At 36.5% G+C, this 72,089-nt stretch overlaps 2 protein-coding genes across 2 annotated transcripts; one reads left to right on the forward strand and one right to left on the reverse strand.

The window, feature by feature from the left end:
- Window positions 1–38,334: 38,334 nt before the first annotated feature.
- LOC128732852 (cytochrome P450 306a1) lies at window positions 38,335–44,841 on the forward strand. Its single transcript, XM_053826272.1, has 5 exons — window positions 38,335–38,653; window positions 43,392–43,537; window positions 43,667–43,872; window positions 43,936–44,416; window positions 44,479–44,841. The coding sequence occupies exons 1-5, from the start codon at window positions 38,335–38,337 to the stop codon at window positions 44,839–44,841; spliced, it is 1,515 nt and encodes a 504-aa protein (XP_053682247.1).
- Window positions 44,842–46,399: 1,558 nt separating this feature from the next.
- Window positions 46,400–51,351, reverse strand: LOC128732876 (cytochrome P450 18a1). The gene is made up of 5 exons (XM_053826304.1): window positions 50,967–51,351; window positions 48,574–48,695; window positions 47,998–48,427; window positions 47,640–47,904; window positions 46,400–46,799 (listed from the first exon to the last, which is right to left on the reverse strand). The coding sequence occupies exons 1-5, from the start codon at window positions 51,349–51,351 to the stop codon at window positions 46,400–46,402; spliced, it is 1,602 nt and encodes a 533-aa protein (XP_053682279.1).
- Window positions 51,352–72,089: the final 20,738 nt, after the last annotated feature.

A 72,089-nucleotide genomic window follows, 5' to 3' on the forward strand; every position in this document is an offset into this window, starting at 1 on the left:
GTATCCAAAAGGTGGCTAAAGCTGGATGGATACGATGGGCAGGGCATGTTGCAAGAATGCCGGACAACTACTCTGCAAAGATGGTGTTCGCCTCAAATCCGGCAGGAATAAGACGACCAGAAGCAGTGAGCAAGATGATTAGACCAGGTGGAGCGAGATCTGGCGGAGGAATTGAAGAGCGGTAGCCCTCAACTGAGTTACATAGAGAAACTTTGTTCAACAGGCTTTTTTTTAGAATGGGAAGCCACCTAAGTTAGTAAGTAACTATTCGAAAGGGCGTATTTAGAAATAAGATTACAATTTTTCAAAATATCATATCTTGAAAACTACTTATTTGGTCAAAAAGACGTTAAAGGAAAAGTTGTAGGAAATGTATTTTCAGAAAAAAATTACACGCGAAGAAAAAACTTTCCAGAACCATGATAAAACCTTCCTCTCCGATTTGCGTAATTTTTTTTAAAGATGGCTTAAGTAATGCCCTAAAATCTGTTGAAGAGCTGTCGATGGACACTCTTTCGGATTGTACCACCGTTTCAAAAAATATTAATGTTAATGTCTGATCGCATTTCAAGGCCAACGACTAAAAACACGAGTTTGGTCTAATTCATAGGAACGGAGCCTTTCTCCGAAAACCCGCACTGAGAATCGCGGCTAACACGTTGACAGACGAACAGGGTTACGCGCAGTACCTTGCAAGTCGTAAGGGCATGCATAGTGTCGTAGGTTTCTACAGTTGACGGAGGAAGAGGCACAATTTGTGTCTAAAAATAGTCCAACCACATACGTCGCTACTTTAACAAGCGGGTTGCGCAGTCTCGGTTTGTCCAGCGCCCCTGCTGCGGTTCATAGGTACACGGGTAACAGCGAGCCACATGCCCTGGCGGGTGTTGTGGGTTCAAATCCTGTTATAATCTTAGATTATAGCTTGGCTCGACACATGCACCTTCCAGCATTGGACAAAAGGTAGGAGTCACAATAACTACTTGTTAAGCGTAGCTATTAATGACTCCCGCGCCCTGTCACCTTTCCGCTCTTTCACCTTCACTCTAAAATTTTCATTACTTTCTTCTATCGCCCTTTCGTCAACTGTAAAAGAACTACCGTTTCAAAAAATATTAATATTAATGCCTGACTGCATTTCAAGGTTAAAGACTAAAAACACGAGTTTGGTCTGATTTCTCATGGTTTTTTCTTCGGTATTCGGATTTCCACTGCCTGTTTCGCAATTGCCACGTAATCAAACACGTCCTCAAATCGTACGCGAGCTCGAATGACAGTGATCTCACTACCTTCCTAGGATCCAGATCAATACCTTTCCTCCTTTCCCTTACCTTTCCAATACCTAACAAGAACTCCTTCCTGTGACACTTATGGATGATGCAAAGGATTGCTCCATCTCTAGTAGCACCAAGTGTCGGACTAACATTTCTCTCCTTCCCAAATTGACCTGTATGGGCGTAGCCAGCTTTGTTATTGATCATTACAAAGAATTAGATTACCAGAAAATGCACACGGTGAATGATCTGCTACTCCTAAGTATCATTCCGATGGTTTTTTCTGCAATTTCAGCTGATCAAGATCAATAGCGGGCAACTCATGGGCGCTCAAACTATGCTATGTTATGCTATGCTTTTTACATTCTCGTAGAATTCACCACGGCTGAGCTGAAGACTTAAATTTTACACATCATGGTAAAAATGTGTAAACATAAGCGCTCATTATTGGATCATAAAAAAACGAAGAAAAAAATAATTTGGACTATTTGTTATCTTTCGCTCATATGGATAATCGTTTTGATCAAAAATGATCAAAACTTGAACTTTATTTGAATGTATTTTTAAGAACAAATAGTTATTAGTTTGATAGCATAGTTTTCAGGACTTTGTCCGTTAATTGGCTAACGGTTTGTTAACTAACATTACTGTGTTTGTCAGTTTACATAACTTAAAGATTAATAAATAAGGGTAAGCATAGAATACCGCCCGTGTGCTGCTACTTCATTATTGACCATGAAAATTGCAAAAAGATGACAGGAAAAAGGACAGTACTCCGGGTAAATTGGACTTAAAATAAAATTGAATCGGATTAGAAAGTAGACTTGGAATTATGCTTGAAATAAGAGTTGAAACTGGATTTGCAATATGACTTAAAATTAACCATGATTTAGGAATTAAATTAGACTGCAATTTGGGAATGAAATCGAATTAAAAATAGAATTAAATTAGATTAGAATAGATTAAAATAAAGCTAAAAATTAGAATTGAACATAAACTAGATTTAAATGGGACTTAAAATTAAACTTGGAATTGGATTTAAAACTGGATGTGAATTTGGACTCAAAATTTAACTTGAGATTGAGCTAAAAAATGAAGCTGTATTTTTAATATTGTCAGCAACGGTGCTAAATGCCTTCGATAAATACAGCAACCTAGTGCTGCATCCATTGGATTTCAATAGTTAAATAAATCTTGCATAACTATTCAAAAGGTAACGTTGGGAGATTCTCATCAGGTCTGTTCTCTTTTGCTTATCACGGTTATCGTGCCTTTATTTATAAACGAAATATTCACCTGGAAACTGGAAAAGTGACCAATTTTACCTCGTTTTACAGTACTTATCAAATGGTTTGCTGTACAGGAAAAGTTATACTTGAGTTCTATATTTTCAAAAATTAAAAAACCACGCGCGTTTGAGAAAACTTCGTTAGTGATTGAAATCATTGACAAAAATCTATGATCTTATAAAACGCATTTAATTTTTCCAGATTATTTTTGAATGTATTCGAAAGAGATATCTCTGCGTTAAGAACATTCACTATTATTTTAGAGTCCACTTTATATAGTCATTTGATGTGATGAAATTCGAAGTAATTTTACCTAGTTCTGTAAAACTTCGCGCGAAACCTTTCGAATAAAATTAATTGTTTATTTTCTAATATAAGCAGATTGATATTAGAATTTCCCGCGACACATATAAACGACAATAAATAATATCAGATGGAGGTTGCCGTACCTTTAACCATTAGAGAATGAATGCGCGTGCCATAGAACTTTGCGTGTCTCATATAGGAAGGTTATGAAATCACTTCAAATGTCAATTTACTAACAAACTCCACTGGAGCCAACCATTGTAGTGGGGATATCTAGATATCTAGAAATTATCCCAAATTGCTGAAGTTGGATATTAGCCCAAGCTTCAAAGGTTAACAGTAGCAGATTTCGAATGGTATAATACGATCACTGCCATCAGGTTTGTACAACATTAGCTTTCTAAACATTCGACATATCTCGCTGAATATGTATATTTAGTTGTCCATTCCTTATATGAAATATTATAAGAAAGACCCTATTACACCGAAAGGTAGATTGAAATAGATTTTCATATTTTCTTTTGTATATCTGCCTCCGATCCCAGTGTCGCCTATTTTCTTACCTGTTATTATCACGCCCGTGTTGCTCTTGATAGTTTTCTTTCTTTTCTTCTTTCTTTCTATCTTTCTTAGCTCTTGCTTGCTCGTGCTTTTTCATGCTCGTGTGGGCAAAGCTGTCACCTAGTGTTCTACATTTTATGCTGAATATAGGTCATTGGAGGGGGCGAACCTTATAGTTCAATGACCGCTCGCGGATGAGAGAACCGACAGCCGCGTCATCATAGCCGTTGATCGTCGACGATTGCGTGTGTCATATGTATGCACATGGATCACCACCGATTGGACTCAGCCGGTTGTCGGGCACGTGCGTGTGTTTGTGTGTGGCATTCACCAGTAGCATTTGGACGGCTATGATGTCTGGACGCTGTTATACAGTTATTTATCTGCAATCAATCGCGACGTGGAAGAGAAGTTCTTCTCAGTCAGAGCATGAGTGGCTCCCTCTCCTCCATATTTTAATGACATTAATGTTATCGGCTAAGCGTAATTTGTTTGATCCTTAAAGCATTTCAAAGTCATACCTCCGAAACAGATATGTGTTTATGCGTAGTTTCTTGCAACCTATTTTTTTCTTTTCTAATATTTGAATCGTATATCGAGAGACTGATTAAAGGCATAAAATTAAAATACAAAAGATAAACGTAAAATTATTATCAAACCAAATAAATGTCTGCCTACTCGTAAAACTTTGTAAATACGTAGTAAGACGTTTAATGCTTTAATATTTTTGCAATAGTACTTTCGTCGAGATCTCTTTATTTAACAACATGGAAGGAGATCCGTTCTATAAAAAAAACTTATTACACTAATGGTGACAGAAATACATCAAAAATATATTTTGGAGGTATGGCCAATGATCATAAGACAACAGTTTTAAAAGCAAAGTCTAGATGCTACATTCCATTTTTGGAGCCTAACCTTCTGTTTCTATTCGCCAGACCGCACAGTCAGCTGTTTTAGTACAAAACAATTGCGTAGACATGCGATGGCTGGCTTGTTAGACCGGCATCGTACCTTGAGGCTAAACAACGTTTTTAAGAGCATTCAATAATGGTCTTACCAAGAAATATGTCTATATCAGTGTATTTAATAACTACCTGAGCTTATATTACATCATCATATATGTATTGCCACATTAAATCAATTTTTAATTTTCTGGTCAATTTGAACGCAAATTCCAATAGTTTAACCTGAATTTCATAATGCCGCCTAACCTGATAGATTCGATAGTTAAATATTACGGTAACCGTCTGGTCGCTAGCATCATAGCCGAAAACCGTCATACACAGGATTACCAGTCGGATCATTGGCCTTTTATGAAAGTTATGTTTCAACCCTTGCTGGAGTAGCAAAAACTCGAAATAGGCCCAGACCATCAGATATAATCGCTGATGACACGTCTGTCTGGTCTGGCTTTGCGTTTAGCATCGATAGTCATGCGTATGCGTGCCTCTGTTACTTGGTAAGGTACACTCAAACTACCTTCCAAATCTACCGGACCTTTATTTGAATATTGACCAGCTGACTGGAGAAAGTCTGGACAAAATTCGTGAGTTCATTAACCGAACGTTACCTAAAGCAAAAGTCTGCGCCAAGATTCGCCTCGCGTCTTTCAGTTATGTTTATCCCTTCTTTTTCTTTCCGACTGGCGTTATTTATTTGGCAGTAAACCTGGTCTGCTTTTGAGTTTGTTTTGTTGTGCTTTGTTCAGTCTTCCATTTTGCGTCAACGTATTTCCCTCGAAATTCATCGATAAAATGTCTCAGACGGTCTATGTATACAATTTTATGTTTTATATGTACGTTGGGACACGCTCAGCCGAAAAAGACGAAAGAGAAATACAAGAGCCGAAATTTCAAATAGTTTTGCATACTTTTCAGGTAACACAATTTGGTAATGGGTCCATGGTGATAGGGCGGAACGATCGGGCAACAACTAACAGTATCTGCCTTGAACACATTACAGCATATTCTTCGTCAAATTTGAAGTGAAATGGAATTTTGATTTGTAATACATGTACTAGTAAAATAAGAGTAGATTTGCATTTTAGACTCTGTGTTGTTTAACACTGCCATTATATTTGAATTTAATTTGTAATTGCGAGATTTGCAATATGTAACAGTGAATTTTATAATATTCGAAACGTCGCTGCTTTATGATTGCGTGTTCAGTTTGCTTAGGGTGAATAAATTATTCTTTTTATTTTTGATCTATCTTTTTAACCCCGATAAAGAAATAAAATATCCGCTCTCTGTGCTTTAACGTTAATTGTTTAGTTCAAGCTTTCATTTGCTAGAATTCGGAAAAGCAAAATCAGAGTCGAAAATGCAAAATGGTGGCCCTAATTATATACAGTGATGCATAGAATTCACATAAATTGAATTTATGGAAACGTCAATATAAGGCAACCTATTTTTAAAGTAACTTCGATATAACATAACTCGATATAAGGCAATTTTTACCTCGTTATAACGTAATTTTTTAGAAAGTCTGGAAATTACCAAAAAAAAACTGAATTGCGGTGTGTCACGCCTTTCTACTGGGCACAAACTATTGTTATTTTTGAAATTTTAAAGTATATGATATGATGGTACATAATTCTGTTATATGGATTTTCAAATTTCAACTAAGAAATTCTTTACACACTTTTCGTTTTTCCACATTTCTTAATGTATTTTTCAAACAACAACTTCAAACTTCGTAAAATTTGGAAGTTAACGGTTTCAAAGGCTTCCCTTTCATTTGCAATTAACTTCAATCAATTATAAATAAATTTTATTTTTGTATCGTTATAATTCATACCCATTGATGGAGTTGAGCCGGATAGTTGTAATCCTGTGCCCTAATTCGGTTTAGGCTCCAAATGACCGTTTGGATTTAGGCTCCATACTTGATATGGAGTAAGAAGGAAACTTCCGAAGAAGTTTTGCTTTGATAATGCAAGAGCCCCGCAATTGCAGGGCATATGCGCAGAACTTAAATTGAGTAGTTTTTCAGCTACTGTAGGATATAGCTAGATAAACTTTTTAGCTTGTCTACAACCCTGTGTTTAATTCCAACGGGATACTAGTTTTAGATTTTCCCATGCCAATAATTCGCCTTTTACGGCGGATGTGGAGGTGCCCAGAAACGGTTTCGGGCCAAAAAAGTGCTGAGCCGATCCGTGTCTTGCTAGGTTGTTAGCAAATTGATTGTCCTCGATATGAATAATATTCTTCAAACCAAGTGTACTAATGTCAGGGTATAAAGTGATTCAACATGAAAATACATAAAAATCTCCACTTTTGTCAAAGTATGCGATTTATTCATACTAATGAACATAGACCACTATGATTTCATATGAAATTTTTCTGCAATGGCCAAAACCTTCGTCTAAATCGTGGTCAAACATGGTCTAAATCCATGGGATTTGTAAATGATACAAAGCTCATATAAAAAATTAATGGTGAAACAGTATGACGACTGGGTATGGAATATTGTGTTCTGAGGTCATTTTGGAATCAAAGATGGCGACTTCCGGTTTTCTGAAAACGACCTCATATTACTGGAAATAATGCAAAATCCCCACATGTATCAAATGAAAGGGTTTAACGAGCAGAAATCGAGTATTGTGTTCGAACGTAGTTTTGTAATCAAAAATGTCAAATATCGACTATTATCAAATGCCATGTACATAGACCACTATTATAATAATGCGGAACAGAAAGGTCATTCTGTTTTAAACCAAAAATTCAACATGAAAAAAGCAAGTTGGAAACCTACTTTTTTGAATCTTTGATTGTTTGCAGAGTACATCTATAAAAAAAGACACAATTTATCCAAAAATTTCATTTTTGAGAAATGGTCGGTGTTAAGTCAGACGGAACCAAGTGACAAAACTCTGATTTTGAGAAAAACACGTTCAAAGTTTGCTGCTGTGTATGGTTTAAAGCTATCAATCGGTCAAAATCATCTCATAGCTCTGGTTGTTTGCAACATTTATGTAGTCTGATTAGAGTAAAATGTAGCTTAAAAATTTCTTGATCGTTTGTTGTCATTAACTCATTTTTTAAATATTTTTTTGAAACAATGGTTCTACAATTGATGAAGGGATGGTAGGGGAAAGAAATGAAAATTTAGATAGATAGATAGGTTTAATAACTGATTGTGTCATCATATCTTAATATGACATTCAATATAAAAGATATCATATGTTACTGTATTTGATATTCAATACCATAATACACTAAAATATGCTATTGCAGACTCTGAATACGGCAATGTTATTGCTTTGTTATTTAACCTTCTGCGGCTGAGGTGGTAGTCTGACAGACACCGAAAATCAGACAAATGCAAGAGTATGTATTGTATTTTTATTCTGAAGTTTGCAATGTCTTCCCAACTCATATCTGCGGGTTTACTACATGCCAAATATATGTTCTTAATTCTAAAATAATTAAGATCTGAATATCCATAATTCAATCATAAGAATTATTAAGTTAAGTTTGGGTGTCCAGCAGACTACCACGTCAGCATAATCGGTAAGATTAGGGCACCTCAGCCGCAGAAGGTTAAAATCACAAGAAGTCTTTTGGTCTTGGTCATTTATTCATTGCAATGTACATTTTTTATCGTATTGCTGTGAGATATCTATGAATTTGATTTCAGTGACATCAACGGTGTATGAAGCGATAAACCTCTATATTTTCATGTTCTTGGCTAAATAGTAAAACTGTTACAACTACGAAAGGGTTGCATATGAGACGTTGCAGGATTATTAGTGAGAACTGTCCAAAAGTTAGCCTTACAAGTGGTTTTAAGTATTTAATCATTGTTTGTACTGTTTGTCTAATGCATTTTGCTTTGTACTTAGGTACTTAGTTTCATGTTTGTACCATTTTGCTAATATATTTGGATTACACCTAAATGCCGAAGTAATGTGGACTCTTGGCTTAAGTTTTCAATAAGGATCAGTGTTTTTGCTCGGCTCACCCCAATACACGAGCATATTTGAACTTCAATTTTATATATATTGCCTCATATTTTAATATGTTTTCTTTTTATTCAGAAAGTACAAATTTTTAAATATTAATGAAATATATGTGATGCGACACCGTTCTGTTAATTATATACCAACTTTAAATTTAAAATTTATAATTTTGAATTGGTAAGCGGCATGGAATCTAGGTTGAACAAAAAATGAATTGCTCTCTTCATCAATGCGTAATATCTTTCTACTAATGTACAACCACTACTTCACACGAACCATCCAACCCACATTTTGGACTCAGACATACTTTACATAACTGTCAAAGGAAATTGTCTACCTCTAGCCGTGCCCACTCGCAACCTTCATGTGGTCGATCCAGCCTAAAATTCATCCGCCAGAATACAAGTTTTTTTTCGTGCGTATATACCTTTCCCATAGAGAAGTTGTAAAGGAGATAAACATTCACATACGCAACAGTCTCATTTCGACTGCTTTAAGAAAACGCAGTGTCTACGAAGAAGGTATTCAAATCCGCAGTATGTAGTTTGACGGCACGAGCCTCCGTTAAGTTACGACTGTTGCCGCTAGTGCCACATTTGCGGCCTTACATCTTTCTTCTTTTATGTCTAATCTGTTTCGTCATTACGCACATTTCGTATTTCATCATAGCAGACAGCCGAGCTGCAGCACCCGCCGAAAATTAAATGAGACGATTACTTTTAGTTTTTTTAATAGCGATCATGGAAATAAAACTGAAATAGTTATGTTGATTTCTCTAATCTATAACGTCTATTCGTATAAAACAATTCAAAGTATGTTTTATCATCAAAAAATAGTAACAATTGTAGGTATAAATAAAGATATTAAAAAAAAAACAAATCCAGAGATATTGAAAATTTATCTTCTCTCAGATAGCAATCAATAAGTCGAAATGCTATTCATGCATATTCAATGATCGATATCTCGTAATAAGAGACGATTGTGTTAAAATCTATAGGGTAACGGAGGTATTTTGGCCCGCTTTAGAAGGCCGCTGTACAATTTTTCAAAATAAATGCAATTTTGTTACAATGTACAACAAGATCTATATATAATTACAAAGTGCTAAATGTTACTGTTAAAGCAAACTGTTGTGCAATGTACCTAATTTGATAAAAATTTCAACAAGAAATTCGCTCAGTAGTTCTATTTTTGACCAACAAGCTTTTATTTTGGACCACTAGCCTAGGTGCTACATTCCGTTATCGAAACTTGATCTTTTGTTTTTAGACGACAAACTTCGCAGCCAGCTATTAGAGTACAGGACAATTGTCGGACCATCCTATTGATCCTATTTTCTACTGCTAACTAAGCCTAGCCATGGTCGTGGGTTCGAATCTTAGTAGAATCAAGCCAATAACTTTAGCAGGGCTTTATTCTCAGGCCCCTCATTTACCCTTCCTTCATGCTGAATTCTATATTTACCCTCTGAAGCCTCGTGACAGTGCAAATGTCCCTCCTATAGTTAAGTGTACTGGTCATAGGTACGAATGAGTCCTCGCCAGGAACGGCTATAATATGGGATAGGGGGGGCTCCGTAGCCGCAAGGTTACCGAGTCTGCTTTGACAAGCGTGTGGTCGTGGGTTCGAATCTTAGTAGAATCAAGCCATTCGATGTCAAGTGACTTTAGCATGGGTTTATTCTCAGGCCCCTCCATTTACCCTTCCTTCGTGCTGAATTCTATATTTACCCTCTGAAGCCTCTTGACAGTGCAAATGTCCCTCCTATAGTTAAGTGTACTGGTCAGAGGTACGAATGAGTCCTCGCCAGGGACGGCTATAATATGGGATAGTGCTGGCAGCGAGGAATAAGTGGGTAAAGTAGATTAAGCTTTGAAGGAAGGGTAAACCCCAATACACGCAAGCACGCATAAAATTTAATAAGCATATCGCTCGTTCAATAGCGATTATAGCAAAAAGAAATGCAGTGCAGGTCATACAGCAAACACCCGGGCGATATTACAATAGATCAACTATACTGGTCGCAGTAATGAGTCCACACATGGAAAAAAAAAAAAATGGGATAGTACTGGCAGCTAGGAATAAGTGGGTAAAGTAGATCAAGCTTTGAAGGAAGGATAAACCCCAACACACACAATCACGTACTGAAGTCGTAGGCGAAATACGTATCTAGAATAAAATATACATAGTAGAATTAAAGTTGATAAGTTATCTTTTCATTTAATTTCCAGACACAACCACGCATAAAATTTAATAAGCATATCGCTCACTCAATAACGATAATAGCAAAAAGAAATGCAGTGCAGGTCGTACAGCTAATACCCGGGCGATATCATAATAGATCAACTATACTGACTGAAGTTTTTGGAGCGTCTTAGTAGAATACGAACCCTAAAATTAAAAAGGAAGAAAACTTATTCAATTTAATTCAATTCAATTCAATTCAATTTCGCCTACGACTTGCAGGCTTCCTCAGTGTCTGTTTCGAAAACGTGACATAAACATTGGCTCATATTGGATTTTTTATTCGCCTTCAACCGCAGAATTTTTGTTGTTTTCTCCATTTAGAACTAAAAAGAATAATCTTTACGTGGATAATTAACTTTGAATAATTAACACTGTTATTCAGCTCGCGCTAACTTTGCAACGGTGGAGGCAATCTACGACAGACTGCAAGCGGAGTCAAGGGAGGCTTGGGTGACAAATAAAGGCGTCGAAGACCAATTACAAAAGAAACAAATCCGTGCCTCCCACGGACGGTCCCCGTTGACGGCGACGAACTAGAAGTGGTAGTTGAGTTCGCGTATTAGGGATCGTTGGTGACCACGGACAACAACACTAGTAAGGAGATCCAGCGACGCATTCAAGTGGGAAATCGGGCCTACTTTGCCCTTTCGCGAAACGTTACGATCAAGAAGTATACACCACCGAATAAAGCTGACAATGCACAAAACCCTTATCGGTAGTTCTTTATGGACACTGCTCACGGTGGATTTGTGCGGCTTTGTCGTGTTCGAACGCAAGGTGCTGCGGACGATATTTGGCGGAGTACAAACTGAGAACGGAAAGTAGCGGATCCGTATGAATTACAAGCTACAGGTATTGCTTGTAAAGTTTCTTATCGTACATCTGGCAAAAGTCGGTTGGCTATGGTGTGCCCGTACACGGCGTAAGGATGCCGGACGACTGTGCGACGAAAACAGTTCTCTTTAAAACCCCACAAGATGGCTGTTCGGCTAGTCACATTTGTCTTCCGTAAGCGAAGCTACAGTTTCCGTAATCCATAGAGGACTATCGGTTTGATTACCGTTTTGTTGTTGTTGTTGAGTTTATTATAGAGTAGTTTAATCGATGGGCCATTCACCACGGTTACCGTTGTGTATATTTGCTTTGTTCCTGTTTTTTATCGTCAGCTTTGTGCGGAGGCGTTCGATATGCTCCTTGATCAAAACGATTTGCAGAGGGAAAAGTAGGCTCGACTTCCAGCTTGAATGCGTCGTTGAATCTCCTTACTCGTACTATTGCCAGCGTTAACCAGATATTCCAAATATCTCCAAATTATCAACCACGTGCAGTTCAGCGCCGTCAATAGCCATTGTCCGTGGGAGGCGAACGTTGTTTTCTCTGGAGCCTCTTCCAACCATATGCGTGGTTTTCGACTCATTGATTTGTAGCCCAGTCCTCCCAGTCCTCTCAGCCTCCGTTTTCAGTCTGGTGTGAATTGCCTGTAATGATGTCTAGGTCGTCTACGCAAGCTAGGAGTTGGCTAGTTTTGCTGAAGATCGCTCCTTTCGTTTCAATGCCCACTCGTCGGATCACATCTTCAATAGCGATATTGGATAACATACAAGACAGTTTATCCCCTTGCCGCAACCCTCTGCGCGGTTCCAAGGAACTAAAGAGTACCGCGGAAACACGCACGTAGCAGGACAAGTTTGATTGACTATGCCAATTTATTGGGAAGCCATTATTTGTCATAGCTATTCGCGCTCGACTGTATCGTATGCTGTCCTGAATTCTACGAAAATATAGTGCGTGGACAAGTTGTACTACCGACATTTCTGGAAGATTTGTCGAAGAGTGAAAATTTGATTTGTAGTAGCATGGGCCCCATAAAGCCCACTTGATACTACCCTGCGAATTCTCTTGCTATTGGAAATAGACGACATAACCAAATTTGAAAGAGCACCTTGTAAACGGCGTCGATCAGCGTAATGCCAAAGTAATTACAGTAATCGAATTGATCGCCATTTTGTAGATGGGACAAACCACACCTTCCATCCGTTCGTCCGGTAACTTCTCTTCCTCCCAAATCCTTGAAATTATCCAGTGGAGTGCCGTTGCTAGTGGTTCTTTGCCATTTTTGTAGAATTTTACCGGAAGTCGGTGGTTGCCGGTGACTCTATTATTCTTCAGCTGACCGGTTTCCCGCTGGATCTCTTCGTATCGGGAGCTGGAACACTGTCATCGTTTGTAGACACTCCTTGGTTAATTTCATTCTATCTGTTATATCGCCACTGAGATTCCCATTGAAGAACTACTTTCACCTGCCGACCACCTCTTGCTCGTTTATGACCCGGTTTCTCTCGCATATCAGGCTTTGGCGTATATCCATTACGACAGCAGTTCCCAACCTTTTTTGGAAAAATAAACTATGGAGCTTGGAAAATATTTAATGAAAGATGTTTTATACATGACAAATGATATTATACCCGACCGAATAATGCTGTAATGCTGATACGAAAATTAGCCGAAACATAACAATTCGATCGGCGGTAGATAAAAACAAAGAAATCTCTGTTTTCATGAATGATTCGGACATATAAAATCACACATGCTATTTTTTTGTCTTTTCATATTAGTTATTACTAAGGTGCACCATTTGAACTATGAAAGTCAGAAGTGTGCGGTATTGAGAGCTGTTCGGCGTTGGGGGACTTCCTCCTATACGGAGTGTTAACGCTTCTAGAACAACACAGAAGTGGAAGTTCAAACAATGTGATTTCCGAAAATGGATAACAAATTTTTTATTTCAATTTTGTCTCTATTTTTGTCGGTGTTTGCATGGACAACAATAACGTATATATGAAAGCTAAACATAGATTTGGTTTTCAACACTAAACTTTAAGTAAAAATGCACGAAACTCTTAATTTTTTGCGTGATTAAAAAAATCTCATCATTTTTTTTCGCTCTTCCCGTCAGTTACCCTACATCGGAAGGATAAAACCTTTATAAAATATTTGTAATGACCTTATTGTTATTGACTGCGACCGAATTGATTCAATTCAGGCGCAGCACTCTCGCAATTTGTGACATATATAAAGTTGTAGATAGCTGGGAGGCTGGTTGTTTCTTCATCATTGGGGTAGAACCTGTCCTCGACACCGGTGTTAAGGCAGATATGGTCAATAACAGTACCTTGCGCCAGTCAGTCAACCCAATCAACCACTGTAAATAGTAGTGGCGGAGTATGACATTGATATTCACTTCATGTTCAGAACATTTCATGACAGGAGGTAATGATTAGCAATATTATAATTTTGTTACTGAAGAAGCTGTAAGGAACACAAAAAAGAATGAGAATTGAAGAATGACGTGATCAGGCAGGCTGGTACAATAAGACAGATTGTATACCATTAAGAGTGAAAGTTTAAAAAATTACTAGAATGGAAACGAGTTTCTTTTTGCGTTTTATTCTTATGAATCGTAGGATGGCGTCGAAGCATGGAAATAAAAAATAAAACATATCGATAGAATATTGAATTGGGTTACATTGATTACTGAGAGATGCATGGCATAGTATATTATACTATACTATGCTATACTATACTACAAAATAATATAATATAATACATTTTCGTTACATATTTTGATTGTTCATAACTTCATAATTTCATGATAGATAAACATAGTTTGTTCCTCTTACCAGCTCGACACGGCAAAAGCAAGGTTTATACTTAATTAAAACCAAAATGTAACGATGTAACACTCTTAAAGTATAACGTGTAGTTTTTATTATGGCAATTCGCGTACATTGAACGTGGTTTTGGGACAATGGTTCAAGAGGTGCTATAAATTTTATTTTAATAGCATTTTTTGCTACAATAGGCAACACTTATAAACCGATACGATACATTTCGTGCAAGCTGACTGGCACTGGTTTAATCGCAGCAACAACGGACGGGTTTCTTCCCGCAAGCAACCACCTCCTTCGGAATATTCAACCCCGCCAAAAGGCGAAGTGTGCATGATTCGCTGTGAGTAAAGAGAACGAAGCATTAAATCCGGTCATTGAACTTTTTGTTGACATAAATTTTAGAGCAAACTGACTGAATAACTTGATTCAGCTTTGTAACTAAAATTGCTTCTGTACTTCATAAATAGTTTGGTTTAAATTCGTTTTACAAATGTACGCAAAAGTTGATTTTTATGCAATAAAGTTTTTTGTCATAAAGGTTTCAGTTAGTCAAGAATCAACATACAGTTGCTATTTTTATTGTTCGAGATAGTTTCCTATAGACCAACATAATATTCAGAGTATCTTTGTTCTTATTGTTGTTGTTATTCATGAAGTGCCCATGTAAGTGGATGCAACGATTTTTTTAAACACAGTTTTTATCTTACTTAGCTATTTTTCGATCGGAATAATTATACTATTATACAATATTTGTCTAAAAGAAAGCCGATGGAAATGATGGTCAATTTAAAAGGATAAAGCAGAAACAGTATTACTTTTAACCTTTGTTATATCCGACATCGTCCAACTTCGTGTATACTGAGAATCGTTCGATAAATAAAGTAAAAATACAACAGGCTAATTTAAGGAATTCATCAGTATATTATACTACTTTTCACTTTGATCTGCATGCATTAATGCATCAATTGTCTCTAGGTGAAAATTTTATTGAAATGCACGTTGCATTTCAGCTGTATTTCCAAATTGTTGAAGTATGAGCATACTGGTAATCAATCCAAGCATGTAAATGTGTCCCTGCAGCCTTGTTAGCATACGCTAATGAAAATAGTACTTAATATTACGAAGAAGCTGGTTTATGATTCCTATACAGCTGTTGCCATTACTGACCGTACTGTGCCGGTTGGAGTTGAAATTGCTAAATGAGAACGCATGCTCACAATGCCGCATATGAGGTGATAAGTTTGTAATATACACCTTTATCCTCTTGGCTGCACTTATTGATTACTACTAATACTGACATTCATCGAAGGCTGGTTTGTCGGCCGGTTTGTGGCTTCGACTTGCCATATTGGCATAGAGTGGGGTCCTCAGCAGCAGATCGTATGCGGATCGCATGTAGTGAAAAATTGTAACCGGGGAGTTCATTGACTTGCATGGAATTCAATTTATTCAAATGTCAGCAGACTCGGTTTATTTTGATATTATATAATATCTCTTGAAAAAAGTTTCCTGTGGAATTACCAATTCGCTTTTTCTTGTACTCTTGATTACAACTTGTTTGGTTGGTTTCCTTATGCTGTTTGTTATTTGCTACAGTTTGACGAAAACGTTTCAGGAAAAGGTTTAATATTTGTTCATCATACTAACGCAAAATTTTGTATAAAAATCATAATAAAACAAATGAATATTTGATTTTGGCATCTTGTCAAAATAATGTAGAAAAATGAGACATTATAAAATCAAGATATTGAGTCATATACTAACAATACCAACAATTAAGCGGAAATGAGCAGTCATTAACCTTACGTCGGAAAGCCCAATTTCGGAAGCAGTTTTTGGACCCAAAACAGAAGCTCTGTTTATAGAAATGTATTCACCGTATTCTGTATACGTATTCACTGTATTAAAATGTTTTTGAAATTTACAAGGTCAATGAAGACTTATTTCTCCTTAAGCAAAGCAGTTGAGGCTGAATTTCAATTATTTGCCTTAAATAAACAGCTGCTCTATTAGCTATATGTAAAAAATAAAAACAGAAATATTTGTAATGATTTTATATGTTTTTCTGCGTTTTGAAAACACAAAAATAATTAAACATTTTTTCCACGCATGATGAACCTGCCCACCAACGTCATAGAGTATAACACAGAGAACAGACTACCAGGTAATCGCCAAAAAGTGTGTAAAAGGTTTTGCCTTTCTACTATATAAATATATAGTATAAAGGTATAGAAATCACTTGGAAAACCGGAAATGGAAAGAAGGTCCTGCGGGCCGAATGTCATATACCATTCGACTCAGTTTCGAAAACTGAGCATTTTCTGTGTGTGTGTATGTATGTGTGTGTGTGCGTGTGTATGTGTGTGTGTGGGTATGTAACGCTTTCAATCTCACTCACTTTTCTCGGAGATGGCTGGACCGATTTTAATGTTCTTAGTGTCAAATGAAAGGTCTAGGTGTCCCATAGGTTGCTATTGAATTTCATTTTGATCGGACTTTTAGTTCAAAAGTTATGTATAAAAATACGAAAAATATGGGACTTCATTATCTCACAGGTCCCTTAACCGATTTGAACAAAATTGATTGCATATGAAAGAGGAGTCTTGCAAACCCTTAACTTCCAAATTTCATGACGATTGGCCTTGTAGTTTGAAAGTTACATAAAGAAATGTGAAAAAATAGTATTTAAAACATATTTTTGAAACATATAAACATCAATTCAATGTAAAACATCACGCATTTTATTATTATTTGAAAATTACTGCTGAGATCTATCAAACGAAACCGAGTTATTTAAAATCGGACGGTTCATTCAAAAGTTATTCAAACTTTAACACCGTATATTAAACCGTTAAAACGTGTGAAATCAAAGCATATCAATCAAATGTTGATTGTATTCAATGTATGTATGTATGTATGTATGTATGTATGTATGTATGTATGTATGTATGTGTGTATGTATGTATGTATGTATGTATGTATGTATGTATGTATGTATGTATATATGTATGTATGTATGTATGTATGTATGTACGTGTGTATGTGATGACAATTTGCAATTTTCTAATTTGCATTGAAATTCAAGAAAAGTGAGAAACATGTCAATTGTCTGAAGTTTTTGAAGCCTCTTAGTGGAATACGAACTCTGAAATTAAAGAAAAGAAAAAAACTTTTACCGACTAAATTCCACTATTTAATATTCATTCGCGACAGATACGTATACGCTTTGAAATAAGACACTGATGAAGCCTGCACGTCTTAGGCGAACTACGTATTTGTTGCAAATAGATATTAAATAGTGGGATTCGCAATTGTACAAGAAAAGCAAAAAGCGAAAAAAAGCAGTTAATTTAAGCATGTAGATAACGTGGTGTACAGGATTAAAAATACTAGTGAGTTGATTTTTCCAAATAAATTTATACAAATTTCAAACAAATTTTGCGCATCAATAGATGCTCTTTTCAATCATTAGATATTAGAGATTAGAAATGTTATTTGAAAAATAGGAAGTATACGGTGCACGGTAGTAATTTTGTAAGATTTGTTTTCGTTAGTGACATTTTAAAGAACAGATGTCTTATGTCATGTATCATGTTTTAATAAATAAATCCAAAATGACAAGCGCTGGAAATAATGTCGATCACATTTCTCATTCTCAAGCATGTTTATGGCGCAGCTTTTGCACTATTTTTCGACTTCTTCTTGTTTTCCTAACCCTCTAACATTGTAAAAACGATGCGATCAGGCTAATGACTATCTTTTCATGAAAGTACATTCAAAAGAGGCTCAAGTTTTGATTTTTATGCAAAAATAATTATCTGAAGGAGCACCAGCTAAGAAATTTCTCTTTTTCATATCTAATGCTCTAATCAGTTATTTTTTCTAATTCAGATATGTTGCAAAATTGAAGCCAAACAAACTAATAGTAAAATTTTGAGATTAATCATTTTGTTGTAGATATCCTATTTCTTCAAAAGTGAAGTATAATAATAATTTTTCTGAATTCTTGTTTTACAAAGATGCTAACTTTTGAACGCATGGTATTAATATCAAAATATCAAAACATCTGCTATGAACACATATTTCATATTGTCAATTCAAAACAAAACAGTCTAAGTTAGTTAGATACTGATGAAGGTCACACGTCGAGACCGAAATACGTATTTATCAATAAAACACAGTAGTAGAATTAAAGGATATGAATAACTTTTTGTTTTTCTTGTTTTTTATCAATTCAAAACAAGTTTCGTATGTGGCTCTGAAGCCCGAAAGTTAAGGCCGCCTGTAGACCCGTTAGAGGGTTAATTTCTAATTTTCTATATATATTCATTCAAGTCTGCAAAAATTATCTTTTGTGTTAACATTATTTTTCTGTTCTGTTCAGATGTTTCTGAGAAATGAAATAATGATTATTGTGGCAGTAGAAAGGCTAGGTCACGCCGCTAGGTGGATTAATTCGGGTTTTTATGTAACCTACGAGTAATCCTTCAATAGAGCACCCCTCGAGCAGTAAGTGGCTAAATCTGGATGTCGCTGCCATTGCTACTATGTAACTCCAGCACAAAGAAATATTGATAAAGGTACATGGATATTTTTTGATGCATTTGGCAAACTATTCCTGGAGGGTGCCACCGACAGATTTTACACAAAAAAAAAACGATTACTTCCTTCGAGCATGTTAATCTGTTCTCTGTGGTATAACTTTAATAATTTTGACCTATCTTTACAATGGTAGTTTTCAAGCTTATCGACGTAATGCAGACTTTATTATTGACAGCGAAAACGAATCTCTCCTACTTAAAGTCGAAGGCGAAAAAGAAACATTGCACTAGGTATCTTATTGACACAATTTCAGAATTCGGGTTATATCGAATAAACCCCATTAAAAATAAACAATACATACTCATATTTGAATCTTTTATTCAGCAACCATTGAAGACTTCTGTGTAAATGTGTGTTTCATTAACTACTATATGGTAAAACGAAGCACTTCACTTACTTACTTACTTACTTACTTACTTACTTATTCAGCCGAGAGCCTGGGTGGCTCTTGCCGTATCAAGAATTCCTCTCCATTGTACTCGGTCCTGGGCTACTCGTTGCCAATTCGTTGCGCGTCTCGACACACGCAAGTCGGCTTCAACCTGGTCGAGCCATCTAGCACGTTGAGCTCCTCTATTCCTGGTGCCGGTGGGGTTCTTGAAGAGAACGGATTTTACTACACAGTCGTCCGGCATCCTTGCGACGTGGCCGGCCCACCGTAGTCTCCCAACTTTCGCCAGGTGTACGATGGGAATCTCCCCAAACAGTGCCTGTAGCTCGTGATTCATACACCTCCGCCACTCTCCGCTTTCCGTCTGTACTCCGCCAAAAATAGTCCGCAACACCTTTCGTTCAAAAACTGCAAGTGCATGTATGTCTTCCGTAAGTGAAGTTACTGTCTCAAGTCCGTAGAGGACTACCGGTCAGATTAGCGTTTTGTACATCGTCAGATTTGTGCGGCGGCGTATGCTCCTTGATCGAAACGTCTTGCGAAGGGAAAAGTTGGCTCGATTTTCAGCTTGAATGCGTCGTTGGATCTCCTTACTCGTATTAATGTCGGCGGTGACCAGAGATCCCAAATATACGAACTCATCAACCACTTCCAGTTCATCGCGGTCAATAGTTACTGTACGTGGGAGGCAAACGTTATTTTCTCGGGAGCCTCTTCCTACCATATATTTGGTTTTCAACGTATTTATTTGTAACCCTATCCTCCTAGCTAGCCTCCGTTTTTAGTCTGGCGAAGATTACCTCCGCCGTTCCACGATTTCTAGTAGTGATGTCGAGGTCGTCTACAAAGGCTACTCTTACTGAAGATCGTTCCCTTCGTTTCGATGCCCGCTCGCCGGATCACACCTTCAAAAGCGATATTGAATAACATACAGGACAGTCCATCCCCTTGCCGTAACCCTGTGCGCGATTCGAAAGCGCTTGAGAGTGTCCCCGAAATGCGCACGTAGCACATCACTCGTTCCAGAGTAGCTTTGATCAGCCGCGTCAGTTTGTCCGGAAAACCGTACTCGTGCATTATCTGCCATAGCTGTTCGCGTTCAACGGTATCGTATGCTGCTCTGAATGAAGCATTTCACACAGCAATCGAATACTCAATTCTCATGAATGCTTCTTACCCCGGCGACTGGGAGTATGGAGGAGTGCTGGTATACCATAAAACTGACTTCGAATAAGTCAAACGTTGGCATTCTATAATAAATAAGGAAGGAAATGTCAATAACAAAGTAGAAAAATTCTATGAAATAATTAACAATCTAGTATTAGAACATGTTCCAAGCAAAAAAAATTACAAAAAGAAAATCGCAACATCAATCTCCTGAAGTATCTTGAAATTTGCGATCAGCTTAATGTTGTTATAAAAAATGCACTTGAAGAATATAATCGTAAAGTCGAAAATGAAGTAAAGTCTTGCCCTAAGAATTTCTTTAATTATGCCAAAACAATATTATAGAACAACAACTTTCCATCTACAATGCATTGCATATCGACAAACAAATAGGACAAAATAATACCGAAAATTGCAATCTCTTTGCCAAATTTTTTGAAGAATACATTACATTTGTAGAAACAGACCGCGGTCACGATTATTTCTCCTATTTTCCTGAATCCTCAAAAAGTACACCTACAGACCATATATCTGAACATGAAATTTACATTGCGCTAAAGAACCTGGACGCATCCAAAGCATACGGACCAGGCAAAATTGTTCCTGTATTATTGAAAAGCCTGGCAAAATAATTAACTGCTCCGCTACAACTGCTCCGCTGGAACCAAGGCTGAAATACGTACTTATCGTGGAATAGCCATTATCTCATGTATTTCGTAATTATTTGAATCAATTGTCAATAATAAAATAAAATAATAAAACTCAGCAGCATGGCTTTTATAAAGACCGCTCAAAAAAGCAAAGCCATGGGTTTATACCGTCTTTAGACATTACCCTTCTTTATCGACAGACTTCGCAGCCGGCTATTAGAGTACAGGAAAATTACGGGGCCAGTGCAACAATCCTACTGACTCTAACTAGCAAGCACCGCCTAACCGAGATTCGAACATACGACGACTGGCTTGTTAGACCAGCATCGTACCTCGAAGCTAGCTGGGCGGTGTAAAGACCGCTCAATCACTTCAAATCTTTTGGAATTTATAACATTCACTATAAATGCAATGGACAATGGCAACCAAGTAGAAACTCTTCACACTAATTTCGGTAAAGCGTCTAACAAAACTGGCATACCTTTACTAATCACTTCCCAAGTAACATTGAAGGTTTTATTACACTCTTATGATGGTTTTGCTGACCAAAATTAGTCATAAATACCATTATAAGAGGATAATAGAAGTTAAATTGTTACTTGCGTTGTAGTTCGCTCTCAAGACGTCTTTTCCAAACCACCCAAATAAAAATTTGGGTTTTATTATACTTTTGTGTTTGCATTTAAGACCAAAATTGGTCATGAAAACCGCCATAAGAGTACAATAAAACTCACATTGTTGATTCAGCATTACAAATGATCACAAGGTCTCCAGCTGGAACCCTCTTCTCTTCATCCTATATGTAAATGACATATCTTTTCTGCTTAATTCAATACGTGTTCTAGTATACGCAGATGACATGAAGCTGTTCATGGAAATAACTAATGCGGAAAACTACGAAACAATCGACGGAGACGACGGCAGAAGAAAGCAATGACCCAAAGAAAGTATCCAAAGAGAGTGGGACAAGACGTGGCTATAGTTTTTGACCGGGATTAGGAGCTAAAATATAGGTTAACTACCTATAGTGGACCGTTTACACTCAAGTACACTCAAGTTTGTTTTTTCGATTATTAATAACGGGGTAACATAGGGACCATTCATTAATTTTCCAATACATTTGAGAGAGGCCCGATATTCGTCACGTAGTTTGCAAATGGTCCCTAAGTTACACCGTTCTTGAGTAGTCGAAAAAAACGTAAAGTCGTAAAAAAATACATGAGTGTACCTATAATGGATCTCGGGTACAGTTTCGGCGTTGAAACATGAAGCAGAAAGTTCTAGACATACCACACAGTTCAGTTTATGAAATTTTAGCTGAATTTAATAGTTAATGCCTTAAAATCGATAGTTTCAACAAGCTAGGGTCCATTTTATGGTTAACAATGCGGAATGTCGTCATTAGTGGACCCTCTTCATGCAAAATACACTAGAATTCCTATAATGGATCCGGTCGCTATCTTATTGTAAACCACAAGGTCCATAAAAGGAAAACCGACATTCCAATCTGTTTCAAAACATGTGTAAAATATAGAGTTTTGCAACATAAATTGATATTTTTTTAGGCTTTATCGAAGGTTACTCGTATTGTAAGTGCCATCGGTTGCGTGTTTAGCGTTACCAGTTTAAAATAATTCGTGGAATAAAACTACTCAAGCACTAACTGGTCAACTAATGGTTAATTTACCCTACATTGTTTGAACTACCACTTTTGTTTCGTGCTAGAAAGGTTAGCACTCCCGCCCAGTTACCATCGGGATACGATGCTGGCCTAACAAGCCAGTTGTCGTATGTTCGAATCTCGCCTGGGAGGTACTGATATAGAGTCAGTAGGATCGTTGCACTAGTCCCGTAATTGTCCTGATAGTTTAATAACCGGCTGCGAAGTCTGTCGATAGAGAAGTGTCTCTCAACAGGATGTTTATACCCATGGCTTTGCTTTTTGTGTTGGCGCTCATTTTCGAGTTCTTTAGGCTAGAAAACCCACGGTTAATTGATTTCACACAAAGAATTTTTATGCAAGTTAAACAAATTTTTTGCCCCCCGATATTTAAAGCCGATTTTGAAGGCAGGGGGAGGCCTTCAAATTTTAAAAATAATTTTCATTTTACAGTACTTACAGTCGTAAGCTAAACCAAGTATTTCTTAAGAATCAAAAATTTCAAGGATTTATAATTCCTTCAGTACTGAATGAAAAGCCAGGTCATTGTGTTCTGCATAGTCATAATTTGGCGATAAAAAAGATTTAAAAAATGTTTCTTCGTTAATTATTTCTGCCGAAATCTTATATCAGTTTCATAGATAAAATACAAGTGAACAACCTATAAATGAGTAAATGCAGTAAAAACATCCATGTGTATCTACATTTTTATTTCTCACTAATTTTCATCGGGTTTCAGCTTCAAGAGGGACTACTATGTCATCGTGCCTGCGGGCTCATAACAGACAGGTTTGTCGGGATCGCAATGGAACACCAAGCGGAGGCCTATAACCTTCTTTCTGTTTTGCACTTCCAGGTATGCCATCGCTTACTGGGTCACTGGTGCCAACGAGTCGTGATCTCCAGGGTCTTTCAACTGGGACATAAGCCTCATTCTCGCTTTAGAAACCGACTCTTATGATGTTCCGTGTGAAGGAAATAACCAGAAGCAAACATAACATTTTTTGTTAGTGAGTTGCCATTACGCCATGAAGTAAGAGAAAGCCGATTGGAGAAAACATAAAATGTGTACTGTCTTCACTAAACACGAACAACTAATACGGTTAAGTGAGAGCAAGTGACCCAGAAAGTGAACTGAATTCTGAGAAATTGTTAATGGTATTTTCATACCATTCAGAAATATAGCATTTATATTATAACGATACCAATATAATTTCTATTATATTATATGCTGCTGTGCTTACGACCAATGAATGAAGATCATATCGATAAATGCTTTTTTGTCGTATATTTTAGAACTGTTCTTAAAATACTATGAGAACTAATATGAAGTTTGTATTCTATTCTATTCTTTACTGATATATGAAAGTCTAAGAAGTTAAGAAGCTTAAAAAACTCTTAATTTTTTGAGTTTTTTTTAAGTTGTTCGTACGTTACGCAGAGATTAGTGGACTATATTCTAAAATTGTATTGATCGATATATTAAGTAATTTCCTCTTAATTGCTTTATCTTTTAATAAATATGGTAAAAATCAAAAAGTGAAGACTTAATAAAATAGCAACGAAAACAAATTAATTTACAAACAAATTAATTAATTACAAATTTACTATTTTTATGTAATTTTTTATCTATTCTATCTATGTAGCTTTTTGTCATTTCGAGATAATCTTTATTTCACGATGCGAAAGTTGGATTAGACTGAGATTAAATGAAAATAGTATGTTTTCGAAATGTTTACAAATGTTTCAAAGTGTTTACAGGTTCACATCAGCTACGTCATCCTGGCTTCCCAAAATTAATCGAAATCTTACTTTCAATGTAAATAGTGCCCAATTCCGTTTTGTCTTTTGCTCAAACTAGCAGGTTAGTGGATAATGATTTGGTGAAAAAGTTTGGTACTGCCCGCTGAATTGTACGAAGAATTTGCTTCTGGAAGCTTTCAAGTCCTACCGCGTCAACCAACAACCAAACCGGTCCTTTAAAAAGAACAGTATGACCATAATCCATGCTCGAAATGTTGCGATCAAGTGCTGACCAAATTCGACGGCTAAATTCTTATGGATCATGACACGTATGGGAATTTGGATTTCGGACAGATAGAATAAACGGTATATTTTGACCCATGCATTACCTGCACTTTATTTCGGTTCACTATGGACCAAAATAAATCATTTACCTTACCGGGGCAAACAATTTTTTTGGAAACGGTCTAGGAGGGATACCCCTGCAAAAAATACATGTGGGTTTTTTGGTGATAAATTCAAGCGCTAATTCATAGGCTGGCAACGCATTTGCTATTCAGGCTAAAAAACCCAGACAAGACGATGAAATTGGATCTTTACAAGAAGAAATGCTCCTAGAAAAGAATTTGGCAATCCATCTGGTCACACAATGTTTTGGCCGTATATTGCGAGCTATCACTACAGCAATGGTATGAAGTGTACGGGGTGCAACCCGTACCGAGAGATCCTCTCAATTGCTTCCAGTTCATGCCAATTGAGAGATATTGGGTTATCATGAAAAGGAAACTGAAGGTTAGCAATAAGCTGACGAAAAAATCTCTCAAATGGAAATTTGAAGGAATAAGATTGTCAAAACCATGGACGTTACAAATTCAAGAAGAACTTTGAAACCATGACGCAATTACTACAAAGCTTTGTATGCTGGACTTTATGTACATCAATATATTATTAATTAATACACGCAAAAAAAACAAACAAACATTTATCTGTTAGTACATAGGGTAAGTTAACCTATAGTGGACCCTTTATCTATAATGGACCTCGAGTACAGTTTCGGCATTTATTAGCTTGCGCTTCTTATTTCCAAGGATATACGACATGAAACAGAAAGTACTAAACATACTACACAGTTCAGTTTATAAAATTTTACCTGAATTTAATGATTAATGCCTTAAAATCGATGGTTTCAGCAAGTTCCGGTTCATTTTATGGTAAACAATGCGAAATGTCGCCATTAGTCAACCCTCTTCATGCAAAATACACTAGAATGCATATAGAGTAGGGTGGGGCATAAGTGCCCCGTTGTTGTCATCAATTTTCATGAGATATAAAGAAGCACAATAGTAAAATATATTTTATATTGATGCAATAACTCAATATCTTCACATTCAACTATAAAACACCTGGGGTAATAGTGTTATCCAAAATAAATTCTTCATTTTTCTGATCATGTGTCTAATCGCACTTTTACCCCACCATCAGGGCAAAAGTGCGAGTACCGCGGGGCAGAAGTGCGAAGCTTAAATCTATGAAACTGGCGCATCAGTTACTAACAAAACCATAATATCTTCAATCTGCAATGAGTTTCAAGAAGAAACATTCTCAATTTGCACCTTTTTTATTTTCCGTTGGTGTACTGCAGCCTTCGTCAAATTGAAACTTTACCAAACGTTTATGTTTTGTATCACCAGACACTGGTTTACTTCGGCCAGCATCTGTAGAACACACAGTATCCTGCAGATCTTCCATTTCTAGTATCTGTAATACAGTGCCAGTGCCAGTGGCCTTTTAACCCAATGCCCTTCTGGCATACAAAAAAAAATTTTCGACAAGTAATATCCTCCTGTTTATATCGTATTTGCCATATAAGGAAATATTACATCAAAACCGCCATAAAATACCATTTACCCATAATGCAGCAACTATGCTTTGTAAACAACAAACAAATTACGATAGATTCAAGCTGTCAAAGTAGTCACCCATCCATGCCAATGTAGTCAATTTACTCGGAATCTGCACCGATAAATTATTGAATCGCATAAAAGTAAAAACCCCTCCTTACTCTAATGGACCCGGTCGCTATCCTATTGTAAACCACAAGGTCCAAGGAAAACGGACACTCCAATCTGCTTTAAAAAATGTGTAAAATATAGAGATTTGCAACATAAATTGATATTGTTTTAGGCTTAATCGAAAGTTACTCGTATTGTAAGCGCCATCGGTTGCGTGTTTAGCATTACCAGTTTAAAATAATTCGTGGAATAAAACTAGTCAAGTACTAACTGGTCCACTAATGGTTAATTTGCCCTATTGCAAACTTATGAGCAATGCTTGGATAAGTTGTAAACCAATGTGAGTTTTCGAATAATTTTGCACAATTTCAGTAAACTGTTATCAATATATTCACATATTTATTTGGCTGAAAACTGAACGATGATCATTTCTGAAATTAATGTCTACAGATAGGAGGTAGATTCTGCCGTGGTAAAGCTTCTTTTTTTGGAAAATAATCATATAAAAAGAAAAGCATCGTCATTCATTCGCTTTCGAGCTATTCAGTAAAGCTTTGCTCTTCGATCTGTGCTTGGACCCCACCACTGGTAAACCAATTTCCACCTCTACTAATTATTTGAATTTTGGTGAAGCCAATTTTGTACAGTATTCGCCGTCCGAATTTCGAATGTTATGAACCTGATAATCTTTCGATTGCGATAGCTTTTTATTAAGTCGACTTAAGTCGACGCTTCAAAACTGGAAACGTTGCTACAGCACCTGTGCCTATTCGTCCGTACAGAAGCTCGTAGAACCTTGAATAGAGTTTCCAGGCCTGCTTGAAAGACTCGACACCTTTCCTACGACGTATATTCCTGGCTCTCCTGGATCATTTCTTTAGTTCCGTGAGACAAGAGCTTCATCATGCTGACCGTTTAGTCGTTTTAAGGTTCAAACACGCGTCATTGATTTTTGGGATTTCAAAAATAGCATAAAACCAAAATAAAAGTTATCTTACACTCTTGAGTATATCAAGGTTGGTATTACTCACGACTAAAATATACAAGCCTTGCTACGACCATTTATTTTTTTGTGACGTCGGTAAATTCGATGAAATAAACAAACAGTTTTACCCCATTCATCTCAAAGCGATTGTTTCTACCATCGAAAACTTTCCTACTATGTCCATAACAACCCAAAGTAATTTTCAGCGTTATGAATGGAAAAAATATTTACCACGTGCAAAACAAATTGAAACCTACTACAATTGTAACCCCGACGAATTTGGTGATGATGGCACAATTTATGTTTGTTTCTAATGAGCTAGCTTCGTATATTTAAGTCGTGGGTACTACTCAAATATTTCATTAAAGTAGAGCCTTTCGGATTGATATCCGGGCTACCCCAAATAATGTGATGGGCATTGGCATTGCTGTCTACTATGAACGAAAGCCCATTAAATTAGCAGTATCACACCAAAGTGTCTATGGACATCATTCACGATGAGGTTTTCTGTGACTGCACAACTATTTTGTTTTGAATAGTCAACTCAGCGATAAGGCATGCACTTATTGACAATATGCATAACCTGGGCATCAAAAAAGGAGTTTTCAAACCAAGCAGTAAAGTTCTGGTTTTCAATATCCGTCGAATGGAAACACCCATTGCGAAAATACGGCTCCTGAGCTAATGCAATAGTGACAGTTTCATGAAAAAGTTTGTGTTAAACATTTATTTTGGCAACACTAACTATTTATCTAACGAAGTATTTAACTATTTATATAACGGAGGTTGTGTATATGGTAAATGGTAAATGGTTGAATAATGCGCTCCAGAACTACCACGAAGTTCCACAGCCTCTTATTTAGCAACCCCTAGCTCTACCTCTCGTGGTTCCATCCGGGATACGTTCCTTAGTGGAAACCGGACAACCGGCGGAAACTAGGGTCGTATGCAGACAGAGAAGGGGGCACTCATGCGAAAGCTGAGCCTGCAAATGACGGATCTCGGTAGAAGCATGTTCGATGAACCTGAGCAGAGGGTCCAAAGCCCCTAAGGGAGGATGGTTGATTAGCTGTTATCCATGGCTAAAAATAAAAACGTGAATGGAAAAACCCCTAATCCAAGGTGTCATGCGATCCGTGCCGAGGGATGAAGGGGGGGGGGGGGTCCTATAAATACTCAGCCTCAAACGGAGTCTGGGGAGTACCAGAGCGCCCTCCACAGTAATCAGCCCTTACCGCATCATGAGGGGCTCTGATGCGGCGGACTCTTCTTTCCCCTCAACTCGTGGGATTCTATATGAACAATCAAAATAACAAAAACGTAACTTCAGTGAGCGCGGACGGATTAGATAATCCGTTCGCAAGAGGTGCTATCCAGCGATCTCCGCCGATGGATACGAGTTGAAGCGCCAGCGTAAGCGGAAAGGGAAGCCCTCACGGGCCCGAAGAAGCGCTTGATCGCTGAGGGTCGCAAGCAAACGGAGGAACCCACTGAGGGCAATAAGATGCAGTTAGCACCCGATAATCAGTGGGAAACAGTGAAAAAGAAGAAGGCCAGGAAGAAGGAGGTGGAAAAGGGACAAAATCTCTATGTTGCTCTCGTGAAACGTTACCCAGATAACACAAGTACGTAACAGAAAGTTCAAGTCAATTGTCAAATATGTCAATTATATTGGAATTGCATAACAATTAGAGTATGTCGAAGCGAAGTGTGCAATAAGTTGCTTTGTAGTCATGCGTGTCGTCGTATACAACTTATGGCTGTGAATTATAAAAGCAGTGCAGATGATAACATTTAGTCACAGACAAACAGACATAACTCTTGAAAAAAAAAATCAACAAAAATTATCGTACCTCACATATTGCTTGAACACTAGCATCATCTATAATCGACATTCAAAATATCAAGTAGCAACAGGAATATCCCTTGAATTAGTAAGTATTTTTATGGGATATTCCCCTTCTTCCGAAAGCGAAGACATTCCTAACTAGCCCAAATTTGAAATGACGATTTAATTGGTGCGAAGAATGGAAAATGAGTGTTATGTATGTTTGTCTTTGATTTAGTTTTATCTTAATCATATATTAAGGAGTATAAAGTTGCGTGTTCCAAGAATGTTGTATAGAATGCAAGATAGAATTACAAATGATTGTCCAAATTTTTGCACGCAGGCATATTGTCTCCACTTTGATACGTATGAGGTGTGAAATATAACTTTTTCGTACGGATATGATTTCGTTTCTCTCAGTTGCAACCAAGATATACAAACCAAATTGTAGAGACAACAAAGGTTGACCGTTTCAGATCAGTATAATCAATATATATAGAATGCCAGCGTCGCTGGTGTTTCATGGATATTTTGGTGGCAAACATGTTGCTGGTTCGTGTCTTGGATACGGAAACTACATTATCAAATTGCCCCATAGGAATTTTTCCTGCCGACGAAATACCTTAAAACGACCAAATCGGGTGATTTATCCTACGTGATTTACGAAAAAGCAGAAAGATTTTTTATTGGGTTGCCTTTTTAGTTTGACAATCAGATTCCCGTTTCGAATCGATCACCCACACATATGCGCATACAATGTAAATACATAATTTTCAAATGTGTGATGTTTACCACGAGCACTGCAGCGACACTGGCATTCTATTTATATTGATTCTACTATCAGATCCCTGCATGGTACAGTAGGGGCAAAATGCCCAACGGAGTTACACCTTGATTTCGGGGCCCCTGATTTGCCACCCCTTCCAAAACCTGGCGCCGAATGATAATATTTGGCGGCCGGAGCAACACAGAGTCGCACCCCTTAGCTTAGCTACTGAATTGCAACAATTCTCGGGTAATTTTTCAAATAGACCTATATGACAATGAGAGATTCTCTTCGTGTCTCCTCTCTCTCTTTTTCCGGCGATACTAAGACATTTTAATAAATCTGCTATACATGAATCGGTTGCCGGAGGTTCTAGTTAGCTAATTGTATTGAAAATTTTCTTTTTTATGCATTTATGTAACCGTAAGAAGCGGAAGAGAGGAGACGCGTAGAGAATATCTTATCGTTACATAAGTCTATTTGAAAAATTACCCGAGAATTATAATATTACCAGGTATGGCTACGTTAGGTAGAAGCTTGGGATGGCCAGAGCTATGTTGGGCGTACCTTCACAGATGGTTTCCTCATTTCATACCCCTTTTCAAATGAATCAAAACGGGAAATTCCCCTGTCAAATCGAACTATGTTCATGTGTTTTGGGGTCTTTGAACTCAAATTTGCCAAAAAAAAATTTCTACCCTTGGCTCTCAAATTTTATTACTTACGTACCTATTTACTTACTTACCCACTTACTTACTTACTTACTTACTTACTTACTTACTTACTTACTTACTTACTTACTTACTTACTTACTTACTTACTTACTTACTTACTTACTTACTTACTTACTTACTTACTTACTTACTTACTTACTTACTTACTTACTTACTTACTTACTTACTTACTTACTTACTTACTTACTTACTTACTTACTTACTTACTTACTTACTTACTTACTTACTTACTTACTTACTTACTTACTTACTTACTTACTTACTTACTTACTTACTTACTTACTTACTTACTTACTTACTTACTTACTTACTTACTTACTTACTTACTTACTTACTTACTTACTTACTTACTTACTTACTTACTTACTTACTTACTTACTTACTTACTTACTTACTTACTTACTTACTTACTTACTTACTTACTTACTTACTTACTTACTTACTTACTTACTTACTTACTTACTTACTTACTTACTTACTTACTTACTCAGTTGGCCTTGCGTCTTATGACAAGGCCTGCATGACGCAATTCCTGTGCTATGCCGCTCTTCGTCTTGTTCCTTCCGGATTCGATGCAAAAATCATTTTTGCAGGATAGTTGTCCGGTATTCTAGCAACATGTGCCGCCAAACGTATCTGTCCATCTCTCTGAATACTGAGTTCGCCGTAGAACCGTAGAAACGCACGAGTTCGTGCTTCATTTTTTGCCACGCCACCACACACCTTTTTTTTGCACGTCGCCAAAACTAGTTCTTAGCAAGCATCCACCGGTTGAAAAATCCGAGTGCTCGTAGGTCCACTTCTAGGTAGTGTCCACGTGTCGTACCCGTTGAGGGCAACCGGTATTATTAGCGTTTTTCAGTTTTTATTACATTTTTTCTATCTGACATATTGTCTTAATGTATTAAGTTATAAACAAAAATCTCTCACTACCTAAACACAAATCTTAACAGTCTATTTTTAAATTCATTGGCTAGATTGCAAAAAGGCGCGATACATCGTTAAAACGTTCATAATTGATCGAACCGGTTCATTTAAGGTGTAATCTTGTTGTAAAATTCGTGCTACGTATGTTGATCGCCATTCGTCTTATAACACCTTCAAACGCAATACTGAATAGCAGGCAAGAAAGATCATCTCTTTGTTGAAGTCCTCTGTGTGATTGGAATGGGTCTGGCAATCTACCCGAAATTCTCACACAGCTCTGGAAGGTTCCTCGAAAAGCCTTTTTCATCCAGGATTTTCCATAGCTCTTGTTGGTTTACACTATCATATGCCGCTTTGAAATCAATTAACAGGTGAAGCGTGGCGATTCGAAATTTACGGTACTGTTGGAGCATCTGCCGTAGGGTAAAGATTTGGTCGGTTGTAGAATGAACCTCCATGAAGCCGGTCTGATAACTTCCCACGATTACATTGGCTTTTGGCGACAGTCGATGGAATATAACTTGGGAAAGCACTTTGTAGGTGGTCCAGGATAGAGATCGCTCGGTAGTTCTTACAATCCAGTTTATCGCCTTTCTTGTAGATAGGACAAATAACCCTGTCTCCGGTAGTCGTTCCGTATCCCAAATCTTGACAATCAATTGATGTAAACAGCTGGTCGACTTGTCTGGGCCCATTTCGATCAGTTTCCCTCTAATACCACCTTTTCCTGCTGCTTTGTTGTCCTTCAGTTGCTCGCCAATTAAATTTATTTAGAGGACCAATCCTGGTCATCTGACTTTTAACTTACGAATACATCCGGATTGATTTGCAATTCAAGACAAGCAAAATTTAATAAAAATTGCTTGGCTAAAGCACTGTCTCAGTGTTACCCACGTCTGTTTGTATCATTGTTCCCAATAGGTATGTTTTATGAAAACATAGTGATAGCCGTGTTTGCTAATTCAATTGACATTTTTTTTATTATTATTATTAACTCTTATTACTGTTTGGTGCTAGGTAGTAAATTTAATTTGAATTTAATGTGCATTTTGTTGTTGATTATCATCTGAAAAAGTTTGCAATAAATTGTCTTTGTCCCCTACCACAAATGATTTTTGTTGAAAAAGATATGTGGAATGAACAAATTTTTCCCAAAATACATCACGTGATGTGGGATCACAATTTTTATTTTCCGAGAAAATTTGGATATAGTGACAATATTGGCATCTCATGTGAATGAATCAGACAGGTGGTTTAGTTTGAAATTACTATTTTCATTGTTATGGAAAGTATTTTTTGAAAATTGCTTCGTATTTACAATCAGCGACATTTCTTTTAAAAAAATCGTATCGATGAATCTGGCAAGCGTGACTAAAAAATTGATATAATAAATCAAGTTTTTTGGATAAATATTTTCAAATATTTTTTTTGAATAACTGTACAACCAACGATTTATTTTTCAGACATTTGGAGATTTGTTAGGAATTGGCCTTTTATCTTTGTAATGTATTATTATAAATCAGTAATTTGATATACATATTTTGCGATTGATGCCTATGCTACATACATAAATGATGCAGATTTGGATTAATTTCTGTTAAATTAAATCATTTTTGATGCGCTGCTATTTAACAAATAACTTCAACTTTAAAACAAAATTTGAAAATGGAATATACAAGGATCATAACTCGCCCAGTTTATTGCCTTTGAAATGGCAAGAAATGGCCAGGAACACGATTTTGCCAAGAGTTCATTGGCCGGCTAGGAACGTTGGCTGCATCCAAAGAGAAGACGATGCCCTTTTTACAACAGACCAGACTTCTGAGATCAGAGGAAAAAGGTCAATGGATTGAGGCTCGTCTGATGAGGACAACCTCTTGCTGGACAAATCTACCTATAGGCCTTCGTTCGAAATCGACGCGATATCCAGTCTGAGATACGTACAGTATAGCAGTAAAAGAGATAACATGACTCGATCTTATACGCTTTGATAAAAACTTTATTCTGGTTAATATCAAGAAATATATTAAATGTAGCTCTGACTGGTTGTTCTCGATACTGTTGCTTTAGGATGCGAGCAAGTATTGAAATTGCGTAGCTAATACAGTCAAATACTTTTTAAAAAGCGAATTGCGCTCTGCTTGTTTGTGATGTTTGGATAAAGAGATAAAAAAAAATTATAATATTTTATTTGGTGTAAACGTCCGTCTGCACTGTTGTTGGTTTCAATCGAGCTCGTTAAGCCGTTTTCCTTATTTCGATTTTATTATTGCACAAGTTCAGCAGCATCTGGTTTGACAACAGACTGAACCTTCCCTCTCCCAGATCAGGTGAATGGATTTTCAAAGCAGAAGAATACATCTAACTTTTAGAATTGTATGATATGAATTTATTGGGATATTATTTTCATACTTTTGCAGCGAATCTTATCCTTATAATTCCAATCTGTAGAAATACAATAATTTTTCATATTTGAACTAAGAAACTATAATGTGTTTCTGCATAGGTGTGTTGTTTCTAGAAATATGTAAACAAGGGATGCAACCTTCAACAAAATCAAAAGAATAGAGAAAATGTCGCAAGTATTGTATTGTACACAGTAATAAATATTGAACTTAACTTAAAACACTGATTCACCTATGCTGTTTGACTTAGTTCATTGAACTGAGTGTTATGTGTTTGTGTGCGTCTGTGCATGTATTCGCACTTGTTGCTTGATCCGTTTGCAAGCAAATTGTCCTTTTAAAATATGTATAACTACAAACATTATCGACTACAGAGGCGTCAAAACCGAGAGAGCCATCATACATAAATCGTTTTGATACAAAATTTACCGGTTTCTTAATGCTTTGTCGATTTTGTAGTCTATACTCTCTGTAATTGTATAACCAGCGTTTTACTTATTTTAGTTTAATTTAGAAATATGTAAATTCGATCCATTTGTTGAATAATACATAAAAATCTGTAAGTAATTTCAACGAGATCTTAGACAAATGCACACACATTCTTGAACGGTTCAATCTGGTGGGAAAAATTACTTCATTGAAAAACAAACTGACAGATTATGAACTATCTCAGTATACTTCCTTGTGGGTGTTGTGACTGCCAAACTCCATACATTTCACAATGGGCAAAAACGAGCTCGTAATCCCAAGAATTAGAAGCCGCTGGTTTGGAATCTTACAAGATACCTATTCTTACGTAAAAAATCAGGAAATCTATTGGTGATGGTTTCATCCTGCGCAGACTTCGGGAAGTGATCCATTTTGCCCTATTTTACCCAATAATTATGTTAAAAGCTAATTAAGCAGTATAAAAACTTTTTTGCCGCCCGTGAAACGAACTCAAATAGCTTCCAAATTTTGTCAAAACAGAAGAATCAAATCCCATCCATTCTTTACTGTGCGAAATGCAGGTATAGTCCATTTTGCCCAATTCACTAATGCTACGTCGTGCAAAAAAATTGAAATTACGATATCGTCGACACATTCGATAGTTTTGATTCGAATATAAATGTTTCACTCAACCAACCGATGGTTCGTTACTTCACTGCATTTTTGCCGAGAAGTGCCAAAACTCAACAATAATAATAATAATGTTGATCACTGAAAATAACGTACTTAAACGTTATATTTCAAGTGCCAGTAGCACGCAATGATTTTGTTTTAAAACTAAATAGTTATTTTTGCAACTTTTTACCAGTTACATGCAACATCAAAAAAATTAATTACAAAAAATCAGTTGATAGCGATATTAGCTCCATATGCGCTATAAACGAATATAACGCAAATATAACTTTTATTGAAATAACACGTGTATTCGCAGTACGTCAGGTGAGACAGTAGTAGTAGAATTTTCAACAGAAATGGCGACTATCACAAAAATAATATGGTGTACATCAGTCACAGTAATTTTTATTAACTGAAATTGTATACATTTAGCAGCCTGAATCATATGATTTTATATGATAAATGATTAAAGATGTAACAGCAGCGACCAAACTATTAAAAAAAATTAATTAGACGGTGTTAAACTACCTTTACTTTATGGTCATATTGTGCGTTTTACCTCTCAATAGGTTCACATTCAAATAATTTTGTTTCACCGACTTTAATACGCTAGATAGTTAGAACTTTTCAACTTAAGATAACCGTAATCAAATATCAAAATTCGCTTTGTGGAACAATGAAATTTATAATAACACATTGTAAATCATTCCTTAATGGTGAAATGTGTTAGGTGTTACAAACAGTTTAATTGTCAAGCAAAGCAAGTCACAGCCAATCTTCATCCCTAACTCCCCTATAATATAATATTCATCCAAATGTAATAGTTGTAGTGCAGCTTTTTGCATTAAACATTTGCCAGTGAGTTAGTGGTGTGTTGACCTCAAGTAGTTGACTGATGGAAACAGAATGATTTTACATATAAATTCCATCACACAAATAAAACTACCACGAACACAGTGCACTAAAACTGACAATTTTATGATCAAGAGGCTTATGGCAGCGTCAGATTGGCTACATTCTAATAAGAATTGAACAGAAAAGAAAAATATCAACATATTTCGAAGATCGAAACTGTTCCAGAACTGTCAAACGTTGCCGCATTAAAGTTTTGTTTCTCTTTCGTCAATGGATTCGATTTGAGTGTTGCTATGTTGATCTAAAAGTATAATTGATTCGTGATTTAAATTCAGTGGTAGCGTGTTCAATACATTTCTTCAGTTGATGGCCATCCACTGAGTAGAGTACTTTCCGAGTTTCTTGAGTAACTATCTCATAAAAAGGTAAGCATTTCTGTTTTATCATCCAAATAGATATAAAGGTGTTATATTACAGGTGTTTTTGCTATAAATCATTCAATGAAATGTGATTATAGACTGAGCATCTTGTAGTATTGTACAGTGCTTTTATAATTGACCCCAGGAAATTTTAAAAGAATACATTCGCTGAAATGTTCGAGAATATGCTTTCTACTGATTCCTAACAAACTTCCAAAATCCATTGTATATCAAATAGGGGAGACTTGGGTATAATGTGTCACATTTGACTAGATAATTTTAAAAATCTATACCTATAAAAAGGAATTTCTGTCTGTCTGTCCGTATGATCCTTACAGGTTCGGAAACTACTGAGCCGATCGGCGCAAAAATTTGCATGCAGGTGTTTTTGGGGCAGGGGAAGGTTCTTATTATAGTTAGAGACCCCTCCCCTCTTTAGAAAGGTGGGCTCCCATACAAATGAAATACAAATTGCCTCATAACTCTAGAACTTATCAAGCAAATGGAACCAAATTTGGCATGTGGGGGTTTTAGGAGGCAGAAATTTTTTATAGCTAATTATGACCTCTCTCTCTCCTTGAGGAGGGGGCCCAGTAAACCATTTGGTTTGTATATCTCGATTGCAACTGAGGTATACGAAATCATATCTGAACGAAAAAGTTATATTCCACGCCATATAAGAACATATATGTACCAAAGTGGAGGCGATATACGTGCGAAAATTTTGACAACTATTTGTAATTCTATTTTGCGCAGTTTTTATAACACGCAACTAAATACTACTGAATATATGATATAAATATAATCAAATATTGCAATTGTCTATCCTGCTTTATAATTCACAGTCATGAATTGTATATGAAGACACGCACGACTGCAAAACAACTTATTGTTCACTTCGATTTGACATACTCTAATTATTATACAACTCCAATGTGAAATTGACATGAAAACGATTTAATGTGAACTTTCTATTACGATTTTGTGTTATCTGGGGGGCTCCCATGCAAATGAAATACAAATTTTCTCGTATCTCGAAAACTAATCAAGTAAATGAAACCAAATTTGGTGTGTGGGTGTTTTTGGAGGCAAGACTTTTTTCTATGGTGTACTGAGACCTCTTCCCCTTCTAAGAGGGGGGCTTCCATACAAATGAGATACAAATTTCCTCGTAACTCGAGAACCATTCAAGCAAGTGGAAACAAAATTATGACTCCTCTTTCCTATAAAAGGGGGAGGGGGTTCCAAACAAATGAAATACAAATTTTCTTTTAAATCGAGAACTAATCAAGCAATTGGAACCAAATTTGGTATGTGGAAATTTTGGAGGCATGAATTTATTTTATGATAGTTCGAGACCCCTCACTCTTGTGGTAGGGGGATAAGGACTCTCTTACAAATAAAACAGAAATTTTTGCGTAACTCAAAAACTAATCGAACTCGAGAAATTTCAAACTCTTCCATAAAGCATTAGTCAATAACAAAACCACTAAAAACTATCTATTGTAACACTAGATGATTCTGGGCGAGACGGCTGCAGGCCGCCAGTGTTGTCGGCGCCCGACACGATGTATGTACAACACAGTTTAATTTGTGGCAAATTCCACCGCTAAAATAGAATGAAATTAATAGCAGTAAAATACTTCTCACCCCAAAACTCAAGTATGCAAATTGTTGTGATAATCGATCCAGTAGCTTTAGAGTCTATAGTGGACACACAGCCAGACAGATATTGCCATTTACATACTAAAGGTTTAAAACCTTTTCTTATGTTGCAGATGTATTTACTGTTCATTTCTATATTGGTTATCATTTACATCATTTGGGAGTTAGTTGACCGTCATGGAAAGCCTCCTGGTCCTCTTGGGTTACCAGTTGTTGGATACCTTCCCTTTATCGATGCAAGAAAACCTTATGAGACTCTGACATATTTGGTCAAGAAATTTGGTCCAATAGTCAGTCTTCGAATGGGCTCCGTGTATACGGTGATAATCGCTGATCCTGCTCTACTTCGTGATACACTGAAACGGGAAGAATTCACTGGACGAGCTCCCCTCTACATCACTCATGGAATAATGGGCGGTTATGGTAAGTTATGTATCATTTTTTTAATTATTTTTGTCATTTTTAAATTCTATTTTTTCGATTAGTGTCACTTTGACAGCTCACGTTATTCCAAATCTCTACGAGGTACTGATTTGAACCCCTCGGCGTGAGAGGCACCCAAGAAACATTTATCCGCCGAATAAACATTTTAGCAGCCACAATTATTCAGCCATAGCTGAATATCCAACGAATAAAATTTATATAAACAACTGTACAATACTTATTCAGCTGAAATTGGAGAACTTATACAACCTATTTTATTCGACTCGGAAAAACCCTTGTTAAGCAGTTATATCGCCTTTGTGCGCTTTGTTTCCAGCTTTGCGCAAATTGGTTATTTAAAAACGCGCAAAAGCCTCTATTAAGCTACATACAGCTTCAAAGCAGCTATTAGCAAGCCCGAAGCTTGACTTAGACGTTTAAGAGCTGAAAAAATGTTTTTATTTCTAATACTAAACCATAGTTCAGCCACAAGTTGATTAAATTCAGCTAAAAAACGTTTGATCAGCCTGGAATTGTTACTTGGGTAATTGCTTTCAAAGCTGTAATGGAGCTTAAGAGAGGCTTTTGCGTGTTTTTAGATAACCAGTTTGCGCAATTCTGTCAATTCTATTTTTAGAACGAGAAATAGTTTTGCAATGCTTTTTCAGTCGTTTAATCAACGTCTTATCAACCTTTATGCAGTCAACAAATAATCTATTTTTAAATTTAAAAAAGAATAGAACGCGTCATATTTATTTTAAATAACTTGAATTCGTCTATGCAAGCTAATTAAAATTGCATGTCGTCATCTTTCGGGAATTGAACCGCCATCTTCTGATCCATAAGCACTCATCGTATGATCCGCCCCATCTGCATCTGCAGAACAGACAGTGAAAATAGCTTTACACTTGAAGCAGTCGATAATGTCGATAACTGACAAATATTTTTGCTGCCAGTCGAATTGCGAAACTCTATGATCTGACAGTATGTGTGCTGTGAACCGAATGAAAGCTTGGTATTAGTTTGTAAAGCCACCTTTACACCCTTAAGCAGCTTTAAAGCAGTTTGAAAGCTTTGAGCCTAATGAAAGCGTCTACTGGCTTATAAAGCCACTTTAACACCTTTAAGCAACCGTAAAACGGTTCTATGTTTATGGCTGTTTAGAATCGGATTGTTTAGCGGAAAAATCCGCTATTAAGCTTGTTTATCAGCTTTGGAGGAAAGCTGGTTTGGAACAACTTTAAGTAGCTTAAACTTCGCTTGGTCAAACACCATTTGACTATTTACTTTATGCAGCTTGGATCGCCTGAAACCAACTCGTAAACAGCAATTGCTCATGCTGTTCCCGAAAGATGACGACATGCATTTTTAATTAGCTTGCAAATACGAATTCAAGTTATTCGAAATTTAAAATATAGCTGCTAATGACGCCAAAGCAAAATAAATATGATGCGTTCCATTTTTGAAATTTAAAAATAGATTATTTTTGGCTGCCTAAAGGTTGATGAGACGTTGATTAAGCGACTGAAAGAGCACTGTAAAACTATTGCTCGTTCTAAAAATAGAATTGACAGGATTGCGCAAATTGGTTATTTAAAAACACGCAAAAGCCTCTATTAAGCTCCATTGTAGCTTTGAAAGCAGCTACCCAAGTAACAATTTCAGGCTGATCAAACGCTTTTATACCTGAATTTATTCTACCTGGGGCAGAACTATGGTTTAGTTTTAGAAATAAAAAACTTTTTTCAGCTCTTAAACATGTAAATTTGGGGATTTTATCAAGCTTCGGGCTTGCTAATAGCTGCTTTCGAAGCTGCAATGGAGCTTAATAGAGGCTTTTGTGCGTTTTAAATAACCAATTTACGCAAAGCTGGAAACAAGGCGCACAGAGGTTATATAAAGGACGATATAATTGCTTAACAAGTGTTTTTTCTACCTCAAGCGAAATAGGTTGTATAAGTTCTCCAATTTCGGCTGAATAAGTATAGTAGAATTGTTTACATAAATTTTATTCGATTCAGCTATGGCTGAATAATAATGGATGCTAAAATACTTAATCAGCGCATAAATGTGTCGTGGGAGGGCAGTTTATTAGGATGACAAATCGTTTATAGCACAATTATTGAGAATATTGACGGGTTGTGGAGAGGTTGAAGATGCGCTTAATCTGCTTGTGACACTATTATGTGAAGCAGTTGAATTACAGCGCAGTCGTTGGCTGCTTAATCACTTATACAATACAGAGGTCTTTGCTTAAATTTATTCAGCGTCTACCACCTGTATTCAGAGTTAAATCAGCTGTGACCAAATCAGTAGCATTTTAATTCAGCTTCGGTGTTTGTTGGGCATGAATGCATTCACCAAGTTTAAACTCAACCTATCTTATAACGCGCCGTTAGAAAATATATTTAGACTTGATTTAAATGGCAAATTAACAATGCAAAATGTCATCTTTGGTTATAATGGTTATAATGGTTATCTTTTATTTATTAAAATAGTTGTTTACTATACTATAGTTAATAGTTGATTTACTGGAATTATCTTGTAATTGATTGAAGGAGTAAGCGAAATAATCATTTTTACCAAAATGACACCTTCTCAAACACAAAAAATTGATTTTTGGCCTTAAGTAAGCTCTTTATAGTGGCGCACCCTTGTTGTTGTCGATAAAACAAAGCAGGCAATGTGTAAGAGAGAGAAAGAGTGTCAAAGTGTGAACGGCGAGTGGAGTGAACGATTCTGATTTGGAATGAACGTTTCTGTGCGTATACTTTATATATTGCACTACGATTATGACATAAAGAGATCGATTTTTCGAAAATGCTGACTGATACATAATCCTTTAACCCAGCGTTTCCCAAAGGGGAGTTTGCGAGCCGCCAGGGTTCGCCAAAAATTTACTCCGCTGAAGAATAGAGCTATCTGACAGTTCAAGCACCCACACTAGCGAACACGAAATACGCGTATATATACATGATGTTTACCTCATTTTGGGGAACAGATGATGCTGGAGGAACAAACCGAAAAATAGCGATTACTAATTGTGTTTCTCCGTTTGTCACACTGCAGACCACATATTTCAGTCAAATTTTCCATCCTGTCCCAAATTCAAGCACATATTTTGAAAATTTGCTGGTATTTAAGCCAGCGGAAGACGAAATTCATTCTGTACCTTGGTGACAAAGGAATGCATCTCTTTTGTTTACTGTTGTTGTTTGCCTCATTTTCAAGCACCAATACACACATAACTGGAAAGCTCTATGAAGTATTCCACCACGCACACATATAAAGATTTTTTGACATTAGCTGGGGCCCTCGCTGAGGCTGTTGTAATAGACCAAATCAAGGTGACGTCATCTGGCAGATACTGGCGCCCTTGTTTACAAACAGACCGTAGAGTCCAAAAAAGTTTCAGCTGTTTAAACGGCAAGTTTGTTGTGGCTCTCAAACATTGCCCATGTCCCACTCATTGGTTTTGGTACTTTTGGTTCTAGTGCCTACATAGGGTAACCAACGTATTTTGGACCCCCTCAACAGCTGTACATAATTTGGACACTTACAGCAAAATCAAATGGAAGTGTCCAAATTATGTACAGCTGCTGAAGGGGTCCAAAATAGGTTGGTTACCCTAAAGGTTGATTCATTTTAAGAAAACTGAAACTAATTAGAAAGCAGTTTAACACAGCCTTTTAGCTATAATTTAACTAATTTTAGCTGATATTTTCGGTATACTGGCTGGTTCCAAATTGTCGCCGTCCATGGATGTTCAGTCCGCAAAATTTTGACAATTTCACACCCCTGGTATTATAGACCAAATCTTAATACCGTCAATTGCCTGATACTGGCGCCCTTGTTTACATTTTGGACTATTTTCTTTTTCGTTTATATCGAATGTAGCGTGTGTATTTAATATTTTACAGGCATAATGGCTTCTAAAATTTAGTCATATGGCTATTTAAACAACAAACTTGCCGTTTAAACAACTGAATCTTTGTTGCATGCTGCGTTTGTTATGAAAACAAGGGCGCCAGTATCTGCCAAATGACGTCATCTTGATTTGGTCTATTCTCTGTAACCATAGATCGTTTTGCGATGACGTCATTTTGCCGTCAATTGACACCACTTGGTGGTTTGTTTACATGTTTTTTGTCACATCCAGCAGTTTCCATTTGAAATTTCGTGAAGGATTACTGCATCAGTTTCTGTAAAATGCATGTAAGGCACTTTCTCTTAAATAAAAACTATAAATTTTTATCATTATCTGCCGGACAAAGATAGAAAACTCAATTCAAAATTTAACACCATGTAAACAAACCAAAAAAAGTGTATGCTGTCAAAAAAGTGTGGTTAGGAGCTCCCGTGTAATGATCTATTATCGAACTATCAAAAGCAATGCTTCGCATCATATCACATCATTTTCATTAAAAGTCAAAGAATTTCGTTAAATACAAAAGCGTCCATTGCTTTTGGAATACAATATTCCATAATTGTTTTCGATGAATCGTATACCTTGTTAGTTACTAAACATTATAGATTTGTTAGTTACTAAACATTATGATTAAGTTTGAAACAACAAGCGATTGTTTCTAAAATGTACAGTGCGCTATCGATGCCAGCTTTGGGACTACCAGCGTCGTTGAGACTGATTAGTGACAGTTGGGAAACGCTTAGAATTTTGTTTGCAACACAAGAAAACGTTCAAATAACTTGAAAAATTATAAAGGCACATTTTTTCCAGGAATCATCTGCGCAGAAGGGGATTTGTGGCGCGACCAGCGGCGTCTGTCTACTGAGTGGCTACGAAAGATGGGCATGACGAAATTCGGTTCTTCGCGTTCAACACTCGAGGCTCGCATCATGGCTGGTGTGAATGAACTGTTAGAGGTATTTTCAGTTTTTCCCTCCTTCTAAATGCTGTTACCCTACATTATTTGTCGAATTCCTACCATCCACTTCTAAGAAATATTTCCTCTAAAAATTAACTTTTGCTTTTGGTGTGACCTTCGCTGGCAGGATTTGAAAAAAGAATCAAAGGCATTATGTGCCTTTGATCCTGCACCATTTATTCACCATGTTCTGGGAAATCTTATGAATGACCTAGTGTTTGGATTGAAGTACGAGCGCGACGATGATATCTGGCAGTATCTACAAGATCTTCAGGAAGAAGGTGTCAAACATATTGGTGTCTCGATGGCGGTTAACTTCCTGCCATTTTTGAGGTATAACTATTGATAACTTATGTCTTGTCTGTTTCTGAGAGTTTTCTTTACCTTTTTTTGTAGACATCTGCCCTCCAGCAAAAGGATAATTGAATTTCTTTTGAAAGGTAAAAAACGAACCCACGAAATTTACGACTCGATCATCGAAGAACGCCGCATGATGCTTCAAATGGCTATAAAAAAGGAGGTCGATGAACCATTCAACGAAAACATATTAACGAATTTTGTAAAGGAAACCAACCGTAGGGAAACATCTAACAGCCCAGAGCTTGCTTTTTGTAGTGACTCTCAGCTAAGACATCTTCTGGCCGATCTCTTTGGAGCAGGAGTTGACACAACATTCACTACATTTCGTTGGTTGCTACTCTTCGTAGCTCTTAATAAAGACGTACAGCGACGGCTACGACAAGAGCTTTGCGATAATCTTCATTCTGCTCCTACTTTGGACGATGTTCATTCTTTGCCATATCTAAAAGCCTGTGTAGCTGAGGCCCAGCGAGTAAGGACAGTTGTGCCATTAGGCATTCCACATGGATCGATTTCGGTATGTTTAGTAAGATTTAAATACAAAGTTAGATTGCTTAATTGCTATCTTTTTTCGAACAGAACTCAACCATTGCTGGCTACAATATCCCGAAGAATGCTATGATTATGCCGTTTCTATGGGCCGTACATATGAATCCAGGGCTTTGGTCGAATCCGGAACAATTTAACCCAGAAAATTTTCTTGATGCTTCTGGTCACTATAGTGCTCCTAGTTATTTTATGCCGTTTCAAACCGGAAAACGTATGTGTTTGGGCGATGAACTAGCTCGAATGATTCTATATCTCTACACGGCACGTATTTTCTGGTCCTTCGAGTTGGAAGTACTTGGTGGAAGTTCACTTGACTTAACGGGAATATGCGGTATCACATTGACGGCACCGGATTACAAAGTAGTTTTCAAGGATAGTCCCCTCCAAAAATAGAAAAAAAAAACAATGAAAAACTGGAATTTGTATTGTCTTTTAGTATAGTGGTACTGAGTGGCTAAGTTTCAAAAAGAATACTTTTAATTAAGCAGCTGCTCATTATAAATAATCACAATTCATACCTCTAGTATAAAATTACAATTTAACATAAAAAACTATTTTTGTCATGTTCTACACCATATATTTTCACATTTCGCGTTTAGTCACTACTTGTAAAAATATTTTCCAGGTTTTGGCACGGGTTATGATATCATTCGTATCAATTCGGGCAGTTTCGACAATAAAAATTTATTTTTCCAACTACTTACTGTATGTTGTTCTTTTTATAATACAAAGGAAACATGGTTTGAATTTTATTTTGATAATTTCTCTAAGGTAAAAACTTTCTAAAAAGTAGCTAAAACTTTTTTGTAAACTTCGGGTTAGTCGAAATGATTTAGTAAAACTGAAGTGCATGTTTACAAGCTTTTTGATGTTTACTTGAAATGTTGATACCGGAGTATAAGTCAATATCGTAGAGTGTATGGATCTAGATAACCTAGTAACTAGTTTTGATTATTTAATCATTATTCTATTTTGTGTATGCGAATCAAACATTCTTCTGTGAACCATTTCACTTTAATTATGTCTACATAAACCTATTATGCACTTCAAATAAGTGCAATAATTATCTAATTATAACATAAGCATGTTACATTTTGTGATTATCATGTTATGTCATAACATCAAACATGTCAATATCGAGATAAAAATTTATAAAATTTAATCAAGCTTATGAAAAAGTCACTTTTCATTCATTTTTCTCACACTTTGAACTTCATATTGGCTTATTAAATATGGTTTTTGTATTTAATCTTACATCTTACGCAAAATAACTGGAAACAATTTTTGTATCTCTATTTTATTGAACACATAGTATTTTGGGAGGCATCGATCAATTTACTGTACTGATGTTGCTATGCTATATATGTATAATTTATTAAAAGATATTATACTGCAATTGCTAAAACCAGCCAAGTCGGAAGTCGGCCATTAATGATTCAATTTCTTGTTATAATCGAAATGGGCTTAGAGTAATGTACAAATTTTTATCATTGTTCTATTGAACTTTTGGGATAATGGTTTGTTTGCTGCTCTGGAATTGTGTCGGGCTGGCGGTCTTTATCTTGCGCATCACTACGTACTATTTCAAAAATTTAGTAAATATATAAATAATTAACTTGCTGATAAAATGCGAATAAAATGCGGGTGTTTTGCTACTGATATTTAAAACAAATTCAACAGTATAGAAACAAAAATTAACAATATTACTCTTCGAACATTCACTTGACTAGTTGGTGTACTTTATATGTAGACGCAGGCACTGAATTCCTATTCATCGTTTATTGTTTCATTGCAAAAAGGTTCTCATGAAGTGTGGTTATGTGCATTTCTCGTAATGGTAGTTTAGTTGATTGTCAATCAAAGTAATAAGTGTTTTCATTTTGTCATTCTGCGTTAGGCATAGGAACAAACCGTGCTCTAAAACTATAAGAAAATCGTTGTTCACAAACCATCAGTAGCATCCAATATTTCGCATTCTGTCGAGATCGATGTTCAGTGGTCGGGGAATCAAGTTTACTCGAAACGCCTGTGGACTTATGGTGACACCGATAATACCTTTCAGACTAGGCATCGGCTCATCCTCCGGCAATTCGATGGTGAACGTATGCATAATAGAGGCAAAGAACAGAAATAGTTCCATTCGTGCAAGGACATCCCCCAGACATCGACGACGTCCAACACCAAACGGAATGAAATATTCTGGTTTACGAACTTTACCTTCGGCATCCAGAAAACGGTTTGGATTGAAATGTTCTGGATTATCCCATAGCGTTGGGTCCATATGAACGCCGTTGATTAACGGTACTACGTAGGATCCGGCAGGTATAGTATAACCATTGATAATCACGTCACTACACGGTAAAAGAAAAAAATACATGACATTGAAACAAGTAAGATATATGTAAAGTACATTTGTATATGTAGCATTTTAAAATTATTTTTGCTTGGATTGTATATTCAATCACAGGTTTGATCTTTCGATAATTTTTTTTAATACAAACTGGATTAAGCGGTGTACATGGTGTTTGTATAAGCAAAAATACACGTGTAAAGAATTTGCAAACCTGTAAACACATGGTTCAACTCTGAGCAAGAACGCGAAGTAAAAACTTTCACTTTCTATAACCAGTTCCACTAGCAGCTGTGCTGGGGAGACAGAAGAATAAGCTAACATCCAGCACTGCCAACACCCATGGATATTCTTTTCCCTATCTTTTGCATCTTTCTCTCGATAATTTCCATTCTTGCCAGCGTAGTGATGAAGCACCCTGCTAACACAGAAAATACGACTGATATTTTGTAGTTGTTTTACAAGAATTCCCGTTAAATCATCTCTCCGGCCGTGAAGAGTTGGGAGACAAAAAGGAGACGATGGCATGAAATGCGGTCATTCAGTGTCGGACTGTGGAAAGTACAGCACCAGGTAGATCGGGACAGGGAAGAGCAGTTTCATTCATCACGTCGGACCAAACGATACCCAGTTTTCTCATGTAAGTGTGCTGTAGATCGTTCTTGGCAGGTTTTCTTATGATAACTCAGAGTGCTTTTTCAATGCGTAGTGGGGTAGACCGCGCAATGTAACGATGGAGAGCGCGATTTCTATTTTTTATGCCAGACGGATTCTGAGCATTCAACGGAAATTGCGACAAAGGAGAATGCTTAATTACAAACAGATAGAGTACTTGTCTTACCTTTTGGGGGAATGCGTGGTGGCCAATGGAACGATGCTAGAAATACGCATCACTTCCAGTATGGTAGAGTCCGTTATGGGCAAGTACGGAACGTCTTCGATTTTCGGCAAACGATTGCGACCCACTACCTGGTCCAGTTCGTCCTGAACTCGTTTCATTGCGTCCGGGTGGCGCAGCATAAACACGTTTAACCAAAGAAGAGTTGTCTTGATCGTTTCCATACCTGCTGAGAAAAGATCCGCGATCACCTGCATCATTTGGATTTCTATCGAGGAAAACAAAACCAAAAGAAAAAAAATGTAATGAAGGAAACAGCAATGAAAGTAGGTTATTTTACACAAAAACGTCGAGCACTAACCGTGATCTCTGCCTTCAAACAATTGCGAATCACGTCCTTCGTCTTTTGCTTTCTGAATTTCGTCTAAGTACGCATCCACAATATCACGAATGTTGCTATTGTCAAATGTTTGCTTATGCTCTTCTATTACTTCTCGATAAAAATCAAACATTTCCAGTCGATTTTTGGCTATCTTGTTCTTGGCATTTATGTTACCGGGAAGGTATTGAATCTGAGGAATATAATCTATCGTATGTATTTCACCAAAAAGTCGCATTCCTTCTTCAATAAGCCAGTTGAAACGTTTAAATTTTGGATCCTCCAGAGAAAACCGTACCGACATTATAATGTTACATATTACGTTACTAACAGAGACTGACAAGTATTTACTCAGGTCAGTCGATTGATTGCCCACTCCATTTAACGCTGCTAGTAACTCGGTAACTTCGAGCTGCATTGAACAGAAAAAGAAATATAGGGAATGATTTAGAATATTACATTGGGAAATACCTAGCCGAAATTGCTATGCAAATCTAACCATTCTCAACGAGAACTGAGATGCACTTAAATGACAAAACCCAGCCATTTTCTACTCACCATGATTCTATGTTCCATTAGATGTTTCTTATTCCCAAGTACTGTCATACCAAAATGGCGAAGTTTTTCGTGAAGAAATCGACGTTGGTCTTTCCAAAGCCGACCTTCGCTGTTGATGATACCTATTAAACGCGAAATACAGTTTCAGCTAAAAATCTATGTGGCTTGGGCTTAAGATTTTATCATTTATATATTTGTTACTTTTTCAACTACTATATCTCATGCAACCACACTCATATTCATAATTCTTCATTTCTCTGCATTTTTGAACCACAAAAGCTAAGACAAAAGTTGTGAAAAGTCTGCTCACAACATTTCATAGGTGGAAGTTAATAACTTAAAGGTAACAAAGCTTGAAAGTTTGTTACAAAAACTCGAATGAAAGTGTTTATAGTCGGTATAAATATTATAATATACAATGTAGTTCAAAACTTCATGGATGCTCCAGTTGAAAATACTCGTTCCCACGATGATTGGTTACTCAGAACTTTCGCCTGCATATGAATGATGAAGAACTTCAAGGCCAAAAAGAAATCAATCGTTGGCGAAGTGCAATGACATCGAACGTAGAATGGATGCAACAACAATTGAAGGCGCTATCAGGAGGTTTCTTGTGCCTTCACAAGCCATAGCGTGCCATTCAGATCTACAAGTTTCTGTTACATAATTACATTACGAGCAGCTGAATCATTTCCTGCATAATTTATGTATAATTTATCAATTGCAGCCTACCTATCAGTCCGATAAGGTATGGTGGATGATCATTGTTTTTTGAGAATATTATGATCTCTTATAAGGTTTCTAATATTTATTCCGAAAAAAATCACACTGTGCAAATGTGCCTAACTGATCATATTGTATTTGTTAAAAAAATATGGATAAGGTTTAAAGATACATAAAATACTTCTACATGAATTCAGCATACCGTCATTAACATTATTCTGATAAATTGATAAAATCATCCCGTACAAATAAGAAATTCTCTTACATTACAGAAAGCCTGTCCCATGATTAAAGAATAAACTGACTTCAACCAAGAACTTCCTGTTTAAGACATAACTGTACAGATATCTATAACGGTGCTATTAAATTACCATTCAAAAGTTTACCTGGAGTTCAATTTTCAATGAAAGAAACATACTTGAAGTTGCAATTAACTACGACTCGACAATTTTTAATATAAGCGAATTGATGTACCGACAATTGAGCACATTCAACTAATTCAGTAGATTGAGCATAAAGGAGCACAAGTATTGCTGAGGAACGAAAAGCAGTACCGTAAGGATTAAATTACGTTTCGCTAATATGGTTGAAACAGCAATTGTACACATACCAGACAGTGAAACAGAGTGCATCTGTTAATGCACTTTCAATTCCTAGAAATTACTTTACGTGGAGTATTACCTTTTTTAAAGCGTTCATTCATACCAATAGAGATAGCCCTACTAGTGATGACTCCTGCTAAAATATGAAACATTATGCGGAAATATGATAGATTGCAATAACACCGCAATTTACAGCGTGAAAAATAATCCTGCAGGAAAGCTTACACATTTTTTTACAGTTCACTCGTTTCCACTAATTAAGTTAACCTGTCGGAATATGGCTAATCTGTTACTACTTGATTGTCAAGTTACTACAAGTGATTATGATAGTGTAAGATGTAGGAGAAATGTCACAGCCAAACGTACTCATTACAACATCCCTAATCGTCAATATTATTTGGTTATAAATATTACAAGCGAGGGATTAGGAAAATCAACATCAATAAGAGCACAAAGTATGCGGAAAATCATTGGTAAAATAATTTATGCCTATTTACCACTCTAGAGAAAACAGAAAACACGGTGCAATGATGGCTATTAATATTTGCAGCTACGTTGTGACATAATTTTACACCTTGCTGAAACCGCGAGGATGAGTCACCTTTTCAAACAGACATGTACGCATATAATGAATAATCTGAGCATACATTGAATTTTTACACCGCTCGCAAACTTGTGCTTAAAAATGCGCAGTTCGCTTACGGAATTGAGTTTACTAAGATACATCATGTTACACACCAATAAAATTAAATTGATAGAAAACAACTGAAAAAGCCTTTATTTTGCCTGCTGGACATCAAATTTAAAACACTTTACTAATTTTTATACACATTTGTTTAGCTTAGCTTATGCTAGGAAGACTAACCGTAATTGCACTTCGACTTTACTGTTATTCTAATACACATTGTTGAAACCCAAAGGAAATACATGTGGTGGAAAACAACGAATAAAGGATTATTATTAAGTTTACGATGCAGATAGTGTTCCAAATAAACGACAATTTCATCACTCTCACACGTATACCAAATTTTTCGCCTAATTTTGGGCACTGTTTAACAAAGTACTTACCAAAACCACCTAATGTTTTTAACAGAGGCGAGTGCGGTCGACCAGTAAAATCTTCCGTTTTGAAAGCTTCGCGAATAATTTTATAATCACTGATCACCACTGTCAGTTGTGCACCTAGCTTGGCACTAAATAATGAACCATATTTGCGAGCTAATATCATATACTGCGTATGCTTCTCGTGGCCAATAAACGTAAGGTAACCGAATATCGGTACTCCCCAAGGCCCCGGGGGAAGTTTTTTAATTTGACAAATCAGCCGGAACAACCACTGTAAGAACACAACACAACTCAACGTGCAACAGAACACAATGAGAGTACTCCGTACTTTAGATGCATCTAAGAATTCTTGACTCATTCCACTAAACATATATGCGTCAACAAACATTTTGTTTCAGAAGTCGCAGTTGACACTAGAAAGCTTTTCTCTATGGCAGTCTTGCTGTACTTAATGAAGCATTTAAGATTAAACTAAGTTCATTAGTGAGATCGTGTCAGAAAGCACACGACTGATAAAAATTGAACCATCAGAACATGCAACACTTAGAAACAGAAGTACAAGAGAAAAGAAAAAACGCGTGTCACAGGCACGAACAGTACGGAACAATTGAAACAGGCGGTGTCAGCGATAAAAAGCACAACTATAGTAAAGTTATATGTCCTTGCTACTTTTATAGGCCCGGCACCTAGAGAAATGCAAAAGTCTTGAGATGTTAAGGTGGGGATGAATGAGAGTAAGCATCCGAAAGAGAAAAAACTGGCACTGACCAGACTCAGAGAGTGAGTGAATGCAAAGGGGAAGGTCAAAGCATGATAATTCGTTACCAATACTGTCGAGAAAAGATCGAAACATTGAAATTAGCCGACAGTGCATGCGCTCTGTAACATTAGCAACACCAACCTGCAAACGAAGCACGTGGAGTGGCGTCATAGTAAACTGAGAGAATGAGCAAACTGCATGTTTGCATAGAGCATGAGAGTCGCTCTCTTGCGTTTTGAAGAGAAGAGCTGAAGATACAACTTGAAATTCATATGTTCGTTTGATCGTGTAAACTCAACCGGTATTTATGATAATAAGATCATTCATCGATTTACACGCATTCGGCAAACTTCAACTGTGAACTGACTTAATACAAAGAAGAAGAAAAGTCAATTCCTCTCTAGTGCGTAGGATCTACTTTATCATACTAGCAAATGCAGACAATGAATTTCTAGAGTCAACAGATTAAATAGAAGAGAAAAGCAACTATAAGCTATCTCTTATAACCCTAAATTAAATGTTGGTCCTACGTCGAATGAGGCATGTAAGGTAGAATAAATAGCAGCACGTGTATGGGGCACTCTTCTCACGACCCACTCGAGTAAATATTGAAAATGGGTACATATGGATATACAGTAATGTTCCGATTTTGTAAGCTCCCGATTTTGTCTACCCCCGATTTTATCAGCTTCTTATCCTGATTTTGTCAGCCTAGAAATTTTGTTTAACTTTTGTGCTTTTAAATATGGTTTATAAAACTTTTCAGCCTGCTAGAAACTGTTTGATTCTCTGGGGAGAGTATTTGAATAAAATGATGCCTTCTTGAGAGTAATTCGAGGTCAAAATTAGGGTATTTTTTTAGTAATAGTTCTACAGCTCCTAAACAAGCAAAGATAGCGGTATACTATATTTAGCAATGTTGCGTATTTTTACTATTTGTACAACTTTGTGAAACATGAAAAAGTCATCCAACAACTACAAAAACAGCTAGAACAGAAAAACTGATTCTAACGATTTTTCATTAACGAGAAATAGGATTTTTCTATCTTTGTTGGAGAGATAGAAGGTTACTGTCTTTAGCAAAATTTATTGTAATAATATGCTGTAAAACTTTGCACAGCATTTCAATGTGTTGTATTGAAACTGAAGAAAAGTAAATTTTTTATTGCATCTTTAGGAGGATTAACCAAAATTTGGATTCCGCTGGACGATAGAACGTTTAATTTTAAGAAATTCTTCCAAAGGTTCCATAAAGCTAAAACCAATTTTCCTACTCAAAGCTAATGCGCACCAAAAATGGTTCTGGACCAGTGTGCTGTGCCCGGTTCATTGAGCTTTCGGTCTACCAATTGAGGGTGAAAATTTAATTTGTAGTAGAAGTCTTCGATATTAAAAGGTCTTAATAAAAATTAATAAATAATAAAAAAAATTAAAATTTTCGAAAAAAAATTTCCCGATTTTGTCCGTTTCCCCATTTTGTTAGCCCAAATTTCAACATGGGGCTGACAAAGTCGGAACATTACTGTATTGCGTACGAAACGTCAGCGTGAATATGTACATGATAGTATATTTTACCAAATATTTCTAATTAATGTTTGTTCCTAAATGATCTCTTGTATAATATGTTAATATTGGAAAAGTTACTTTTAGTGATTTAAAAAAGGATACCTAAATGCTGCAATTATTATAAAAGATTGCTTTGTTTTTTGGGCTTGTACGTCTTTCTAAGACTTGGGCTTTCTTTTATCGACAAACTTTGCAGCTGGCTGTTACAGTAGCTTAGTAATTACAGCAAGCAATTACAGAGCTAGTGCAATTATACTACTTGACTTTATCTAGCACGCTCCGCCCCTTCAATTTTCGAAAATTTTGGAAGGGGGGGGGGCGACATAAACTTTTCTTCAAATTTGTATAAGCCATTATGAAAGATAAAACAATATAGTATTTGTTGTGTAATGATCTTGGTAATACATAAAGTTGTCAATTCAAAAGCTCAAATAGGGTTTATTTCTAATTTTCGTCGTAGTAAGTAAAACCACTCTAATTTTCATTATTTCTTGGATGGATTTATTGAATACTCCAAAAGTTCTTGTACTGATTTGATTCAAACATACTTACCTTCCGATCCGTGCACTTTGAATTCACTAAAAAGCGATTATTAAAGCATTTAATTGAAATTACGCAACTGACTAGGTAGATTTACTGAAAGCCTACCATCCCATGACTTAGGCTCTACCATCCCTTAGTTCCTAACACATATATAGCGGTGATAAACCGCAGGTTTTGGAAGAGAAACGAAGAAACCAACATGTTCATTGCAAACATCTTCTACAAGCAGTTAAGTTTATTACCCCAAGTGCCACACATAGTAGGCACAAGGTTTGAAAGTCCAGAATAAACTTGTATTAAATTCTTTCCCAAAAAATAGGAAAAACTAGCAAAATTATATTTTTTGAATTTTTTGCAAGAGAAAAAGGTTTACTTAATAAATACATATATGAATAAATACTGGGTCAAATCTTAATTTAATCATTATTGATGAAAATCAGGGATATACGTTTGTATGCAATAAAGAAAATTTATTTAACTCTATATTATTGTTTTCCAGTAGGTGAAATTAATTGAATCCACCTTGTGTCTGGGCCTGTAGGCTTGCTTCGGGCCAATTCAATCAATTTGCCTTACTTTAGATTAAATCGGTTCATATTAATTTTTTGTCGGTTTCTTATCTGCTCAATCCTCCGCCTACCTTCCCATATAAAATTTCATGGCAGACGTCAAGGGAGGCAATTCCACTCACCGCAATCTAACAACCCATGTTATTAACGGACCGACGACGCCACCAGGGCTGACTAACAGATTTTAAGCCACAAAAAATTTTGTGTGCATCGATCGGGCTTGAACAGGGACCATTTGGCATTTGAAGTGGTCACGCTTATCTTACATCCATCGACTCCGACTGCTTGTACCAGTGCATAGTGCGAATTTTTACGAACAAAGTCCTTTATCTCTAAATCTCAAAATACCGCTAAGATAGGTTCACTCTTTTAATGTTAGAAGAAAGATATTTTTATAAATATTCCAGAGTGTGGGATGCATCTGTCTCTACCAGTTTTTGCCAAAAAAGGGCATTTCACTCTAGTTTTCTTCATATGAAGAAATATAAAACTCCATATTTCTGAATTCCGCTGAGACAAAGCTAATTTTTTGTTGCCACAAATATCTTATTTTCATGAAGAATTCAATGCCAGGGTATTTATTTACGGCGTATGGTTGTTACTTGATGTTTTGAGGAAATAAACGGTATTGCCCCTAATTTTATCGATGTAAAAGTGAATATCTCTGGATTTCGCTGGGATAGATTCAATCTGTTTTCTCTAATTGAAAGATATTTTTATGCATTCGAACAGTTCACTGTTCACAGAACACTTTTCATACTATACTATATTACGATCAAACTAGAATTTTTGTTTGTTTTATAGTCGCTTTAACAGCTTGGGTCATTCGTGACTTCTGCGGGGTTGAGATTTGAACCCGGGTCCTCGGCGTAAGAGGCGTGAATGCTAACCACTACGCCGGGACTGACCCCTAGATTCATAGAAATACTTCTATTTTATATAAACAACAATCTCAATATTTTATACGGTATGATTGGCTCAGACAGAACTTGAAAAAGTGGTGTATGGGGCATTGTAGAGCTATTAATTGTCTTCAAAATTGCTGAAGAAAGTCAAGTTTTATCTTTTGTATTTGCGGTGCAATATGGCTGCAATGCCGTTTGTAGCAAAAAAGCACTATTTTTGCTACCAACGCGCAATGGGCAAAAATAAGCTAATAATCCCAATAATTAGAAGCCGCTGGTTTGGAATCTTATAAGATTGACCAAACTCGTGACTTTAGTCATGACCTTGAAATGCGGTCAGGCATATATTAATACTTTTTTGAAACGATGATTCTACAATTGATGAAGGGACGGTAAGGGAAAGTAATGAAGAAGGATTTTTTTCCGGGAATGAAGGGGAAGGGTGGAAAGGAAGGGGGGGGGGGTAATAGGTAGCTATGCTTAACAAGTTGTCGTTGTGACTCCTATCTTTTGTCCAATGCTGGAAGGTGCATGGGTCGAACCAAGCTGTAATCAGAGATTATAACCGGATTTGAACCCACATGTGCGTATGCTACTTTTCCACGTCCTTTACATTGGCTACGGCCAACTACACTGGCAGGTGTTGTGAGTTGACTGAAGTTTTTGGAGCCTCTTAGTAGAATACGAAACCTGGTAATTAAATAAAAAGAAAACTTATCCAATTTAATTTTACTACGTATATATACATAGTAGAAATAAATCGGATAAATTTTCTTTTTTTTTTTTAATTTAATTTCCAGGCTTAGGCAGTATTTTTTGCATCTAATCGATGCCTAATGCCGATCTAAAATTGTATGGAAATTTGCTTATCTTGAAAAATTGTTGATGAAAGCATCATAAAACATCAAAAAACCAATTCACATTTGATCTGTATATATGAGTGGGCTCTTCTTATTTTGCATACCGATAATAAATCAAGTTAAAATTTTAACATAATTATAAACAACATAATGTTTGAATTAGTTTTTTCACTCTGGCCCATAAACGTACACTTATATAATGTATATTTCGTGGCACTTCATGGGAAAAATCAGTTGAATCAGATAAATAAGTTCACTGGATTTGAAACTTGTCCATCCACCTGGTTTAGAGGTACGATGCTGGTCTAACAAGCCAATCGTCGTTTACTCGAATCCTGGCTGCGCGGTGCTTCTGGAGTCAGTTAAATCGTCACACTAACCCCGTAACTGTCCTGTACTCTAATAACCGGCTGCGAGGTCTATAGCTGTATCGTAAAAATTTGCATTCTACATTTTACTGCTGGGGATCACGAAAGGTCGAATTCTGCTTTTTCTTGATGTTAGCAGTAATTTTCCAATTGAAAGCTCAACTAAAAGCAAAAATCAGCCATCGGTAAAACATAGCGTCAACCCCACAAACCTTCATCTTCAAGAATAGTTGAATATACCCGATTGAGCGCGCGTTTATAATGACAGTGACCTCGAATTCCGGTGTACTTGAATTGCATAATTGATTTCTTTTTTCCTCCATCTCTACTTCTCCTTGCGCGTATGTAGGTGCCCAACTTTTGTGCGCTTAGCTGATGCTGGGTCGCAAGCTCGTGCTTGTACCAAAAGAAAAGTGTAGTTGGCCGTAGCCAATGTAAAGGACGTGGAAAAGTAGCATACGCACATGTGGGTGAATTATGCTATTTGATCAATCTGTGGCACTATCGTCTCGAAAAAGTGTGGCTCTCACCGTAGCCAGTAATCTGGAAATGAGTAAGAAAAATAGCCACATTTTTTTACAGACCAACGGAAAAGCGAGAAAAACTGTGCTGTAGTTCATTTAAAAAAAATCTTTGTACCTTTCCACAAATTAATTTTTGGTTGGTAAATTTGCAAATAGTTGAATCCTAATCATAGGACTGTGATATTTCAGTTTAAGCAATACCAAGCAGCTTGAAAATTGGAAACTAGCTTTTGTCAATGTTATACTTTCTTCTTTGTTTGTTGATATTGACCAACTTTTTCCAGACACGCATTTTTATATTACCTGTCTTCTGCGCTTCGTTTTCGTGCTCAATGTAGTAAGTAAGGGCAGCTTGGTGGCCTAGAGGTAGAACAAGCGGTACAATAATCTTTCCTTCCGATCGTCTGAGCGTCTGCCCATGGAAAGGAATAATCATGTATCTTTGCATATAAAGATTTGAAACGAGTCAATTAAATAATTCTACTTTCTACCAAACAAAATATCTGGCAATTTTCAGTCAAACAAAATATGTTATTGAAAAAATTCATAATACCTGCATGAGTGCTTTGAGTATTAATTTGTATTTTTCATTATTTTTCTTCAGCTCGTTGTTGATTTTCGAGATATTCACAACCACAATTTATCCGAGTAGTTTGCCATCCTCCAATTTCATTTTATTCGCTTTTTCATTCGAGCAAAGCACAACACACAACAAGAACCACAACAGCAACCGGATCGTATAAGCGAATTCCATAGACTAGAAACTATGTCAATGCCAATGCAAAGCTCCGGTTGAATGCCACAAACGATGCGAAGATCACTTCAGTGACTCGACATGATTATACTTTTTATCAAATAAAATATTAAGAACTTATTTTACTGTTCTTTTTTTCTATAATATTGATTCCGTTAACTGTTTTTCCTTCTTCTTATAAACATAGAGTAATATAGGACAAAAACATTCACAACTTACAATCTCCAAAATCACTACCCTGGATTTGTGGTAGCAATTGTACAATGGCAGAAGATTCCAGCACCGCAGTGTGCGAGGTGGAAGGAACGAGACTACTGACCCACTTTCTGAGACCAAGTTTTCATAACAATTTCTTCAAGCAATTTCTGTCTTTCTCTTTCCCACAATTACCTTTTCTCCAAGCTGCCATCAAGCCACCAGCGGGGCAGCAGCCGTAATGCAGGATGTGATGCTGGCAAACCTAAAAGAGGGAAGAGCTGACGGAAAACGTGACCGGCTTTGGGCCAGAAAACGATATCGAAGAAAACTTTAGTAATAGTGTTATGTATACCGCCGATGACCACCTCTTACTTATCCAAATCTGTTCACTTATATTTTGCATGCATTCCTGTTAATCCACCTCGAACCTAGGTAGAATAGATGAGCTGTTTTGGGAAAAACGAGCTAATTTATAATATTAAAAACAACGTATACGCATGATTATTTACGGCTTATTAAAACTTGCGATAATATTTAATAATTTGTTGATTGAAGTATGTCCCACATATGTATTAAGTTTAAACATAAATTTACCTATACGAATCGCAACACACAAGGCTTCCATAGTAAAAAAATCCAATCATCTTTGATATAGTTAGAAATTTTAGAATCTTCAACTAGTCCAAAATTAAATAAATTACACACACTGAAGTTCTGCATGATATTCGATTTCGACAGTTTTCAAATGGAAAGTAAACTTTACTTGTTATCAAAAATAACGCATTTGTTCTATGTAGACAATTTTACGAATGCTTTATATATTAAATGGGTATAACAACAACACTTGCTATTAGTTTCAACAGTTTTTAATAAATTCATCTTATCATTGTCAAGTTTTCGGCTAAATCTTATTTGTGTATCTGCGGTACAAATATGCGTGTTTTATATTCATGTAGCACGTTATTTTTCGTTGACAAAACTATACAGATGACATCAGTCTTAAATAGAAGAAATTTCCGTTTGCTTCCTGCTAAAATAAGTACCTACACGATGCATTCCCATTCGATTATCGTAACTGCACTGCCAAATCAAAAGACTCATCATTTCATATCTTTTTTAAAGTTAGTAAGTTTCTAAATTGTTTATTTGTAGTAGTTTTAATAGCTGTAAGAGGGGAAGCCGCTATCATTTCAAGGACTTGCCAGTGTATGTATGTATGTAGACGTACAGCAGATCCAACATTGATTTTCAAATTAAGTTCACAGCAATGCTGTTACGAAAGGGCCCAAAAGGACTCACAAGCAGAGACACTTGTGCACAATCCGGGGATACAAAAATTTCCTTCCTGCATTTGAATACTTCCATGTTATAATAAATTTCTCTATACCAGCTTTAACCCGCGTGATTCCGGTTTGTGAAAAGGCCGCTTTTGCTTCAGACCTTAAGGTATTTATTAATCGGTTCGTGCCTGATGGCCTGACAACTGGATATCCAATGAGGAACTCGGTCGTCAATGTCATCAACGGCCGATAACAACAGAAATTCGAGAACGTAGGTGGAACTGGATCGGACACACCTCCAGGAAAGGAGCGAATGAGATCTGCAGAGAAGCACTCGATTGGAATTCGTAAGGACACCGTAGAACAGTCAGATCCAGAGGCTCATGGCGAAGCAGCTTGGCCAACGACATCTGGGCTGTAGACGAGAACCTGCCCTGGATGATTCTCCTTCTTTGTAAACTTTAACGCCTTTTTTAGTAAACTGAAGGAGCGTTTGGTGAGAAGACTTAACGACTTATTTTATCCATCCTTGAATATGAACTCTGTTTAGTTAGACCATTCCAATCTATTCGTTGGGGCAGTCCCGGCGTAGTGGTTAGCTTTCACGCCTCTCGCGCCCAGGACCCGGGTTCATATCACATCCCCGCAGAAGTCACGAATGACCCAAGTTGTTAAAGTGACTATAATCCAACAAAAAAATCGATTCGAGAATACGTTGTCACTCGTGCTTCCCTTACGAGTTAATAATGTTGAAAGAATGTAATGCTAATATATGAATTATATGAAAAGAAATTCAAGGTCATGACTAAAATCACGAGTTTGGTCAATGAAAAGAAATACTTACAGAGATCGTCGCTTTTGATTTACTCTTTCCTTAGATTAGATCAAATAGGTGAAGCTAATAACACTTCCCTATATGCAGTTAGAAATATACAATAGACTGAAACAGAAAAAATACTTAAATAACATATATTTTTACACCAGACCTTTCGATAAAAATGTCGTGACCTACCTAAAACTACAACTGCATGATTGGGAACCGGAAACCACCCGGCACTGCACCTCCTACCTCGGTTACTCAATTTTAATTGCAGTATCACCGGGTAAGATCACGTGGATGCGCTAGTTAGTAACCTGTGACGGCCAGAGCTATGTTGGACGCTTTCTATCAGTTCATACCCGTCTCTAATTTTTTTATTTATTATGCAAAAAAGTTTGAAAACTTTAGGAAAAATATAAAATGCTAAAGAATTGTTCGTCTAGACTATGTGATCATAAAAAACGACTATTTTTAATATTTTTGTCTGTAACTTGGTTTCTTTGAAAAACTGTGTCTCATAACTAAAACAAAAAATAATCACGAACAAGATATAACAGTTATTACTCTTAAAGAACGTTTTGTGAAAGTTTCATGTGTTCATGTGCCATGCGATAACGAATTCCGTATAGCTTATAAATTAGAACACCTAATAGAATTTGCTTGATTATGTGTATTCTAACAGTCTGTCTAAAAGATCTAGACCCGTTTTATATTAGCATGATATATCCATTTATACAGTATATAATAATATACAATGTACCATTTTTAATATAATATGCATACCTTTATTTATTCAGCAATACCCAATACCACGATTTTTCATTCACCTCGATGAATCGGCCGAAGTGCTTTGTTTTCGCACTGCTATAATACTTACTAGTTTCTAGACCCGTCAAGTCGCTTACTTTTTTAATTAGTCGCTACGACGTCCCCACTAGGTCTTGGATCAACATCATTGATGAATTAGTTAAAGCTGTTGCTGTATGACAAAGAGCAAATCACACTACTGTGCGTGTAAAAATAGACAATAATTGACAACTAAATAACACACATCTTAATATAAAAAAAATTCACATAAAAATAACGTAATAAAGCATTTTTCTGTTTTACTCAGGTGTATCCAATCGACTGCAGTTCTCTACCCAAACACACAACGACAAATTGAAAGTACATACTGAATATTTATAATTCTCATCTTCAACATCCTAAAAGTTGGTCACGCCGATTACAGTTCAATGAACCCGTCAGAAGCGAAGTCGTTGTTCCACATAATCCTGCTGGTTATACAAGAAAGCCTGTAATCGCATTGCTAAATGGAATTAATCAAGCCTGTTTTTTCCTCACATGTGACGTGTTTCATTTTCCCACGGAATACTCCTGAGATCGCAGAGCTTATCGCCATTCAGATCACCTATGGACTGCTTTCATCGACTTTTTCGAGGTTAGGCGAGGTGTTTGCCCCAGTTATTGCTTTTTTGTTGTTGCTGTGCATAGTAACGAACATCAACAAAATTTCCGCAAAAGAAAGTTTGTCCCAAAAATCATGACCACGGAGAAAAAATTCGCGTTTGCGTTCTTCACTAGATCTTTTTTACGATGGTCGAATCTAGGACGATAGAAAGGCTGCACCAATGATATTATTTCACTTTTCTTCCATCACTGTTTGTGGGCCAAAGTCATTGGCCTTCATAGTCAATAGTTTTTTATGGGTGTCAATATACTTTCTGCACTATCCACAGTTAACCTAAAACGTGAGAGAGGTGATTCCTCGTTTTTTAGGATTACTCTTACTGGCAGAATTACCAGCTAAAATCGGCTTTGGTTTATAGCAATATAGTTGCAATAAGTTTAGGTAATTTGTTTGGTATTTTAAGTAACTGCACTTTACATAAAATTGCATATAAAGTTTGCGTAAAACAATTAAAATCGGAAAACAATCGTATTACAGGTTTTCAAACATGTTTTTACATTAGTCATATCTCATGTAATCTTCCGCAATACAACAAAAATAATGATATGATTAAGACATAAATAGGCAGGTGACTTTGAATCGGCATTATCAACTGCTGCTGATAGAAGTTAAATATAAATGGCGCAAAGAGGCACTCGGAGTAAATCTACAAAGAAATCAGCTTGGTTACTTACCTACAACAGTCAGCATTTTGAGGTCATTATCACTGTTATCTACACGGCCCATGTTTTTGTTTATTTTAACAAGTGGCAACAGCTTCTCTCCTGTCTCATGCAATGTATGCAAAGCATCTGGTATTAGGAAACATGAGCATGTGTACAGTGCTAGCAAGTTCTTCATAAGCATAAACAACGTGAATTCAGAACCTTTTCTTGATCCCTATAACAAACACAAACCAAGCTGTTTGTTTGAATCGTAGGGCATAAACCTTTGGAAGGCCAATTTTCAGCTCGAAGTTCAACGATTAAAGGCAGAAAACAGACGTACGACGGATGAATGTAAAAAAGCTCGGAATGAATCATCAATTCAACCCTATTAGAAGGACATCGATGGATGGAATGTTACATTCAATGCGCCTTCAAATGTTTGTGCTTAAAACATTGTTTTGTTGTTCGATTGATGCACACGAGGAAGAATTGAATGGGTTGAGGTACAATATGTACAATATATACAATCCAATGCTATATTATAAGACTTATTCAAAACACGCGAAAGAAGTTTTTCTTTTATAAACAGAAGGTGTTTAAATAGCTATTTCATCTTAAATAATCAATGACATATCAAATAAACAATAACATAAAAATTATGTCTAATAACATTCAAACATAAAACATTGTGAAAATTAACACTAAACCGTGAGACTGAACTCCACGAAAATTTATCGTTAGTAGATCGAAAATGCCGTGCATTGTCGTGCATAAATAAACAGCAGAGCAGCAAGTTTGGCATTATCTTTATAAAAATAATTAAGCAGAATAGTGTTAAAGGGTGGCCATGGTAAAATTGCAACACTCTCAAATTGCAATAGCTTTTAAACCGTTGGGCAAAATTATTTGAAATTTTGTATGGAGAAAGTTCAAAGAGCATTGCTTACACTGTGTGAGGCTTTTCATCATGTGTGCAAAATTCTAAAAAATAGTTTCGAAAGAACAGCTCGTTTGCGAAAAAGTTTTGCACAAGTACATCGAAAATGAGCTATGGACGACGAGACCTACTTGAAGGCGGACTACAACCAGGCTCCGGGGAGCCAGTATTTCACTGCAAAGGATAAGTTTGATGTTCCAGAGAACCTCCGAAAACTAAAGATGTCGAAGTTTGGCAAGAAATTCTTGATTTGGAAAGCAATTTGTTCATGTGGACAGCGGAGTACGCCTTTCTTGGCCACAGATACCATGAATGAACCGGTGTATTTGAAAGAGTGTCTCCAAAAGCGACTTCTGCCTCTTCTGAAGTCTTACTACTATCCTACGATCTTTGGGGAGGTGTGGCATAAGGCAAATAATGTCGATTTCGTGCCGAAAGATCATAACCCCTTAAATACACCGGTGCTGCGGCCAATCGAATACTGGACTATTATAAAGCAGAACCTTCTGAAACATCCTAAAGTAGTCAAAACCGTTGAAGAAATGACCTTGAAATGCGATCAGGCATATGATTTATATATTTTGAAACAGTAGTCAATTGTAAAAGAACTACTGTTTCATTTTGTTCTTGTACTTATCTTTGCCACGATCAAAATATAAAAAAGTATATGACTAGATTGTGCTTGTTTTTTATAGATAAGTTTAACAATAGGTTTTTATACATATTTACACAGCTCATCTAACCTCAACAATTTGCGATATTTTTACTATGGGTTGTCAATAAATATCGCTACGTTTAATATTGATGCAACCAACTCGGTAGTCGGTTGCTTCGGCATGAACAGTTATAAATAAATATAACTAAATTTATATATAAAAATATGAAAAACTCGAGATTCCATTTTCTCATAACATCCTTAACCGATTTGAACGAAATTGACTGCAAATTAAAGAAAAACCTTTTAAACTTCCAAATTTGATGACGATTGAAGCTATGGTTACATAAAAGTTACATAAAAAATGTGGAAAGAGTATTTAAAATATATTTTTCTAACATATAAGTGTGAATTCAGAAACAAATTCGGATTATTATTAGGGTACAGTGGGGCAGAACACACCCCTTAAGCAAAATATTATTTTGCGGAGCTACTTAGCAAAAGCAAAATATTATGTTACAGAGCAACACGCAGAATTACATATACACTGGAGTCGCTTTTTACGCGGTTTGTTTTTTTACGCGAATTTCGGAATTTACGCGGTTTCGATTTACGCGGGACGTGTCCTTCGCGTAAAAAGCGACCTGAGTATAATTTCGTGTTGAAAGTATGAAACTCCCATGATATAAGCGCCTAAAACTAGGCTAAAAATGGCGCAAGTGCTTGCTGTTTGGGTGTTAAATAAAAATGTTAAATAAATTATAAATATAGTGTGACTTCGATTTTTACATAGCTCGGTTTTGGACTGTTATTGGCAACACAGAACATTTTATTTCCAAAATTTCCTTCTCATTTTAACATTTCCACGGGATTAACAATGAGTAGTCGCCATTTTGTCATTCTTATTGATGCGGTATTTATTTTTTATGCTGCGTTAATGATCAAATATATTACATATTAACATACAAAACATAAATAATACATACTCATTTTGATTTTTTATAAACGCTTGTTTTAATTCAGCTTTTAACAAAATAGTACAAGAGTTCTTCCGTAAGCGAAACTGAGCAGTAACTTCAAAGAAAATAAATTAAAATCTAAACAAATTACATCACCTGTGACGATTATGGGCCAGCAGGCTTATCAATCAAAATAATCAATTTTACGGCACACAAGTACGGTTGACTGTTTTGTGATTGTTTTGTTTACCAATGATGGGTTTATTGCCATTAGTATGTATTTATATATGCCAGACATTTGAATTTAGTTTACAAGTTTGCACTCTGCACATTAACATTTACGATTTACTTTTTGCACAGTGGGACAGATTCCGACGGTGCTAAATTGCATATTTTTCTAACAAGCCAGTTGTCGTAGGTTCGAATCTCAACTGGGCGGTACCGCTATTGAGTCAATAGGATCTTTACACTAGCCCCGTAGTTTTCCGGTATTCTAATAACCGACTGCGAAGTCTGTCGATAAAGAAGGGTCAAGTTCTTAAGGACATTTATAACCCATGGCCTTGCTTTGATATATATATATATTTATATATATATATATATATATATATATATATATATATATATATATATATATATATATATATATATATATCTATATATATATTCATAACTATATATTTAATTACAATTTAAAATTATATTGAATTATTATATTTTCAAAAGTTCTAGAAGCATATCTTCGCGTGCAGTATCATTTCGTATAATAATTTATCTCTAGATAGTTCATATTTTGGACATGTGAGGGGGATATGTTCAACCGTTTGCTGGATGCTGCAGACCAGCGGGGTGCTATCCCTATCTTAACGAACGATGTTTGACAGTCGACTTAACGAAGGGCGCTATTGCAGGAAAAGCGCCCGTCTGACAGGTAAATTTGCTGCCAACTTTGTCGAGATGTGCTGAGATGTTGGCAACAAAAACATGGCACCCATCGCAAGCCCCTGCTGCAGACCTCACACTGCTTTGGAAGAGTTCGGGATGAGTAACTATAGTATGGCCTGCGCGGAGTCGGGAAAGTATTTATAGATCCCGTCGTATCGCTGTACACTATTTTTTTATTTCTCGCAGCACAAGATCTCTTTGTTGCCACCATTTGAAAGTAATGAACAATAGTATACAACACATTAAAATTTACAATAATTTATAATCTTTTTTGCCCAGGAAATTTATCTAGTTTCAATATCATGGGAAAATTCTAATACTTTTTCAGACCTGAAAAATTTGCCAATGCCGGTATTATCAATATTTTCTGCCCCAATACTAAAATAGCTCTAAAGTGTACAGTACTAATTATCCTTCATGCATTGCATTCATGGTTTGTACGCGAGCGTTTGTTTGGAACTATAATTAAAAATATTATTTTAGTTGGCATCCACAAAATAAGAATTAGAGTCAAAACGCTAACTAAGATATGTACGAAGTTTCGCAGCCGCAGAAGATTACAAAGATTAATGAACCGGATTATAGCTGTTAGGAGATAAAATTCTATCCGCAAGTCGTGTTTTTAATCGTTTGGGTTGAACTCGTGTCGAACCGCTAGTAAGAATAGATTTGCAATATTCAAAATAGTAATATACTTTAGCCAGGAAGCTATTGTGTGAATGAGATCCAATTGGATGAACTTCCTTGAACCGGAGTTCAGCAACCGACCTTCTGATTTGTGAATATTAGATAGAAACGGTATTCTAAGAACCAGCTTAAACATATTTCATTGCATTTTGTCTCCTATTGATTGTTGTCAGACCGTGCTAGCATGGGAAAATAAACTCTTCTATGCCTCTTGTTTGAAATATGCTAGATTTTCCCGATTGTTTTGAGAACTTTCGTTTGGTAATTGTATAGTTGGGAGACATTGATGATCATTCATTTTGAAATGTGTATGTAATTTCTGTATCTATCAGTATCAATATCAATATCATTTGTTAAAATCTTAAAGTATTTGATTGTAAAGAATTTGCTTCACTTATATAATTGAGATAAAATATATATTTAAATCTACAATGACATATCAAATAAAGTTTCATACTTAGTGCATTTGAACTTTAGATTGTACAATCCTGTTTTATCAGTTTTTTGAAGTATTTATTAATTGTATAAATAAATTAAAGTAACTTTTATGAAAAACTATAACCGAAAGCATTTTATAATAGATTTCAGTATAACCTCCATAATTTCACCACGTTTCTCATGAACACGAAAAATTCGATCGTTCGACTGTCTTCCAAAACAGGTCCGAGACCTTGAATCAAGCAAAATCGATTGGGCGAAGCGAGTTTTTATTTCTGTGATCGTCAGTGCCATAACCACCACCACCGTTACCTCCGCACCACATATTTAACAAACTATTCAAAACGCACCCCAACGGAAGCTATGCAACGCAATACAACCCATTTTTAGGCTGCGAGGGGTGCTTCACTTTTTATCGTTGTTCACTATAGAAAAGTCATAAAGATCTCTCGCAAAATGACGTTGAGCACTTCATTTGAGTGCGCACAGAATACTGAGACTCTAGTTCTTAGACTCTTGAACTAACGGATCAGGTTAAGTTGGACTTATATCCACGTGCAGATTTAGCTCTTCATTTCACTTATTGTTTTCTGTTACTTAAAAACTAATATTAAAAAATAAAAAAAGTAGTGAAGCTTCAAATGAGAATAAAAAAGCAGACTTTTGCACTACAAAATATTTGTTTAGTGAGTGTCTTAGCAGAATCTGTAAATTGAAAAAAATGATACTTTTACTCTTAATATTACGTCTAATTTGTCATTCTAAGAAATACTCATTTCGCCCTCGCCCTTATATATATAAAAGTGAGCGTGAGTGTGTTTGTATGTTTCGCCATAACTTCACCTTGAAGAACGCATTGACCGTTCTCCACCAAACTTGGCACACATATTCCTTGACAAAAGAGGGAGACGGTCTCTTACAAGGGGGGAGGAAGGTTCAAATGGGAAAAGGGATGCGTTTCTTTTGTATTTGGAACGATAGCAGTTGCAGAAGTGGCTGGATTGCTGAAAGGGGAGACCGGCGACCATTAACAAAAACGTAAAAAAGGCTTTGTGTCGATTTATAGCAATTACCGAGAAGAAGACAGATTTACAAGTGGCTGGGAGACAACAGGAGACGAATTGACAAAGGGAGTAGACACATTCAGATGAAGAGAAAATGTTTTGTTTCTTGCATTATGAGAACTTTACAACAGATCCCAAGTAACAATTTAACTTTTATTATCCTGTTATAATGGTATTTGTGACTAATTTTGGTCAGCAAAACCATCATAAGAGTGTAATAAAACCTTCAATGTTACTTGGGGTGTACGTTACAACAGATGTACAAGTGACTGAGAGACAAAGGGGCCCCGTGTAAGATCGGGCGGTCAGCTAGTCTATACCTATAAAGAAGGATTTCTGTCTGTCTGTCTGTCTGTCTGTCTGTCCTGTGTTCCTTATAGAATCAAAAACTACTGAACCAATCGGCGTGAAAATTTGCATGTAGAGGTTTTTGGGGCCAGGAAAGGTTTTAGTGATGGTTAGAGACCCCTCCCCCCACTAAGAGGGGGGGCTCCCATACAAATGAAACACAAATTTCTGCATAACTCGAGAACTAATCAAGCAAATGGAACCAAATTTGGCATGTGAAAGTTTTCGAGGGCAAGAAAATTTTCTATGTTGAATTAGGACCCCTCCTCACTTTAAGAGGGGGGGGGGCTCCTGTACAAATGAAATACCAATTTCCTCATAACTCGAGAACTAATCAAGCAAATGGAACCAAATTTGGCATGTGTGTGTTTTTGGAAACAAAATTTTTTTCTATGATGAATTGGGACCCCTCCCCACTTTAAGTGGGGGGGCGGCTCCTATACAAACGAAATACAAATTTCCTTATAACTCGAGAGCTAATCCAGCAAATGGAACCAAATTTGGCATGTAGGTGTTTTTGGAGGCAAGAATTTTTTCTATGATGAATAAGAACCTCTCCCCACTTTAGGAGGGGGGGCTCCTATACAAATGAAATACAAATTTACTCATAACTCGAGAACTAATCAAGCAAATAGAACCAAATTTGGCATGTGGGTGTTTTCGGTGACAAGAATTTATTCTATGGTAAATTGAGACCCCTCCCTCTTTATAAGGGGAATTGTAACTCCTCTCCCCTTTAAGAGGGGGGGCTTCCATACAAATTTCCTCATAACTCGAGAACTAATCAAGCAAATGGAACCAAATTTGGCATGTGAAGGTTTTCGAGGGCAAGAAAATTTTCTACGGTGAATTAGGACCCCTCCCCACTCTAAGAGGGGGGGCTCCTGTACAAATGAAATACAAATTTCCTCCTAACTCGAGAACTAATCAAGCAAATAGAACAACATTTGGCATGTGGGTGTTTTTTTTGGTGACAAGAATTTATTCTATGGTGAATTGAGACCCCTCCCCTCTTTATAAGAGGAATTATATCTCCTCTCCCCTTTAAGAGGGGGGGCTTCCATACAAATTTCCTCATAACTCGAGAACTAATCAAGCAAATGCAACCAAATTTGGCATGTTAAGGTTTTCGAGAGCAAGAAAATTTTCTATGGTGAATTAGGACCCCTCCCCACTTTAAGAAGAGGGGCTCCTGTACAAATGAAATACAAATTTCCTCATAACTCGAGAACTAATCAAGCGAATTGAACCAAATTTGGCATATGTGTGTTTTTGGAGACAATTTTTTTTTCAATGATGAATTGGGACCCCTCCCCACTTTAGGAGGGGGGTCCTATACAAACGAAATACAAATTTCCTCATAACTCGAGAACTAATCCAGCAAATGGAACCAAATTTGGCGTGTAGGTGTTTTTGGAGGCAAGAATTTTTTCTGTGATGAATTAGGACCTCTTCCCACATTAGGAGGGGGGCTCAAATACAAATGAAATACAAATTTCCCCATAACTCGAGAACTAATCAAGCAAATAGAACCAAATTCGGCAAGTGGAGGTTTTTGGAGGCAAAAATATTTTCTACGGTGAATTAGGATCCTTCCACACTTCAAGAGGGGGGGCTTCTACACAAATGAAATACAAATTTCCTCATAATTCGAGAACTAATCAAGCAAATGGAACCATATTTGGCATGTGGGTGTTTTTGGAGGCAACCATTTTTCCCATTATGAATTAGGACTTCTTACCTTTTTAGAAGGGGGGGGGGGGGCTCCCATTCAAACGAAATACAAATTTGCTCATAACTTTAGAACTAATCAAGCAAATGGAACCAAATTTGGCATGTGAGAGTTTTAGATGGCGGAATTTTTTTTCTGTGGTGTATTACGACCCCTTTCCCTTTTAAGAGGGTGGGCTCCCATACAAATGAAATACAAATTTCCTTATAATTTGAGTACTAATCAAGCAAATGGAACCAAATTTAGCATGTAGGAGATTTTTGAGTCTTGAATTTATTTTATGATAGTTAGAGACCTCTCACCCCTGTGGTAGGGGGATATGGACTCTCATACAAATAAAACAGAAATTTTTGCGAAACTCAAAAACTAATCCAACTCGAGAAATTCGAGACTCTTCCATAAAACATTAATCAATAACAAGACCACAAAAACTATCTATAGTAACACTAGATCATTCAGGACGAGCCGGTCGCGAGTGTTGCCGGTGACCCGCCGTCGGAAGCGCCGCCCACTGGGGGGCTTGCAAAACTCGAGATAGTGACAAAGATCATCCGAGATTCATGATTTATGTACAACACAGGTTAATTTGTGGCAATACGAAGTTTGTCGGGTCAGCTAGTATAATATAAAACAAAAATGTATAATATCTTTTGTTTCGCTATTTCTTTGATCATCGGGTCATTCTGAATTAGGGTGGCTTATTCAGTGATTTTCTATTGATCCTTCATGCAGAGGCTTGATGAAGCAGTCATTAATTTTTCGTTGGAAAGCCCAATTTCAGTTTTTGTCCCAATACGGGGGCTCTGTTTTCAGAAATGTATTCACTGTATTCATCTTACCGTTATGAACACAGAGAAGACATTTTCATGAATAGAATTTTTGTTTCAACCGAAAAAACGGTTTTTGGAGAATCAATGACGACTCATATCTCCTTAAGTTTTAACATTTTTTCTTGTTATGATAAGCCTATGTCCCTTAGCACATTGTGGTGCTACAATTGGTGGCGGCAGCTATCTCCAGGTTTGGGCCGCCTGTTAAGTGGATATTTTATGTTGCTCAATCATGTTGCACAGTACAATCTGCTATATTAATCATACCTTAGAGAGGATTTATGTATATATTCGGCGGTTCACGATGCATGATGATAAACATCGAAAAAGTCAAAGTGTGTGAAGCGAAAACCTTACTGCCTCACCATGCTCGTGAAGGTCTCCCACTCACTCCGAAAAGGGTTAGCAATACTTGTCGAAAATTTCAATATTTTATCTCCGCTTTACTTTAGTCGGTGTAAGCACCTTCGATTATGTTACATGTACACTAAAGTCGTTTTTACGCAGTTTGTTTGCGCGGTTTCTTATGCGACAGTTTTTGGGCGAATTTTGGAATTTACGCGTTTTATTACACGCGGATTTCGTAATTTACTGAATTTTGGCATTTCTGAATTTTGCTTTTGTGCAGTTCTATGTTAGTGTTGTTTCTGAGCGAATTTTAATTTTCAAAATGAGTTAAACAAGATTATGGTCGCATAATTTGCGGCGTATTCCAGGGCTGTTGTTCCACGGACGAAGTGATACTGATCATATCGTGCAGGCAGGCTTGGCACTAGTGGCACTATGTCCTTTGTATTTAAGGTGAAATTAGTCGTCATCGATTCTGCAAATTTCAAAGGCAGTTTTTTGTTTGAAACAAAAATTCTGTTTATGAAAATATATTCGCTGTGTTCAGATTGGCAAAAAGAATACAGAATATATATTTTTAAAAAACAGAACCCTTGTTTTGGGCCCAAAAACTGCTTCCGAAATTGGACTTTTCGACGAAAAGTTAATGACTGCTAATTTCCCGCTAAGGCGTAATAAGGCTTCTACCCTGTTGGTAGCGAAAAAGCGCTCTTTTTGCTACCAATGGCATTGCTACCCTATAGCGCTGTAAATACGAAAGATAAAACTTTACTTTGGCTAAAATATTGAAGATACTTGCTCTACAAACCTTCCATACATCACTTTTTCAAACTTTAATGTAAATAAAGTGTTCTAAGCGATATACCCTTGCGTTATACAGGTATCATGTAATAGATATAAACTAATGAAAAAGACTTC

The sequence above is a fragment of the Sabethes cyaneus genome, chromosome 1, assembly GCF_943734655.1.
Source record: "Sabethes cyaneus chromosome 1, idSabCyanKW18_F2, whole genome shotgun sequence".
In the NCBI taxonomy this organism is placed as follows: domain Eukaryota; kingdom Metazoa; phylum Arthropoda; class Insecta; order Diptera; family Culicidae; genus Sabethes; species Sabethes cyaneus.

Coding starts and splice junctions, on each gene's coding strand:
- LOC128732852 (XM_053826272.1), top strand. CDS start 38,335: ATGTTGCAGATGTATTTACTGTTCATTTCTATATTGGTTATCATTTAC. Junction 43,873..43,935: donor AACTTCCTGCCATTTTTGAG/GTATAACTATTG, acceptor CTTTTTTTGTAG/ACATCTGCCCTCCAGCAAAA. Junction 44,417..44,478: donor TTCCACATGGATCGATTTCG/GTATGTTTAGTA, acceptor TTTTTCGAACAG/AACTCAACCATTGCTGGCTA.
- LOC128732876 (XM_053826304.1), bottom strand. CDS start 51,351: ATGTTTGTTGACGCATATATGTTTAGTGGAATGAGTCAAGAATTCTTA. Junction 48,428..48,573: donor TAATGGAACATAGAATCATG/GTGAGTAGAAAA, acceptor TGTTCAATGCAG/CTCGAAGTTACCGAGTTACT. Junction 46,800..47,639: donor ACCACGCATTCCCCCAAAAG/GTAAGACAAGTA, acceptor TTTACCGTGTAG/TGACGTGATTATCAATGGTT.